This window comes from Herpailurus yagouaroundi, unplaced genomic scaffold (genome assembly GCF_014898765.1).
Source record: "Herpailurus yagouaroundi ecotype Mexico unplaced genomic scaffold, PumYag 166, whole genome shotgun sequence".
Taxonomy (NCBI): Eukaryota; Metazoa; Chordata; class Mammalia; order Carnivora; family Felidae; genus Herpailurus; species Herpailurus yagouaroundi.
In genome coordinates this window covers 12,111,051-12,183,139 of record NW_024412407.1, presented here as the reverse complement: position 1 = coordinate 12,183,139, position 72,089 = coordinate 12,111,051, and the positions used below count along the sequence as shown (strand labels likewise).

Sequence of the window (72,089 nt, the reverse complement as noted above, 5' to 3'; positions counted from 1 at the left end):
AGATGCTCTCAGGGGTTCTAATAACCTCTGTCTTCTGCCCCTGTAGGCTTAGAAGTGATCATGTCTCCCTGCTGTTATGCATCCTGGAGTATTCCACCATCCAGCGGTTGTTTTCCCTAAGTCTCGACTGCACATTTACAGACTGTTTCTTCATTAGACTCTCCTCAGTTACCCAATTTGAATGTGCTTTCATTATGCTCCTGCGATGCTGAGGGACACATTCCCCTTCTTCAAAATGTTCTTATCAAGCAACCTGTCAAAAAGCCAACTTCAGTTATAATTTCTAGACAAATGTGAATTTTAAATATACAAGATGAATAATTTTTCTGCTTCCCTAACTCCTAAATTCCTCTCCTTTCTGCATACAGGTCAATGTCTGTTCTCCAGATGCTGGTATCAATTAATTGCTGCTTCACTCTACTGCTCCTTCTGCAAAGGGGCTGGCTCTGCTACTGGCCAGGGGCTTGGCTTCCATTATTTCTCCTGTCCTCTGTGCGCTGTTGGGCATGCCCTCATACTTCATCTAATGTCTGTGCTACCATACTTTAGTTCAGTATTCTAGACATGAGTAATATAAGGATGACTGAGGCATGGACCATGCTTTCTAAGTGCTCACTATCCACAACAAAAATGTAAATGAATACTGTTAAATAAAATAGACCATGATACCCTTAGTCAACACCTGAATTACTAGAGCATCTTCTCAGACCTTTCTCACCTGGTCTCATACTGTGGAAATTACCACCTCCCTCCAAGTATCCTCTAGCTATATCTAAACAGTCCAGGGCCACCTCATGGGTCATAGGAGCAGGGTCTTGGTCCCTTATGCTTTGACTCCTTAGGTCCATGTGCCACTGTCTCTGACTGACAATGACATTTGTAAGATCACCATGCCACTGAGCCGAGTCACCGTGGCCATTAGTCCTTCCACAGAGGAATGGGCTTCCCTCTTAATTTCATAATAGTACATCAGAGAGGGGCGCCTGGGTGGCGCAGTCGGTTAAGCGTCCGACTTCAGCCAGGTCACGATCTTGCGGTCCGTGAGTTCGAGCCCCGCGTCGGGCTCTGGGCTGATGGCTCAGAGCCTGGAGCCTGTTTCCGATTCTGTGTCTCCCTCTCTCTCTGCCCCTCCCCCGTTCATGCTCTGTCTCTCTCTGTCCCAAAAATAAATAAACGTTGAAAAAAAAAATAGTACATCAGAGAAAATGTAGCTGATTATAATGAGAATTTACCAGAAGTCCTGGAATAATGGAAGATTATAATTTAACAACTACCACTCTGCTCTGCGCTGGTGTCCTTCACCTGACTAACTCACTGCTTCAGTCCATCACCAGAAGCACCCCAAACTTAACCAGTGTTAAGCAATCAGGAAGATTAACAGATACATCAAATAAATCCTCTAAATGATGGGAGATGATGCAGCCATTAAAATTATGCTAAAAATTTATATAAATACTGATAATGTTCATAATTCTTTAAGGAAACAGAAGTGGGGTGCCCGGGTGGCTTGGTCAGTTAGGCACCCAACTTCAGCTCAGGTCATGATTTCACGGTTCGTTGGGTACAAGCCCCACATCAGGCTCTGTCCTGACAGCTCAGAGCTGGAGCCTGCTTTGGATTCTGTGTCTCCCTCTCTCTCTGTCCCTACCCTGTTCACACTGTCTCTCTCTCTCAAAAGTGAATAAACATTAAAAAAATTAAGGAAACAGAGGGAAACATTACAAAATACCTTGTAGAGTATGAATTCGTATGTGTGTGTGTGTGTGTGTGTGTGTGTTGTAAAGTTTTTATAAGATAATAAATATAAAGTAAAACATCATACTCAGTGTTCAATAAGTACAGTTTAGCTCCTTTAATAAACCCAGATGTGTGGGGTAGAGTAAGGAGCTTTTTGGAAGCAGAGAGAGCTTAAAACAGCCAGAGTTTAGCTGAATGAGTCTTCTGCATGTAGATAGGACCACTAAAAATTTACAGAAGAAAGTGAGAAGCATTGATAGAAAAGAGAATTAAAACTCCGATGTTAAAAACCACAAATTGCTGGGGCGCCTGGGTGGCGCAGTCGGTTAAGCGTCCGATTTCAGCCAGGTCACGATCTCGCGGTCCGTGAGTTCGAGCCCCGCGTCGGACTCTGGGCTGATGGCTCAGAGCCTGGAGCCTGTTTCCGATTCTGTGTCTCCCTCTCTCTCTCTGCCCCTCCCCTGTTCATGCTCTGTCTCTCTCTGTCCCAAAAAAAATAAATAAAGGTTGAAAAAAAAAAAAACCACAAATTGCTGAATTAAACATAGTGACTCACATATTTACCTTTGCTTCTTCACTAAACTCCACTAAAATGATAGTTAAACAAGAGAGACATAAACCCACACAACAAAGAAAACAGGAAAGGAGATGGAAAGCAAATGAGCAAGGAGTCATTGACCATGGGGAAAACATAGAAATAAGCAACTCGAATCAAAGAATCCTGGAGAAATACCAGGAACTGGAGTACAAGGTCCAACTGAAAGTAGGGAACTGATTCAACAAAAGAGAATCAGCTGAAGCCCTTAGACCACAACTCGCCACCCCTATCCTGAACCCTGTGCCTCTGCACAATGTCACTCCTCCATGATGGCAGAAGCCTGGAGTTTACCTTGTAGAGAGTTTGTGCAAAAATACTGAATTTGGGTACATCAGCCTCAACTGTCGATAAGGGATACTTTAAAGGGGGGGAGGAGCATGGGGCACCTGGGTGGCTCAGTCAGTTGAGCTTCTGACTCCTGATTTTGGCTCAGATCATGATCTCACAGTTTGTGAGTTCCAGCCCCGTGTAGGGCTGCACACTGATGATGCAGAGCCTGCTTGGGATCTTCTCTCTCTCTGCCCCTTCCACATGCGTGCTCTCTCTCTCTCTCTCTCAAAAATAAATAAGTGAACTTAAAAAATAAATAAACTTAAAAGCAGGGTGCGAATTAAGTGAAAAATAGCTCCCTTCTCGGACTTAGATGCCACAATATTACAGTTAGGCTCTAACCATATAAATGAAGAATCTTTTCACAGGAATCTGACCAGCCTCAGAAAAAAGACCTATAGATACTGAGTTCTCAATAAAACAGCACAGATTACCTATAGTAAAGCCCATCAGGTGATAAATCCCACCCATGCACACAGCTTCCACTGAACTTTTAGGTACCTCAATATCAAATATGTGAAGATGGTCAAAAGTCAGCAGACATTAGATTCGATCTAATGTGAAGGGAAAACCAAAGAATAAAAAGAAACTTTGTGACTTAGATAATGCAAACTCATTAATGTTCTTTGCAACAAGAACAAGGTGTTATTAAAAGGAACATCCAGAAAGCAAAAAACTATTCTTGGAAATTAAAAGTATGAGAAATAAAAGGCACAAGGAAAATATTGAAGACAATTTCCTTCAAGAAATGAAGGACCAAATGTCCAAATCAAAATATTACTAAGTAACCAGCACACTGAAGGGGAAATGTTCACACTAAAGTACATCATCATGAAATTTCAGAACTCGAAAGAAAATTACCTATCAGAGTGAAAGAAAAAAGATCTTCATAAAAGAGGTCCTAACAGTTTCAGGAAAGAAACTCAGCCACATCCAAGAGCTCAAGAATCAGAGTTCCATCACACATCTCAACAATAATGTGATAGGTAAGTTTGTGTGTCAACTTGACTGAGCCAAGGGGTGCCCAGATTACACATTGTTTCTAGGGGTGGCTGTGAGGGACCCTATGGATGAGATTAGCATTTGAATTGGTGGGCTCAGTAAAGCAGTTTGCCCTCCACATTGTCAGTGAATATCACCCAATCCACGGAGGTGAATGGAACAAAAGGTGGAAGAAGAAGGGACTTGCTCGCTTTTTTCCTGCCTTACTACATCTCATCTTATCTTCTGCTCATGGACTGGGATTCTTTTCCCAAGATTTATGGAGGGATAGCTGATAAACACAAATACTCTATTTAGGGTGTACAATAGGATTTTTTGATATATGTTTACATTGTGAAATGATTGCCATAATCAAGCTAATTAATATATTCATCATGTCACATAGTTACCAATTAGTATGTGTATGTGATGAAAGCACTTCAGATTTATTCTCAGCAAATTTAAAGTATACAATACAATATTATTCACTATAGTCGCTATGCTGTACAATAGACCCCAAAACTTATTCATCTTATAACTGAAACTTTGTACTCTCTGATCAACATTCTCCATTTCCTCCACCCTCCAGCCTCTGGTAACCATTCTATTGTTTCTATTATTAGTTCAACTTTCTCAAATTCTACCTATAAGTGAGATCATGCAGTATTTCCCTTTCTGTGTCTGGCTCCTTTCATTTAGCATAAAGTCCTCCAGATTCATCCATATAGTAACAAATGCCAGGATATCCTTCTTTTTATAAGGCTGAATAATAATATGGAATAATATACATTATATATATAATGTAATACACACACACACACACACACACACACACACACACATACATACATACACACAACATAGCACTTTCTTTATTCATCCATCCACGAACATTTATGTTGTTTCCATAGCTTGGCTATTGTGAATAATACTGCAGTGAATATGGGAATGCAAGTATCTCTTTGAGATGCTGATTCCATTTCAAACTAGGATTTACACCATCAGTTCCCATAGTTCTCAGGCCTTTGGACTTGGACTGAATTATACCAGCTTTCCTGGGTTTCAGCTTGCAGGCAGCTGGCAGTTGATTGTGGGGCTTCTCAGCCTCCATATCGTATAAGCCAATTCCTAATTTATATACAGACACAGGCACAGACACACACAGACACACAGACACACACACACAGACACACACACACACACACACACACACATATAATGAAATAATAAGAAATATCTATATGTTCTGTGTCTCTCCAGAGACATTGTCATGCAAACCTGAAAGGTTAATTGTTGTCCAAATTAGAATTCTATTCCAAACCTCTGTGCTGTCAGTTCAGAGCCTGAAGTCTGCTTCAGATTGTGTCTCCATCCCTCTCTGACCCTCACCCACTCTCACTCTGTTTCTCAAAAATAAACATTTAAAAAAATTTTTTAGGGGCGCCTGGGTGGCGCAGTTGGTTAAGCGTCCGACTTCAGCCAGGTCACGATCTCGCGCTCCGTGAGTTCGAGCCCCGCATCGGGCTCTGGGCTGATGGTTCAGAGCCTGGAGCCTGTTTCCAATTCTGTGTCTCCCTCTCTCTCTGCCCCTCCCCCATTCATGCTCTGTCTCTGTCTGTCCCAAAAATAAATAAATGTTGAAAAAAAAAATTAAAAAAAAATTTTTTTTAATAAAAAAAAAGAATTCTATTCCCAGCCAAATTATCCAATGAAGGAAGCATAGAAAAAACACATTTTCAGATGTGTAAGGTGTCTCAGTGATTGTTTTCCCTCAGTATCTACTCTCCCCTTCTCTTCCTCTTCCTTTTTCTTCTTTCCCTTCCCCTCCTCCTTCTTCTTCCTCCTCTTCTTCTTCCTTCTCCCCCTCCCCCTCATCCCCTTCTCCTTTTCCTCCCCATTCCCTTTCCCCCTCTTTACCCTCTCCTCCTCCTCCACATCCTTATTATCCTCCTCCTCCTTCTACAGTAGATATGACAATTTTTATCTGGTCCATGTGAAGAATATGTAAAAATATCCCAACTTCCATTGCATCTAGGTATTTCCATATGACTAGGTTCTGGGCCAAAGGAATGCAAGTTGAAGTAATTTGTGATACTCCCCAAAAATTGTATTAAAAGCTGGGAGAAGGCTCTTTCCCTTCCATTGCTTCCTCCCTGCTAGCTGGAAAGCAGACATGCTAGATGGAATCAGAATGACATTCTTGTACCACTGGTAGAAGCCATTTATAGGGAGGACCAGGCAAGAAGGAAATTGACAGTGAATACCCCAAATCAGCCTTGACAATCCATATTTATGTGAGATAGAAATAAACTTCTATCTTCTTTAAGTCACCACTATTTTGGGTTTCTGTCACTTGTAGCCAAATATCATCTCAGGTAATCTTACCTAATGCACATTATAAAGGTTTTCTTGGCAGGTTATTAAGATCTAACATGGATATTTTGGATATAACATGGATATAGAACATGTTGTTTATTTACTACATTATTAAAATCCTCTGAATACATCTGTTTAATTTTGGTATTCTTGATGTGCAAATTCTGAAAGAAGTCTATTAAAGATCAACCCTATGATAGTGGCTTTATCAATTTTATAGATTTCTGGGAGATTTTGCTCTGTGTAAACATCTTCTATGATGTTTACTACTAATAATTATTATATATTTTGGCATATTACTATACAAAATTATTTTTAAAAATTCCTTTATCCCATTTTAAACTTTCAGTCTTGGGCGCCTGGGTAACTCAGTCAGTTAAGCATCCGACTTTTGATTTCAGCTCAGGTCATGATCTCAGTTTGAGTTCAAGCCCCACATCAGGCTCTGCACTGACAGTGCAGACCCTGCTTGGGATTCTGTCTCCCTCTCTCTCTCTGTGCCCCCCTCACTCTCTCTTTCTCAAAATAAATTAAATAAATAAATAAATTTATAAATTTATAAAAAAATAAATACGTTTTGAGTCTTGATTTTACTATGTCTGATAATATTACATTTGATTTCATTTTTTTCTTCTATGTCTTTCCCCATTCCTTTATTTTCCTTCTTCCTTTGTCACTTTGCTTAGGTGTTGTAGGTTTAAACTCAGAGAGTTCTGAAGGCTATTTTGAGGGATGCTAGGACTGCCTGGGAAATTGCCCTTAGCTTCACCCATTCTCATGATAAGCATTCAGAAGTATGTTGGAATTATTTTGTGGCTCATGAGTGGGCAGGCACATAGTCTGAGCCTATAGAATTGTCAAGATGGGAGGGCATAGAAAGAGGTGAGGAAAAGAAGGAGGTGAAAATCCTGTAAGAATGGCAAGGTAAGGTCTGTAGAATCCTTAGTGCAGCTAGTCATATCCAAACTCTGTGTCCACATTGAAATCACTGGGGACTGAAAAGTCCACACCACCACCAGGCAGCTTACTGTGCTATCCTGTGCTTGGTGCAATCAAGTCCATTAGTCTCCATATCCTTTTCCATAAAGAAACATTATATCCTCTACTGACATGGGCATTTTTTTCTACTGACAACATCATCATTTTGTTGTTAAAGTCACCAGATATGTTTCTTGAAGAGAAGTGGAAGCCAACTAGTTTTTTAAACGAAACGTGAGGATTTTGTTCTGTTTTTTAAATCACTTTGTATGAGAATGATACAAGTATATTTTAAACAATGTCTAGCATGAAAAAGACTAGTAGTAGTAAAACATAGAAGACGAAGTTAACATTTATTGAGATTTCACTATATGTTAAACATTATTTTAAGTATTTTGTGGACATTAACTCACTTCTCACAATGGCTTCATGAAGTAGGGACTACTACTGCACCCATTTTATAGAGGAGGAAAGAATAGTTATTAAGTAACTTGCTCAAAATTAGTTATTATTGAGAGACAGAGTTGCTATTTCAATCCCCCCACTGCTACCTTCTCTTACGCTTCTCAGCAAAAATAAGTTAACAAAGTTATCTTCATCTCAAATCCCACCCCTCAGAAATAACTATGATTGATATCAGGTGAACATCATTGCCCAGATTTTTCTCTACATACATGCAGGTAGAAGGATAGGTCGAAATACTTTTTATAAAATAGGGTTATACTATGCATGTTATGAAAGAATGAAAGACTACAGATAGACAAAAATTTAGAGCACACCTTGCATTAAGGGTTAGAAATAACCTAATTCTGTGACTAAAACTTTAGATAATTTAAAATGAGATTGGGGGGCGCCTGGGTGGCGCAGTCGGTTAAGCGTCCGACTTTAGCCAGGTCACGATCTCACGGTCCGTGAGCTCGAGCCCCGCGTCAGGCTCTGGGCTGATGGCTCAGAGCCTGGAGCCTGTTTCTGATTCTGTGTCTCCCTCTCTCTCTCTGCCCCTCCCCCATTCGTGCTCTGTCTCTCTGTCCCAAAAAAATGAATAAACGTTGAAAAAAAAATTAAAATGAGATTGGTATCATGATACATTTTAAACTGCTTTAATAGTAAAGACTGCTAACATTTCCTACAACCTCCTTGCCTTCCACCTCCCAATTTTTGTGGATTACATTATGATTGTCAAAGTGTATTATATTGGGTTCTGGCATATAATCATAATACCCCCACTATTTCCAATTAGTTTCATATTGAATGGATTCACTGTTCATCATAAATCCTTTTAATCATGGTGTCTCCACTGCTGAGGTCTTTATGTTGATTCATTAGTTAATTGACTGCTTTCATTTATAAGTAGGTTTTTCAAGAACAGCTCAAGGGCTTGTGATTTTTTGAGTTCATGCATGCTTGCCTTTATATTTGAATGAGATTTTGTCTGGTATAAAATGCGTCACTTTTTTTTTTTCATTCAAGACTCTAGACATTTTCTCAGTCTATTGAGTGTTGCTGTACAAAAGTCTAAAAATATAGCCTTTTTCCCCCCTGTGAACGTGATCCACTTCCTAACATCCAATAAAGAAATCTGCCTTTATTTTTAAAATTTAACAATTTAACCAGAATATATCTAGGTGTTAGTATTCAGAAACAAAATTTTCTGGAGTAGATGTGTGCTTTGAATCTGCTAATTATTTTACTATAGTTTTCATTCCAAGGAAATTTTCTTGTATTTTTAAATACTTTCTTTTTTTCTATGTGTTCATGCGCCATTTCTAGTCTGTGGTGCTATCGGCTTTTTTCTAATTGTTATGATTTTTTTCCAGTGACATTTGACTCACTGTGCTAAAACTTTCCCCTATGTCAGCAAATTCATTCTTAACTGTCTTCTGTTCCTTTCTTATTAGATTTTTAATGGCATCCTTTTGATCTTCAACTTGTTTCTAAAGCCTCTTTTTAAATCTCATTAGATTGCTTTATCATTTCATTTTTGAGGTTTGCCTTAATGAACTCATACCCTTAATAAGTTTTTCGATAGTATGAAACACTTGAGTGAAATGTTCCTGAGGATACAGTTTCTTCCAGGCTGAATTTTTTTTGTGTGTGTAGTCTGACCAAACCATTTGTTAAATATCATGCTCATTCTTGGACAGCTCGGTTGAGATCGTTTATATATATATTTTTTATATTTTGTGATAAAGTGTGGATTACTTCTTATTCACTCAACAAGAATTTATTGAGCACTTCTACATTCCAGGTTGATACCAGTGAATAAAACAGAAAAAAAAAAAATCCCCGTTTATATTCTGGTGAATAGGTAGAAGGATTGTTGATTAAAAAATGATAATAAATAATAAACACGGTAAACAAATATATTACATGTTAGGTGATAAGAACTATGGAGAAACAAATAGAGCAAAGTAAAGAGAGTTGAAAGTGTCAAGCCAGAGACAGGTACAAATTGCAACTTTAGATAATAGTGTAGGTGACTTTAAGTGACAACTATTTTGTTGTATCACGTCATTTTGTGGATCAGAAATTTGGGTAGGGCTTCTGTTCTACCAGCTGTCAACTGGAGTCACTCAGTGGTTTTCAACTGTTGGCAGGGTTGGGCTGAAGAATCCAATATGGCTTCGCTGGTCAACGAGGGTTTAAGATATCACTCACAAGTCTGTACTTGGCACGGATGGCTAGAAGCTTGGTCATAGCTGGGACCCTCTCCTTCCCCATGGAGTCTCATGATGTCTCCAGGTGGTTTCTACAGCAGGGTAGTCAAACTTCTTACAAGAGAACTCAGGATTCTAAGAGTTCAAGAAGTTGGTAGTCCCAAAGCTAGGCTTGCCATACTCTCCTGGTTTAAACAGTCATAGACCATCCTTAATTCAAGTGGATGGGAAATAGACGCTCTCCCCAGTAGGAGGAGAGTCAAAAAATTTGCAGCCATCTTACTCATCCAGTAGACTTCATTGGGAATTGGCATTTAGCCAAAGACTTGAAGAAGATGACAGAGTTAGTTGTGCAGGGAGATACTTGGTAGATTTGCACAGAAAGGTAAATACAATGCAAAATCTCCTCCTTGAGAGTGTGTCAGGCATGCCAATGTGGCTGAAGAAGAATGAGCAAGGAAAGAGTATTACATGAAACTAGAGAAATAATGGGACAGAACATACAGGTTGCTGGCAGAACGAGTCAGGTCTGGTAGACGTTTATGGATTTTGGCTTTTCTATGAGTGAATGGTGGGTCACTGAGGTTTAGCAGAGATAGGGCATATGATTTTACCTTTTAAAAGAGCAGTCTAGCTGCTGTGTTGAAAATAAACTGTTGGGATCAGGGTCTCCATTTAAGAGTCTGTTGCAATGATTTAAACAACAGAAAATGATGCCTCACACAAGCAGAGTAGAAAGCAAAGTAGTAAACAGTGGTTGGATTCTGGATTTTATTTGAAGGTTGATGCAATAGATTGATTAATTGATTGATTGATTGATTGATTTAAGGAGGGGAGGAACAGAGGGAGAAGGAAAGAATCTTAAGCAGGCTCCACTCTCAGCATGGATCTCAACATGGGAGTTGATCTCACGGCCATGAGATCATGACCTGAGCAAAATCAAGGGCTGACTGAGCCACCCAGGCACCCCAATAGTTTGATTTTTAATGTCTTGTGTGTGGAATGTGGATGAATAAGAGAGAAGTAAAGAATGGCTTCAAGGATTTTAGCCTGAGCAACTGAAAGGATAGATTTATCATCATCTAAATAAATAAGATTCTAAATAGAACAGATTTAAGAGAAAAAATCAAGGATTCTATTCTGTTTTGGATATGTTAAGTTTGGGATGGATACTAGGTATTTTAGCAGAGAGAACAAGTAGGAATGTGCAGTAGAAAAGAGTCTGGAATTTGACATATCTCTTGATTGATGACAGAAATTGTGGGGTGGGGGGAGAGTCAATGTTTTTAAAGACATCAATTGGATGAGATCACTGAAGGTCTGATATATTCTAGCATTAAGAGAGTGAGAAGGAAATGGAGTGCCAGGAAGGAAACCGCAAAGAAGTGCTGGATGAGGAAAGAGGAACACAGAGTATGATGAACCGGAGGCCAACTGAAGAAAGTGTTTCAATGAAAATCATCCTTGAAAGTCTGTCAAATGCTGCTGATAGGTCAAATAAGATGATAACTAGCAACTGGACATTGGAACTAAGAACACACAAGTCACTGATAACCTTGATGAGAGAGGAATTGGAAACAGAATACGGACAAGTCTTTCAAGGAAGTTTGCTGGAAATGGAAATGATCCAGTAGAGTGAAAAAAAATTGTAAAGACGTAAGAATTGATGCAATAATATTCTTGGGTTTACGCAAGAGGGTATAGGATTTAGTGCAAAATGAAGGATGTGGCTTTAGAAGGAAGCTATAGTAACACGGTGAAGTCCGACTCTACAGTAGCAGACTCAGGTTTAGTACAGATTTGAGATTAATGTTTGCATGTGATCCATCAATTATGCCAAAATGTGAACTAAGAGGGTATGTGAATCTTATGACCTTACACTATCATCTGTAGTTCTGTGTAGTAGATTCTCTATAACCTTGCCAGCATAGTTTCATCTCATTTAAAAACAAAACAAACTACCACAAAAATTTTCATTACATTAAAAAAAATGCACCTCTTTTGGTTTTTCTTTCACTATCAGTGAGGGTGTACTTTTTTTTGTAATACTACCAGAGGGGAGGTGGGTAGGAGGCTGGGGGAAATAGGGGATGGGGACAGAGGGGAAAAAAATAAAAAAATAAAGTAGCTTATTGTTTTTTCAAGACTATTGTCTATAAAATTATATAGAGGTTATACTGGTGATTTCATAATCCAAATAAAATTCAAAGATCCTAATAAAAAAAAAATATGTAACAATCTGACATTTACTTTGATGCCTGAGGTGTACTAGTTTTGTTTGTCCACAATTTAATGCCCCTTAAGTTAAATTACACTTAAGTAGCAAAATGGGCAGAGTGGTTATTTATTATAAAGTTAAAAACTCATTACTTACACATTTATGTTTCAGATGTATGTTAATCTCTACACAAGTACATTTACTATGACATACGCAGCTATAAACAATGAGGTGGATCTAATGTGTTGACAAGGAGGGGTGCCTGGGTGGCTCAGTTGGTTGAGCATCCAACTTCAGCTCAGGTCATGATCTCAAAGTTCATGAGTTCGAGACCTGCATTAGGCTCTGTGCTGACAGCTCAGAGCCTGGAGCCTGTTTCAGATTCTGTGTCTCCCTTTCTCTCTGCCTCACCCCACTCATGCTCTGTCTCTGTCTTAAAAATAAAAACATTTTTAAAAAATTAAATGTGTTGACAAGGAAAAATATTATGCGAAAAAAAGGCAAGTGCTAGAAGTGTGTAACGTAGGAGCCGACCAGACCTGTGTGTGTGCCATATATATATGTGCTTAACAAAAGACTGGAAGAATACACACCAAACGTTTTAGCGCTCCATGGATAGGAGGGCCTTTTATTTTTTACTTCATATACCTTTTTTAAATTGCAGTATAATTAACAGTGTTATATCAGTTTCAGTTATACAATACAGTGATTCAACAATTCAACAATACATTACTCAGTGCTCATCACAGTAATTGTACTTTTAATCCCCTTTATTTTACCCATTTCCCCCACCCACCTCCCCTCTGGCAACCACTAGTTCTCTGTATTTAAGAGTCTGGGTTTTTCTTTTTTGTTCATTATTTCTTCAATTCCACATATGAGTGAAATCATATGCTACTTGCCTTTCTCTGATTTATTTCACTTATACCCTCTGGCTCTATCCATGTCGTTGCAAATGGCAAGTTCTCACCCTTTTTTGTGGCTGGGCAATATTTCATGGTGTGTATGTATGTATATTTTTTCTATGTATTTATAATCTATACATCTCTATACACCACATCTTCTTTACCAATTCATCTACAGATGGATACACTGGGTTGTTTCCATATCTTGGCTATTGTAAATAACGATGCAATAAATATAGGGGTGCATATTTCTTTTCAAATTAGTGTTTTTATTTTCTTTTGGTAAATACCCAAGAATGGGATTACCAAATCATATGGTAATTTTATTTTTAATTTTTTGAGGAACCTCTATAACGTGTTCTACAGTGGCTGTACCAATTTACATTCTCACCAACAGTGCACAGATGCATCCTTTTTCTCCACATCCTCACCAACACTTATTACTTGTGTTTTTGATTTTAGGTGACATCTCATTACGGTTTTAACTTTCATTTCCATGATGACTAGTGATGTTGAGCATCTTTTCATGTGTCTATTGGCCATCTGTATGTCTTCTTTGGTACATCTATTCTGGTGTCTGCCTATTATTCAAATGAATTATTTGGTTCTTTGGTGTTGAGTTATAGAAGTTCTTTATATATTTTGGAATATTAACCCCTTATCACATATATGTCACTTGCAAATACCTTCTCCCAGTCAGGTTGCCTTTTTGTTTTGTGATGGTTTCCCTTGCTGTGCAAAAGCTTTTTAATTTGGTGTAGTCCCAATAGTTTTTTTTTTCCTTGCCTTTTGTTTCCCTTGCCTGAGGAGACCCATCTAGAAAAATGTTTCTGCTGCTGATGTCAAAGACAGTACTGCCTATATTTTCTTCTAGTTTTATGATTTCATGACTCACATTTAGGTCTTTATAATCCATTTTGAGTTTATTTTTGTGTATGGTATAAAAAGTGGTCCAGTTTCATTCTTTTCCATGTAGTTCTCCATTTTTCGCAGCATCATTTGTTTACGAGACCATCTTTTCCCCATTACATATTCTTGACCCCTCTGTCATAAATTAACTGACCATATTAAATGTGGGCTTATTTCTCAGCTCTCTATTCTGTTCCATAGATCTGTGTGCGCATTTCTATGCCAGGACCACAGCTGTTTGATTACTATAGCTTTGTTGTCTATCTTGAAATCTGGGATTGTGGTACCTCCAGCTTTGTTCTTCTTTCTCAAGATTGCTTTAACTATTTGGGGTCTTTTGTGTTTCCATACAAATTTTAGAATTATTTGTTCTAGTTCTGTGAAAAATGCTGTTGGTATTTTGATAGGGGTTGCATTACTTCACATACTTTTAAGTCTTCCATATTATTTGAATTTTTGTTTCACTAGAGACATTCTGTAACTTATAAAAGATTTAATGGAAAACATGATAAAAACTGCTAATAAGTATTAATAAATTTTTCATCATGAATTTAAAATAACTTTTAAAGACTTCTTGGAAGTAGTCATCATCTCAATAACCTTTTAAAACCCTGTATATCATGACTAGAAAACACATTGTATAAATAATAAAATATATAAAACAGAACTGTGAGATCATAACAATACAGACAACTTTTAAAGCAAAATTACCCTTTAGCACAGAAAATGTACTGGTCTCTAATCTGAAAAGTAATCCCCCTGGAAATTATAAGAAATACTTGGGCCAGTAAACCAATGTGTGGTCTGTTGCTGTCTCCCAAGCTCCTAACCCTTCTACCCAACCAACTTTTAACAGAACGCCAACATTGTTCCCTTTCCTCCGAGCAGCCATTTTCAAGGGAAGGCCATTTTGAAGTTTGGGGCAAATCTCCATGGTCTGAGCCAACTGTTAACGAATTGCATTCCCTTTGCAAAGCGGCTGTTTTAGACAGACATTATTATGGCTATTAAGAGCTAGTAGAACCTTCTTCTTGCAAAAAAAGATGTATATTTCTGCCTCTGGTTGTCATGTGCACCTGGATATTAGCTGTCACTCTGTGGCCATGTGGTTGAGACCAAGCTCACATGCTGAAAATGCTGAAAAACAGACAGTACCTAGCTTCTGATGATACTGTTCAGCTGTAGAAATAGCCAATCTTGAAATTGCTTACAGCCTAGGCTCCTAGTTATCAGGGATCTCAACCCTAAATATTCCAAAATTGTTTTTGATTGCTAGAATAATTCAGACACATCATTTGAAGAAATTAAACATTTATCAAGTACATGTTTATTTAGCAACAGCAATACAGTTTCTCAAGAAAAAGAGGAACTGAATTCCCCCACAACAGAACAAAGCAACTTTCCATTATTCTCAGGTTACATCCAAATCTATCATCTTATACCCCTTTAATAAATTTCAAGATACACCAAATACTGGGAGGAAGATAACCAAATTATCCTAAAACCATAATATTTTAAGGTAAAGGGCAGTTTAAGGGTAGTAATTTCTATATATCACAGTACACCAACAGTCCTTCCTGTAGCTTTAGGACCAAACTAACTCAAAATATTAATGTATTTATGCAAAATGCTTATGAAAAATGGAAACACTTGCAAATTTTTCCAGTTTCTGATTTCAAGGACAGGTGCAAACCATCATCCCCTTCATAGATCTTCTATTACAGTATCCATAAAAAACCATTGGTCCAGCTCTCAAACACTGATGACAATGCATATGATGTATGTGGGTTTTGCTAAGTCTTGAATGGATGACCTATTCTACAGGTATACTACAAACCCTGAATTATTTTTGCACAACATTCCAATATTCCCTGAAGAGATTTTATACAAAGTTAAAAACAGCTATTTTCCATCACAAAGTTAACTTACTTTTTAAATGGAATAACACTGTTGCGTTCTCTTCATGTTTTACAAGGAGTTGCATGGTAATACGTGTGTGAATATGCTCACAAATTCAGATTGTATATATAAACTAAACATAAGCAAAGGTTCCGCATCAGTTCTTAAGTTTGATATTAAAATGCCTGACCACAGACCCTTCAAAAAGCATTCACAGTATTGGTAATAAGAGAAATTTTCAAGAGATTTTTTTCCCTGTCTTTTCCAAGGCACTCTTTTGTTTACAAATTGAGTTTATAGAAAATTCTAAACAAACAGTACCATTAGACACTTGGAATTATTGGTAGAGATAAGAGATATGGTGACGACACACTGTTTTCCATTTAAAAGTAAATTTGACATATAATCAATTTTGAACTACCTAGTCCAACAGCTATTCCACATTCTTCTCATGGTTGAGTAATTCCTAGATATCTGAATTAACATTATAGTCATTTTTTGTTTAAAAAAAAAATAACATTCCTGTGCCACCTCTTAGACTTGTCTTAAGTTTATATAACTTTGTTTTAGAAATCTGGTTTCATGTTCAGTTAATTAGGAAACAGCAAATATCAGAACAGCTTAGCCAGACTTTAAGAGGCAAAAAAGGGTTGCTTTGGCAATGTATAAAAGGATAACTGTTACAGTACAAATCACTATTTAATCTACTTTTATTAAATATTAAAATGCATAAGGCAATTGTTGTTTTAAGACACTTGAAAGACATTTAATGAATGGATAACTGGCCCCACACCTGAAATATTGCACCCCTCCTATCCTTCTCTATTTACTCTAAGGAACCAAAAGAGTTATTTAAAAACAAAAAACAGATCCATGATCTTTCTAAAACACTTCAAAGAGGTTCTGATTACCATTAAAGTATTTATTACTTACAATACAAACTTCTGAGAGACACTGAATAGTATCTTTTCAGGCTTTCCCCTTCAGTGTCTTTCTCCTATTCTCTTGAATCCATTCTTAATGGTGTGACTGCAAATATGCCTACTGAGGAATCAATAGATGTGATTTATTGTGTAAACTGCCATTCAAAGCAGGGCAATGATTCCCAAATTTGGCTTCCTATCAGTTTCATGTAAAAAACTGCTGCTAAGATTCCTGGGGCCCTTCGGACCTAACCAAGCCATCCCCTCCACCCCAGCCTCCCCTGTGAATCCATGTGGTTAGTCTTGCATAACCCAACACCTGGGATGACTTTAGAACAATATTATAAAGGAGGGTATCTGTCATCATGTTTCCACAGGTCTTAGCTCACAAACTGGGATCCAGGAAAAAAAAAAATACAATGTTGATCATCACCACTAAATTTAGGTCAGTGAGTAGAGTGACCAGAAAAAGACTCTAGTATTGATAAATCAAACCAAGGTAGCTGTGCTGCCCACCTCTATGAAAGCCAACACCCCTCCTGACCCTGGAGGGTCTCATGAACTGAAACACAAGCCAGGAAGAAGGCTGCATGGGGAGGGGGTGCTACACTAAAAAGTGACTGTTTCCATAGCATTTCTCTCCATCTCCACTTCTCGATTTTCCCACTCTCATTCCATCTTTTCTCTTACTCTGCCGTTTGCCATTCTCACTTTTACTCCCTTCTCTTTCCTCACTTTTCTCACTTTCTCTTTTTTCCTTCTATTTGATTATTCATTTATAATCACCCCTTTCTGCTCTGCTTTCTCTTTCTTAAAAACTCCTCCTTACATAATATAAGCAAATTCATACTGGAGATATAATACATGTCAGAAAACACTCATCCACTCACCCTAAGGAAACAAAATGATATGTATAGGAGGCAACATAACAAAACAGAACCTCAACAGTAATGCTCGTGTGGCATGTACAAACTATAGAGAATGCATTCAAATCTGTCATTTCTGTTGAGTCACATAACTTCCTGACTTATGACTTCTGAGTCTCATGAGGTGGGAAGAGCATATTGATTGTTTACAAACCAAGGCACATGGAAGGTGAAATGAAATGCCTGGGATCCCAGACCAAGAAAATAATCCAGATGTAACACACAGACTAGTTTTCTTTCCACTATACCAGTAACATCTCATGGGAGGCAAGACGAAAGAGCAACAGATAAGCGGTACTATTATTTCAGGTTCTAAAGTGTCCAAAAGATAACTGGGTTACCTTATATATTATGAACTATTCCTCAAAAGGAAAAAAATTTTATGTATTGCTTTAAAGTGTAAATCACAATATATATTTTCTAAAGGTTTCCAAGTTCTTTTAAGATGGCTACTTCATACAAATAAAGTTTGACTACAGTTTGAAGTCATTCCACTTTGGTAATATCGTAGCCCAGAGATCGTTCTGAGGTCAGAATTGTTCTAACACAAAGACTCAAAGAACATTATATAATGTAATTTATATAAACTGCATAGATATACTGTTTTATGAAAAGAAATATAATATGTTCCCTAAGTTGTTCTACAATTTTATTTCATTAATGCTGAGAACTGCCTTTCTTAAGAATTCTCAAAGAAAAAGTTACCCTATCTAAAGATAAATTCAGAAAACTCATTTTACTATTGTTATGAACTTTCTGTAATAACCTAAATTTTAGGTAAATATAGCCCCTAAAGTAGGAAGTTTTCACCATACCCCAATTTATGGTAAAATGCCCAATTAAGTCAGGTCTCAATAAACCAGATGAAGAACCTTCTAACTGATCTACAGTATGGAGCATGTGACAGTGTAAATAAGTCACAACATGAGACCACAGTATACAGTTCAGTTGGATTAAATCATGACCATACTCTACATAGTCCCAACCCACTCTATTAGAGGCTCTCTGTTCACTGAGGAAATTAAAACTAAGAAACTTACTAATAATATAAATTCCTATTTTTTCAATAACCCCAATTACTCTAATATTTCAGAATCACATTTATAATCCAGCTGTGCCAAGAATTATGGTATTCTAACTTCAATCTTCAAGTTGGCAAAATGATTCCTAATTGTTCTAAACTAGCTGACATCAGAATCACCTGAGGTGCTTATTAAAAACAGAATCATATGACTTATTTTTGTACCCTAATTCTAACATCGGAGACAATTAAGGAAATTTGCTTAGGAATGGATAGTAAATGACGTCAAAGGAGGTATGATGTCATCATAGTTACCAAAGTACTTATAGCAATGAAATAATAGGCTCTCTGGGATTTTCTTTAAGAGACTCTTCAGCAAAGAAAAGGGGAATAGATAATGCAAACATCGTTTAGATATTTTAAGGGTTTGATCTGGGCAAGAAGTACCACTGTACTGTTCTACTTTTGCGTAGTTTTTAAATCTCTTCACTAAAAAAAATGTTTGCAGACTCCATCCTAGACACAGTGTACAAGAGTCTCCTAAGTGAAGCCCAGGGATCCACACTCAACAAGCTCCCCACAAGAGTCTAATATAGACAGGCAAAGTTCTCTCTTGGGGGCCACTAGAAATGATCTTATATGTACCCTCCAAACTTCAAAATTCTAGGATTCTCATTTTCTACTCAATAAACTCAATTTCAGCACAGTTCACAAGATCTCATATTCACCATGGCATTCTGCCAAGGACATAGAGGCTGTGTTCTCTAAACCCATCTATTCGAAGAATGCTGGGCTGGTTATTAACTTCCAATTTGCCTTTTTTACACCTTCCTCTCTCAATCTGACCCTGACTAAAGTGAAAAAGACAGGGGACAACCACACTGACCATGTCTATCTGCATATGTCATGTTTCCACAGAGGGCACTCTAGCTTTATAAAGCTAATCACCACTATTTTCACGCAAGTGGTATTCTTCCTTCATGATTTTCCTTTCTCTAAGTATTAAGATATCAAAAGGGAAAAGAATAACCATGTAGTACTTACTAAAGTGAGACATACACTGCAGGACAGTACATGCTAAGTACTCAGAATCTACAGTTACGTTAGAGAATAGTCAAGAACACTAAGAGAAATAATGTTTCAAGATTAAAAGAAAGTCTTAAGTGATGCTCAAAAAAGGAAGACATGTACATTAAACCAATCAAAACTACTTTTTTAATACTCAGAACAATCTTCTTAATCCAAATCATTCGTGAACGTTGTCTGACTGACTTAAAGTAAGGCTCTCTACATTTGCTTCTTCAAAAGTATCTTGCAAAGCCATTCTGAGGTAGAAGAAAAAAAAAAGTTTAAATGGACCACCTTTTTTCCTGCTTCATTGTAACCAATATTACTGTTCACAGGAAGTATACAGCTTATGCATTTTGGTCCATCACATTTTCCACAATCACGGAAGTATACTAGTTAGGTTCTCATTTATGATCAGCAGATCTTTTGCTTCCAGAATGCCCAGTAAAGCTGAAAATTTTCATTCAAAGTGATGAAAATTTCCAAAAATATCTGTTTAACAATCTCAGATCTGAGTTTTGGCAAGACAGGTTAGCATATACAAATGAAAATACTACGTTTCACAAACACACAAAGAGACAAAAACTCCCAACATTTTTACCGTTTTTTTCACTTTCTTATACAGCTCAGTTTTAAACGTGCAGCTTACTTATAATCTAATCTTAAACATGATTGTCACAGAAATAGTTTAAAACAGAGATGAAATGTATAAAGGCACACATCGATTGTCAATAGTTACATCGGTTACATCACATTGCTTTAGAAACAGAACACGTTCTGTTCCTGTAAACTTTGTGTCACACATTTAAAGTGAGATTAGTGCTGACATAAAACTACTGCTATACTCACAGTTGGAGTGTTTTCACTGTGTATGAGGTACATTTTCTCCATCCATACACCCCTACTGTTCTTACTTACTTGAGAAGAGTCAACCAAATTCTGTAGGCTACAACCATTCAATGTTTTCATCAATACTGGAATGACAGCAAATAACATTACAAAACATCAGAGATCAAAAGTGTCTTCTTGTTGGGATCCAATACTTTAACTTATTCTTCATTACATGAATATTTGCTTATTTAACTTCTTCAGGAAAAACAATTATTCTAAAGATGAATAATTCCTTCCTGAACACTTCATTCAAGACTATTCCTTCACACATATCCCCTGATATTTTGTTGTTTTAATTCATTTGATTTGGCAGTCACCAAGAATCACCTTTCCTTTGGTGGTCTATCATAACGATCTTGTATGCTTTTTGTTAGCTGTTTGATAAATATTTTGTAAATTTTTCCACAGTAGGTATGGACTGTCTTTTGTAGTTCCAGTTCTAAAGGTTTTAATAAGGAACGGATGTTGTCATCTTTAAAAGAACACTAGAGAAAGAAAATAAAAAGACAAAGATATATATAAAAATTTAATTAAACTCCAAACAACTTCTTCAATCAATTTAATATTGGTAACTTCCAGTCTCAGAAAAAGTATATATGCTCAACAAATATGTTCAATGAATTAAATGGCTGTATGATCTCACATTAGTGGAGAAAGTCAGAGTAAATCACTGGGGGCATCAGGGAAAGTTTTTCAGAGAAGATGTAATGGAGGCTGGGCATCCCAAGCCAAGGCAAGAAAGAACATGTACAAGGGGCAGAGAAGGCCCAGAGACACGTACTGGTATAAGTTGATGATCAAAAGTTCTGAAGGTGTCTGAGAGACACTAAGGAAGGACAAAAGTCACTCTGGTAACAGTGTTGAGGATGTACTACAAAGGACTGAGAGAAAGCCATGGAGTGGGAGGAATGTAAAACGCCAGCACAGTTCAGGGTTTCCCGAAGAGCCCCTAACTGCACAAAGGGGTCCCATGGGTAAATGCATTTGGGAGCTGCTGCACATTATGCACTCTTCGTGGGAACTCACACTGGCACATGAAAAGCCCAAGGGTGTCTGGGGGGCTCAGTCGGTTAAGCATCTGACTTCAGCTTATGTCATGATCTCATGGCTTGGGAGTTCGAGCCCTGCGTCAGGCTCTGTGCTGACAGCTCAGAGCCTGAAGCCTGCTTCAGATTCTGTCTCCCTCTCTCTGGGTCTCCACCCCCCCTCCCCCACCACTTACACTCTCTCTCTCTCTCTCTCTTTCTCTCTCTCTCTCTCAAATATGAATAAACATTTTTTAAAAAGAAAGAAAAAGCAAAGCAAAGCCGTAAACAGTAAAATGAAAAATACACATGTTGAACATTGTTTGGCCCACTATTTCCAAAATATATTTTTGACCAGTCCTTTTTCCCTGTAAAATACATTAATATCCCAAGGAATATATTTTGAAAAATACTGTAGTAGCAGCTAAGTGGAAATAACTTGTGATTTTAGTGTTTTCAACCAGCTCTGTTTTTTTAAAATAATTTTTTCAAGTTTATTTATTTTGAGAGAGAGCGGGAGAGCACAAGTAGGGGAGGGACAGAGGGAGAAGGGGATAGAAGAATCCCAAGCAGGCTCCATGCTGTCTGCGCAGAGCCCATTGCAGGGCTCGATCCCAAGAACGCGAGATCATGACCTGAGCCGAAACCAAGAACGGGACGCTTAACCTACTGAGCCACCCAGGCATCCCTAACCAGCTATATTGTTTTATTTGGCCTTTGCAACTAGGCATTTTTTCAATTAGAATGATAGATGGGGCTTGAAAATGGAACATTTTATGTGAAAGTTTGGTATCAGTGAAATATGCAAGATCTTGAAGGAAATCCAGAACCTGAAATCACAGAAGGATCAAATGACCTGAGGTCATTCCCAAGGTTCACCACCATGACACTGAGTGGAAGGAAAGGAAAGGAAAGCACCACTTGAATCACAATTAGTGAGTCTGCAGGAAGCCGCAGCCAACCTTTGGAAAGAGGATGAACTTGGATGATAATTTGTAACGTGGCTTTTATCACTGTATAAATGTAAACAGATGCTAAACCTCAGTATCTCTTCAGAAAGAAAACTATGAGCATTAACTGCATGAAACCATCACTCTTGGGGTGATTTTCAAAACCCAATCACATACACTGAAGATAAACATTGTTTTGAAGATCAACAAAAGGGGGGAAGGGGAGCTTCACTAGGAAGAATGTAATGAAAATAATAATTTAAAAAAAGAAAGAAAGAAAACAACTGACACATAGGTATCTGGGAGAAATTAAAAGCTGGACTAGGTGTGGTGTGGTGTGGTGTGGTGTGGTTTGGTGTGGTTTAAAGGACCTCCTACATGCAAAGCACCTAAGAGCTTTAAATGTATTAAGCATTTAAGCCTCACACCAACTTTAGGAACGGTAATATAATTACCCCACTTACAATCAAGCAACTAAGTTACAAACAACTGAGGCAAGGAGAGAGAATTCTCCTAGTTACAAAGGTAGTTAAGTAGCCAAGCCAGAATTCAACCCCAGCTCCAAAACTACAAGCTGCCGACCACCACACAGCACTGCTTATCCAAATAAATATATGAAACTGTGTCAAATCAGTTTCAAAAGTCCTGTTGAAAGGTAAAGCTCAATTAACAGTGGGATACTGGGAAAACAGCTATGCTGTGTAGAGGTGTGCCTAAAATTTGTCTGGGGTTAAAAGCAGCAGCCATGTTGAACGAGGCAACCTTTATCAAGTGACACTGTCAAGTAACATCTCAACGTACACAAAAAACATGCTTGGACAACTGTGTTTGAGAGGCAGATAATACTGCGAAGACCAAACTACGATCTTTTTCTTACTCAGCAATGACAATAAAATAAAAATATTACAAAGCTGCTTAAAAGTTAATTCCCAGAGGGGCACCTGGTGGCTCAAGCAGTTAAGCGTCTGATTCCTGATTTAGACTCAGGTCATGATCCTATGGTTCTGTCAGTGCAGAGCCTACTTGCTATTCTGTCTCCCTCTCTCTCCGCCCCTCCCCCGTTTGCTCTTTATATCTGTCTCAAAATAAAAATAAACTAAAAAAAAAGAGTTAATTCCCACAAATATGAAGTACTTGAGATTCAGTTCATTCATTTTCATGTTATTTAAATCCAAGTGCCTGTGGTTAAAAAATTTTTTCTTCCCTGAGAAACTATTTTGATGAAGATTTTTATGAAATAATAACAGTGCCTCATGAATTAGAGCTCTAATTTTAGTCCCAATAACACAACTAATTTTACCTTTAAGAGAGAAGATGATAAATTACCAAAATTTCCAACTATATAAATACAGCCTGAAGCCCCAGCACCTTCTGCCATTCATATAATCTGTAGCACCAAAAAGTTGTGCAGGACATAATTTGCATCTAGGTGCTCCCCTTCCCAGAGGCCACATGTGGCCTTACCTGACTACAGGCCTCTTTCCACACTGGATGCTGTGCCTGACTCATTCACCTTTCCTTCTCTGCCTAGTACTCATCCTTGTAGCTCAGTTCAAATGTCTGCACTTCTGAGAAGCCTTTCCTCATACAGTTAATCACTCCTTCTTCACTGGCACAGTACCCAGTACACAAACTTTTAAGATCATGCTTTTATACATAAGACTGTCAGTTGAAAGGCAGTGAATAAGTATGGAGGCTAAGATGACCACAATTAGATAATCTGAGGCATTTTCAAAGAATAGAACAGGTTTTTAAAAGATGACAAAATAGCAGTTCAATCCAACAAAATGCTGAGAGCCAAGTACACACAAGAAGGTCCAATAGTAACCCTAAACCACGATTTCACCTTCCATGGTTTCTGTTCCCTGCAGCCAACTGCAGTCTGGAAGCAGATGGTCCTCCTTCTGACACACTGTGAGAAGGTCAACAATAGCCTAACGCTGCTACAATGCCTCACTTCATCCCATCACATAGGCATTTCATCATCCCACATCATCACAGGAAGAAGGGTGAGCACAGGACAATAAGATATTTTGAGAGAGACTACATTCACATGACTTTTATTACAATATATTGTTATAACTGTTCTATTTCATTATTGGTTATCGTTAATCTCTTATATGCCTAATTTATAGAGTAAATTTTATCACAGATATGTATGAATAGGAAAAAACAAGTAGATATAGGGTTCAGTACTATCTACAGTTTCAGACATCCCCTGGGGGTCTTGAAACATGACCCATAGATTAGAGGTGGGGACTACCATTGCATAGGAGGGAAACACTCAGGACTCCCTTGCAGAGATAGTTATGCAAATATAAGCAGGATGTGGAGTAAATCAAAGTTAACACAGAACCACCAAGAAATGTAATTCAGAATGAAATACATGAAGCAGAAAATACCTTATAGAGCAATAAAATGTTTTGTTCCCATTTTGCATTCGCAATTTCTAATCTTAATATTTTTATTCACTCAACAACTAATATTTAACAAATACGTATGGACTGTAAAACCTGATTTGCTGGAAGACACAGCCATGCATTTACATTTTAAAGATGGTTCGTATCCTTTATAATTCAAATTGTTCATCTGCATTCAATGGCTATGACTAAGTTTCTGTCTGAAACTCACATAAATACCCTTGTCTGAATGCAATGCTTTTAAAAATTACACTTCTCGTTGAATTATAGATAAGGGAAGATAAAAACACTCAGCAAGAGCACCATAAAAGACTGATTAACTTCATTAAATTGAAAAATGGAAACATATAGCAATAGTTAATACAGATCCAAAACAAACACAAATAATCATTAATTCAGTATTTAAAAATATTTTAAAAGATTTATTTTTTAAAAATCAAGCATAATTAATCACCTTAAAACCATTACTCATCTTTTTAAAGGTATATATTTACCAAAGATAAAAGAAAAGATCATATAAAACTTGTGAGATTTAATTCCTCAATAACAGATTTTCTTAATGCTCAAAGGAAACAAAGAAATCCTATTTTTCTAGGAATGCATTTCTTTTCAATCGTGCAGTCTCAGAATCCCAAAAGTACTTTTCTTCATTTTTATCACCTTTTGACAACCCACGATAAAGCATTATTAATATACAAAATTGATTTATGAGGGCATACAAGGTCTGCTACATTAAAATGAACATCAACACTAAATTTTATAATTCTTCGGTGAGTGTCACTGTATTATGATAAACTGATTACCCAGAAACTTTATCTGTCAAGTTTACAGAAGAAACTTAGCAAATACACAAAATGGTAGCCTACAATGCTCTCAGCACTGCACCTACCGCCACGTTTGAGAAACACCAATTTCCAGGAAAAAACTTCAGTTCCTTATCACTGCAGATCATCACTTAACCCGGCCCTGCACCAGCACACTGACCCCATCCCAGCCACTGCGAACCCAGCACTCCATCCAACTGAACAGCTCCACACCTGACCTCTCTGTGGACTTTTTGTGAAAAAAGCATTTTTTTGTGTAGAAAACCCTGAACCTTTTTCTCAAGCAGTACTCTGCCCAGAAAGACCATCCTCCTGGAAAACTCTTACTCATTCAAGGCCCAGTTCAAATGGCTCCTTGTGAGGCCTTCCCTGGCCCTTCAAGGCAAAAAGCTCTTAACAGTTTCAGTACCATCTCCGTCACAACGGATTATAGTTAAGTATTTTCATTCTCATTCCTATTAATGAGGATGTACTAGGCCAGTTATTAGCAATAAAAAAAAACAAGTATCTAGAAAATAAGGTCAATCAGCTCTTCTCCTGACCCCCACACTTAAACCAAACTAGCACTATTATCTATTTATGTTCTGTCTTCACATCCACATAAGATTAGGCACAGTCTAGTCGAACAGAGTACATCTGCATGAGGGATAAGTGGTTACATGTATTTCTCCCAAAGTATCAGTGAATTAGCTGCATAGACAGTGAAGACATAGCCCATTAAGCAAAATCATAAATCCATTTGGATTTGCCCCAAGTCTTGGTCCCCAACATATTCACGGAGACCTAGTTCATGCATCCATCTAGGGGTATGTAAAGTATAATCGCTCCCTTGGCACAAAAACAGACACATAGACCAATGGAATAGAATAGAAACCCCAGAACTAGACCCACAAACGTATGGCCAACTCATCTTTGACAAAGCAGCACAGAACATCCAATGGAAAAAAGACAGTCTCTTTAACAAATGGTGCTGGGAGAACTGGACAGCAACATGCAGAAGGTTGAAACTAGACCACTTTCTCACACCATTCACAAAAATAAACTCAAAATGGGTAAAGGACCTGAATGTGAGACAGGAAACCATCAAAACCCTAGAGGAGAAAGCAGGAAAAGACCTCTCTGACCTCAGCCGTAGCAATTTCTTACTTGGCACATGCCCAAAGGTAAGGGAATTAAAAGCAAAACTGAACTACTGGGACCTTATGAAGATAAAAAGCTTCTGCACAGCAAAGGAAACAACCAACAAAACTAAAAGGCAACCAACGGAATGGGAAAAGATATTTGCAAATGACATATCGGATAAAGGGCTAGTATCCAAAATCTATAAAGAGCTCACCAAACTCCACACCCAAAAAACAAATAACCCAGTGAAGAAATGGGCAGAAAACATGAATAGACACTTCTCTAAAGAAGACATCCGGATGGCCAACAGGCACATGAAAAGATGCTCAACATCGCTCCTCATCAGGGAAATACAAATCAAAACCACACTCAGATATCACCTCACGCCAGTCAGAGTGGCCAAAATGAACAAATCAGGAGACTATAGATGCTGGAGAAACGGGAACCCTCTTGCACTGTTGGTGGGAATGCAAATTGGTGCAGCCACTCTGGAAAACAGTGTGGAGGTTCCTCAAAAAATTAAAAATAGACCTACCCTATGACCCAGCAGTAGCACTGCTAGGAATTTACCCAAGGGATACAGGAGTACTGATGCATAGGGGCACTTGTACCCCAATGTTCATAGCAGCACTCTCAACAATAGCCAAATTATGGAAAGAGCCTAAATGTCCATCAACTGATGAGTGGATAAAGAAAGTGTGGTTTATATACACAGTGGAGTACTACGTGGCAATGAGAAAAAATGAAATATGGCCCTTTGTAGCAACGTGGATGGAACTGGAGAGTGTTATGCTAAGTGAAATAAGCCATACAGAGAAAGACAGATACCATATGGTTTCACTCTTATGGGGATCCTGAGAAACTTAACAGAAACCCATGGGGGAGGGGAAGGAAAAAAAAGAGGTTAGAGTAGGAGAGAGCCAAAGCATAAGAGACTCTTAAAAACTGAGAACAAACTGAGGGTTGATGGGGGGTGGGAGGCAGGGGAGGGTGGGTGATGGGTATTGAGGAGGGCACCTTTTGGGATGAGCACTGGGTGTTGTATGGAAACCAATTTGACAATAAACTTCATATATTGAAAAGAAAAATAAAAAAATTAAAAAAAATAAAGTATAATCGCTCCCTGTCAACTCACCTTAATTACATAAAAGAGGATTGTTAAGACGGGGGGAGAAAAGAACAGATATCTAAGGCAAGGGTGGGGGAGGGGCAGTATAATTTTTTTCATTGTCAATATAAAGCAGATGCTTAAAAGAGGAAAATGAGTGATGGGCACTGAGGAGGGCACTTGTTGGGATGAGCACTGGGTGTTTATGTAAGCTAACTTGTCAATAAATTATATTAAAAAAATAATAATAATAATAATAAAAAGGAAACCCCAGACACCAGCATGGGGGGGGGGGGGAGGTTTTAAAAAAAAAAAAAAGAGGAAATCCCGTTTACAAAGGCAACAAAGAAATTAAAATACTGAAGCATAAACTTATGATCTGTTCAAAATATGAACAAATCTATTAAACATTCATGAAAGACACAAATGGAAAGATAGCCCTTGTTCTTGATTAAGATGTCTCAACAACCAAACGTCTCAACACCATCAAAATGTCTGCAGCTCCTAAGAAGCGGACTCACTACCAATAAAAATACAAAATGAGTTAATATTTGTAGAAAAAGATATCTACAATAGCTAGGGAAAAAGTAAGAACAGGCTCTGAAGAAGAAGTAACCCTACCAAATATTAAAACATAACACAACACCTTTATAATTAAAATAGTATTGCATTAGTACAAAAATAGGCCAATGTAACAAAACAGAAAATCCAGATATTACAACAGAACTTCAGTATATAATAAAGTCACTATCTCAAATCTTTGGGTTAAAGACAGACTTAAATAAACGGGTATTGAAACAAGATAGCCATTTGGGAAAAGGTCCATACCTCACCGAATACAAAAGATTAAGTTCCAAATTGAGCAGAAGACTAAATGTAATAAATGATACAGTATGCAGGTGAATTTTTCTACAACCTGAGTGTAAGAATTAAAAGGCTTTCTAATTGTGAATTTTTCTTAAAACTTTTAAAAACTTGATTACATAAAATTAAAAAAAAATTTTTTTGCAAAAAATGCTATAAACAAAGTAGAACTGGCAGAAAATATTTCTAGCAGATATCACAGATAAAGGACTAATGTCCCTAAAATACAAAGAACTTACAACAATTGGCAGGAAAGGAGGGGGAAGCAAACACCAAAATTCCCTCATGGTGATGGTTGCACAACTCTGTAAATATGCTAAAAATTACTGAATTATGCACTTTATTTTTTAATTTTTAATGTTTATTTAATTTTGAGAGAGAGAGAGAAAAAGACAGAGTGCAAGCAGGGAGGTGGGGGGTGGCAGGGCAGAGGGAGAGGAAGACACAGAATCCGAAGCAGGCTCCAGGCTCTGAGCTGTCAGCCCAGAGTCCAAGGTATGTCTTGAACTCATGAACTGCAAGATCATGACCTGAGCCAAAGTCGTAAGCTTAAGGGACTGAGCCACCCAGGAGCCGTGAATTATGCACTTTAAATGAGTGAACTTTGTATATATAAATTATGTGTCTAGAAAATTATTTATTTTTTTAATGTTTATTTATTTTTGAGAGAGAAAGAGAGCACAAGTTAGGGAGGGGCAGAGACAGGGAGACACAGAATCCAAAGCAGCTCTAGACTCTGAGCTGTCAGCACAGGGCCCAACACAGGGTTCAAACCCACGAACCATGAGATCATGACCTGAGAGTCGGACACTTAACCAACAGAGCCATCCAGGTGCCCCTCAATAAAATTATTTTTAAAAACCTATAGAATAGGTAAAAGAGACCTGAAAGAAAATTCACCAAAGAAAAGATATGAAAATGGCCCTTACATATATAAAACGATGCTGACCTCACTCATAAAAGAAATTAAAACTAAACTAAGATTCCATTTCTAACTCATCTAAATGGCAAAATTTTGAAGGCTTGAAAACACACTCTACTGATGAGGCTGTTGGGAAATAGGCCTCCTCATAAAATGTGGGCAGGAATTCAAATAATCCTTCTGTAGGGGAAATAGGCAGTATCTTCAATCCTTAATGCCACTTGCAGGAACTTACCCTGAAGATACATCTCCCATCAATACAAACATATATACAGCAAGGTTATGCACTGCTGCATTATTCAGAATTCAATATGTTGGAAACTATGAAAATGTTCAAATGTAAGAGATTGCTTGAATAAACGCTGGTATATACACAAAACTCTGAAACAGGATACAGTCTTTAAAAAAAAAAAGATAAATGGGTGGGGGGGATGGGTGAAACAGGTGATGGGCATTAAGGAGTGCACTTGTGATGATCACTGAGTGGTGGATATATAGAATTGTCGAGTCACTATATTGTACACCTGAAACTAACATAACAATGCATGTTAACTATACTGGAATTAAGATAAAATTTTTTAAAAAGAGGAAGAGATTTATCAATGCATGAATTTTTAGACTTTTAAGTGAAAAAAACAAAGCAAATAATATAAACAGTATGCTTATATTTTGTGTAAGAAAAGGGGATTACAAAAAAGAAAAAGAAAAGGGGTATTACAAAATATACATGTATCTGCTCATATATACAGGAAGGACAAATCAGAAAACAATGAAACGGGTAATTTATGGGTTTGGGGGCTTGGGATGGAAGGGGAGGGGGAAAAGTGATACTTCTGAGTAAACCTTTATATAGTTTTGACTTTTATTAACATTTAGCATATCAAATTAAAGTTGAATCAGTAGGAGCATCTGGCTGTGTCAGCCAGTAGACATGCAACTCTTGATCTTGGGGTTGTGATTAACTCCCCACACTGGGTGTGGAGATTACTTAAAAATAAAATCTTTAAAAAAAAATAAAAATAAAAAAATAAGTTGAATCAATAAAGGAGTAAAAAAACTTAAAACTGAAAGCATATCGAAGCAAATAAACCCAACTGTATTTCAAATGAATAAAATAACCACACTGAAAGATAGGAAAAAGAACTAATCCAAGTAGCTGCTGAACACAGTATTGAGTACATGCTCTCATGGGGGTATGGGGGGAAAGTGGTAGATAATGGGAACAAATCCTTAACTCTTCTTAGTAGGTTTGTTTTTACCAAAGAATACAGCATTTCTAAAATTATTTTAAATGTATTGTAAGATTAAGCAGATAGGATGTGCTTTATGTCAAAAGGCAGGATTCTAACTGTGGAAGGAGCTAAAACATGAAAACAGAGTAGAAAGCAGGAAGAGCCTTGGGGCAACAGTGGAGGTATCAGTGTGGGAACATGATTGTATATCATATACACTGAATGCATATATGTGTGTATTTAATTTTCCTAGCTCTGTCACTGAAAGAGCTCAGTGGCAAAGACAGTGGCTCAGAAGCAAAGACACCCTTGTGGCAATAAGCATGCCTAGCACCCAGAGCCCTCTAAAAGAAACCAGAGCTCCTTTGACAGATAGCTATTTTCAGGGTTAAGACAGGGAACGTAAAACAAGTTGAGCCTAGCATATTTTGTTGAAAAAATAATAAAGAGGGGTGCCTGGATGCCCAGTCGGTTAAGCATCTGACTTTGGCTCAGGTCATGATCTCATGATTCGTGGGTTTGAGTCCTCCATCGGGCTCTGTGCTGACAGCTCAGAACCTGGAGCCTGCTTCAGATTCTGTGTCTCCCTCTCTCTCTTTCCATCCCCTAGTCATGCTCTCTCTCTCTATCAAAAATAAGCATTAAAAAAAATAATAATGAAGTGGTACTCAAAACAATGATGGGAATATGTCAGATGAGCACCCGAGTTTACCAAAAGGGACTCCCAATGACCAAACTGGAAACAACTTAGGCATCAGCATAATAAAAGGAAATACTGCATTATAAATCATTAAAAAAAAAAACCTATCAATGACTTCTTACTGTTAATGTACAGATCAATAAATTGATAAAAAGGGATGGCTCTACTTTACAGGAGAATGCTAGAGTGCCAAAGTTGTATGCAGAAGGACAGCTAGGGCTGGATAATCATCAATTTGCGACTACCACAGTAAAGACTGGTTTGAACAAGAACCAACAATGGATGCTATATACAGTTTAGAAATTTTGATGAGAAGCAGGGTATTTCCATAAGAGGGAAAAAAACCTACACAATGGAGAAACTGAACGACATTTTGAGTGAGTGATTAAAACCAGCATCACCAATGAAGGGCAGGCACACAAAGGTGACTGTGAATGTGATACCCTGAGAAGGACACATCATTTACATAGTGTTTTGCCCTGGAGGACATACCCTAAACCTCATCATAAGGAAACATTAGACAAGCCAATATAAAGAACAGTCTAATACGGAAGGAGGTAAAGAGGCTCTACTCTCCAAAAATGTCAATGTCATAAAAGACAAAGAAAAACTGAGAAACTGTTCTACATCAAGAAAGTAAAGACACATGAAAATAATATATCAATATTAAATTTCCTGAGTTTGGTACCTACACTGTGGTTAGTAAGAGAATGTCCCTGTTCTTAGTGAAAACACACTCAAGTCTTTAAGGAATAGAAGAGCATTATGTGTGCAACTTATATTCAAATGGTTCAGAAAAAAACATGTCTATATAGAAAGAGAACCAATGATAAAGCAAATGATGTAAAATGTTAGTAATTAATGAACATTAGTAAAGGATATGGACATTTTTTGTATATTCTTGCATATTCTCTAAGTTTGTAAGAATTTCAACATAGAAAGTTCAAAAAATAAAAGAACACATTCTTACATTTCTCAGTGCTTCATAAATAGCTCTAAATGCCGGTTGTTTATCATCATGGTAAACACCTCTGTTCCCATGAAGAATAAAGATTCCTTCTTCTTCTGCTTCCTGGCAATTACTTCCATATATACAATGATCTGGTCGATAATTCCATTGACATGGAAAAACAAAAAGGCTTTCTATGTGAAGAAAAATAAAACAATAAAGCAAATAACTCTAATTCCACGAATGAACATTCTGCAAAAATTTTAGTTTAAAAATACTGCTCTTACAGGAAATTTAAAATAGTGCAAAATACGCTTGGCATTTAGATCCCTTCCTACGAAAACAACATGAAGAAAAGTTTAAAAATAAACGTTTTACTCTGTCTTAAACATAATTAGTGATATTCATTAATATAAGCCAAAGTCAAATAAATGCATTTCTTCATTTTTGACTACATATTACCTGATTTTTTACAAATGCAAAGAATAAAAGAAATTTAAATGATTACCTGGATTATGAAAAAAGATGATATTCAACAGATCTTGATCCCCCCATGTGATATTCAGTTTGTATTTTTTAAGCAGTGGCATAAGTATATCTCCCCATCGCAGCCGTACAGCTGTCATGTCATTCTGTGGGGAAATACATCAAGAAATGCTCAGGCTTCCATGTTCCAAATGGCAGCACAAGGACAGTTCCCCATTCTTCCCTTAGCATTACAGAGCAGCAAGGAGAAATGCAAACTTCTTTTCTTATAAAACCAAGTGACTCAAATGTAAACCTAAATGTGAGTAGGGCTGTCCATTTGGGAGCAGGGAAGATAAAAGAAGACATCTGAAGCTGCATGTAGAAGTGACAAAACTAATAAAAGTCAGGAAAGAATAGGAAAGAGAAAGTAGGTGACAGTGTAAAGTACTATGACTATGACCTTATCTTAAAATGCAGATAGTTTTAGTACTTGTATCATATGTCTAGATATCACCTATGTCTATGTCACAGAGCTTTTTGGGGTTCAACCTGTTAATGTATAAGGTACTTGGAACTTTTTATCTAATGTATAAATAAAAAGTACCTGGCACATAGTACATACTTAATGTTAGCTATTACTGTTACCGTGATCACTATCATTCTTAGACTGATTTGCTAATTTTTTATAATTGACATTTCAAAGAAATCCACTTGAAACTGATAAATCAAAAACAGGTAGTGAATTTTATCATTTGCCTTTTCAGTCTCTGTAAAGTTGCTCATAAGCTCATTATTTTAAAGCAGAAAGTCAAATACCCAAGGAAACAAAAGAGTTCAAAGAGGGCTCTGGATCTTGTGAATGTGGGTGACAAGTGGTGGAGGGGAATACTAAGCCTTTTCAACTCATTTCCTTCTTTTAAACTCTCCAGACTTAAACCAGTATTCCTCAAAGTGCAATTTACAGTGTGCAGAACAGTGAATTTTTGATGTCCTTCACAATATTAAGTACAGAAATTAAGAGTAACATTTAGAAACATTTATAGCAATTCAAGAGAATAATTTTATATTTAATCTGTTTCTAGTCACACACACAAAAATGTAAAAAACATTTTTCTAGTAACTTATATACATCATTTTTACAAACATATTGGCTCATGAAAAACTAAATTTAAAATACAAAATTGATCCTCCATACACAGTTTGAATGGCATTGTTATAAGCTATTCTAGGATATATAATAAACACAATGGGAGTGTAACAATCTATTCCTTAAGAAAGAGAAAGAAAAGCCAGAGTTTCTGGGGGGAAAAGCTACATATTTAAACTAAATATTATCTGCTATAGTCATATTACCCTCGTGCCAAGTCTCTCAACACAGTAAACACAGTAATTATAAAATAATCAGGAATTCCCCAAAACAATGACTGAAAGAAGTTTTATTAAGGAAATAATAAGAAAATACTTTGTTGAAAGGAGGACTCTGAAGTAAGTCATTTAGCATGTTAACTAAATGTTCTTAGGGTAAGAAAAGGGAAATCTGAATTATAAAAGGACAATGACTAGCAACACATTCAACACACAGGGCTGGTGGACCCCTTGTACCATGCCATTTTCAAATCTTCATTGGATTCTGTGCATTCAAATACATAAATATAAATATATAAAGAAATACACCTATTCAGGGGCACCTGGGTGGCTCAGTCAGTTGAGAATCTGACTTCGGCTCAGGTCATGATCTCAGGGTTCATGAGTTTGAGCCCCACATTGGGCTCTGTGCTGACAGCTCAGAGTCTGGAGCCTGCTTTGGATTCTGTCTCTCTCTCTCTGCCCCTCCCCCACTCGCACTGTCTCTCTCTGCCTCTCCCTCTGAAAAATAAATTTTAAAAATATTTTTTAAGAAAAGAAATATGCCTATTCAAAGAAATAAAATCAATGAAAGATAAAATTACAAGGTCTAGTGAAGTCTTCAGAAAAAAAGGAAAATAACTTTAAGGAAAAGTTCCACTATAAAAATATTTGATAAAAATATATAAAAACCATGTTAAAAATAACACTATTATATGCTAATTATATAACCTAGAATATCCAAAACAACTAATGAAAAAATATACAAAATTAGTTTAGAAAAGAGGAATTACATATAAAAGAAGTTCAACTTAATAGAAACTGTTTTAAAAATAGAGAAATGGTCAAGGGGTATGGACAAAGAGCCATTCCCAAAGGAGGAAACAGAAATGGCGAAAAATTAAATGAACACGTAATTTTCCACACTGGTAGTATAGTTGACTAGGAAAGTGTAAGTTAAAATAGGAAGTACTTTTCAGTCATATAACTACATGCTCATACTAGTACACAAAAAAATAAAACCAAATCATCCATTCTCTGCAATCTCAAACACATATGTACTGATATAAAAATCAGTTATATATTTATTGAGTGAAAAAGGCAAACTGAAGATATATAAGAGGAATTTATTTTATTTAGCTTATTTATTTATTTTGAGAGAGAGAGAGTATGAGAGAGCAGGGCAGGGGCAGAGAGAGAGAGAGAAGGAGACAGAATTCCAAGCAAGCTCCAAGTTGTCAGCGCACAGCTTGATGTGGGGCCCTATCCCACGAACCATGAGATCATGACCTGAACCAATATCAAGAGTTGGATGCTTAACAGACTTGAGCCACCTACGTGCCCCTATAAGAGGATTTTATAGGTAAGTGCTCATGTACATGTTTATCTGTTTCAAAACACATTTTTAATGGGTCTGAAAAATACAAAACAAAGTTTATGACGTCATTTGGGCAAAGAAATGAAACCGGGAATAGAGGTATGTAAAGGGTGGGACTTTTCTTTTTATTCTACATACAATTAAATAAAATTAAAAACATAAATTTTTTAGGGGACCTGGGTGGCTCAGTCAGTTGTGTCCAACTTCGGCTCAGGTCATGATCTCACAGTTCATGAGTTCAAGCCTCGTGTCGGGCTCTGTGCTGACAGCTCAGAGCCTGGAGCCTATTTCAGATTCTGTGTCTCCCCCTCTCTCTGTCCCTCCCCTACTTGTGCTTTCTCTCTCTCTCTCTAAAAATAAACATTAAAAAAAAATTTTTTTTAAAGAGGCCTTATTTATTTATATTCTTTGTTTTTTCCCAATAGAAAAAGGTTAAGAAGCATCCTAACAGGGATTCAAGACTGCAAATATAATCATAACAAAATACAAAGCAACAGCTTAACCACGACTGTATCATTGTATACCATGCATAATGAGAAACAACAAAAAAGTAGAAGTTTTATTTGAATTTTTAATACATAACTATAATGCATCAGGTTGGAAATGAACAGTCATGAATTGTAGGAACTGTGTGACAGCAAAGCAAATTAAGAATTTAAAGTATGGTCATTATCTTAAATGGGTAGTCTTACAGCTTTTCATCCAATAAGAACCATAGGGCAACATTCACAGATGTGTACAAAACAGTTTAGAAAGTTACTACAAGTAATCAGTTATATCACTAGAGCCAGAAACTGTAGAATCAGTAGGAAAAAACAAGGCAATGTTTGCTACAGATATAGTCTGGAAAACAATCAGGAAAAACAAAGACAGACATATGAAAAAAGGAATCAAAAATTAATAAATTTTATAGAAACCTCTCACCAATCATAAATATAGTAACATCTGAAAACAAAGCAAATCTCCATTGTTCCCACAGGGCAAGAACAGGTTTGGAAAACAAGGACAGTAGATGTGAAGTAAATTGCACCTGCTGAATTAATGTATAATCATGCCTCTCATAGCCTTCTTTAGTAAGTCTATAATGCACAGATGAAAACACAAGTTTAAAAGTCTTGAAATGATTTCAACTCCCATATCTACATCTCTAGTTGGTTTTAGAACATGCCACGACAAAAAGAAGGAGAGAAACTGCTAAAGTATTTAAGAGTGACATTTAAGTAAGTAAAAGATAATCATAGATTTGAACTAGATAGTTGTAACTTTGAAACGTTTGAGACAATAAATAATGGTGTTATACTAAATTATCTACGGTTCTTTCCAACAGTAAACTTCTCATAATTCTATGAATTTTGAATGAAGAGTTACTGAGAAGTCATATTATTCCTTAGCAGGTAATCTTACAGCACCATCTTCTGGTATAATATTACTGTGCATAGGCTAACAATCCAAAAAGGAAGACCTCATGGTATTATGCCTGTTTTATTTAGTAAAACCTATGGTTCATGAAATTTTAAAACTCAAGCTATATTAACAAATTGGGTAATTGAAGAAATGTTCACTGTTAAGCAAGAGCATAGGTTACACTAGCCTCATTAATGCATTCAATTGTAGGAGACAAAACTGAAAAGAATCAAGATTTCAGAAAGGTTCAGAAAACAGGGAAGCTAAAAACCAAACCAAAACAAAACAAAACAAACAAAACCAGGTTTACTACATCTACAGAAAATAAGGATGATGGGTACAAATGGTCCTAAGACCCAAATGTCAAGGCATGGGCGATGCTGCAAGCAGCAATGTTGCCTGTGTCAAAGATAAATCGAGGAAACAACTCTAAATGGGGCCAAGATTTAAATGAGACACACAAATGCAGTAATAAATAATGGTATTAATTCCAGTTCACCAGGAGGCATAAGAAAAATATCTGACAAATATACACACATATATCCTCATATCATAAAAGACATAATAGACTTTAATGTTTAACATAACCCTAACTAGATATAAAGGGATAAACAGTAAGTCTATATGGGTGTTTCAGAAGTCACTGCTTGTAGGTAACATTTAGGTGCTTACTATGTGCCATGCTCTGCACTAAGCATTTTCTTTTTATTTTTTATTTTAATGTATAATTAACATACAATGTTAGGTTCGTTTCAGGTATATACAACATAGTGACTCAACAATTCTATACATTACTCAGAGCTCATCATAATACGTGTACTCTTTTAATCACCATCACCTATTTCATCCATCGTCCACTTCCTCCCCTTTGGTAACCATCAGTTTGTTCTCTATAGTCAAGAGTCTATTTCTTGGTTTTTCTCTCTCTCTCTTTTTTTGTTCATTTGTTTTGTTTCTTAAATTCCATGAGAGATCATATGGTGTTTGTCTTTCTCTGATTTCATTCAGCACTAAACTCTCTAGATCCACCCATGTTGCTGCAAATGGCAAGCTTCCATTCCTTTTTGTGACTAACATTCCATTGTATGTATATACCACCTCTTCTTTATCCATTTATTGATCGATGGGACACTGGGGTTGCTTGCTTACATAATTTTATGGCTATTCTAAATAATGCTGTATAAACATAGGGATGCGTATATCTTTTTGAATTAGTGTTTTTTTATTCTTCGGGAAAACACCCAGTAGTGGCATTACTGGATCATATGGCATTTTTATTTTAAATTTTTTGAGGAACCTCCATACTGATTTCTGTAGTGGCTGTACCAGTTTGCATTCCTACCAACAGTGGCCAAGGGTTCCTTTTCTCCAGATCCTTGCCAACATCTGCTGTTTCTTGTGTTTTTTATTGTAGCCATTCTGACAGGTTTTGAGGTGGTATTTCATTGTAGTTTTGATATTCATTTCCCTATTAATGAAGGATGTTGAGTATCCATTCATGTCTGTTGGCCATCTGGATGTCTTCTTTGGAGAAATGTCTGTTCTTCTCTTCTGCCCATTTTTTAACTGGATTATTTATTTTTTGGGTGTTGAATTATAGAAGTTCTTTATATATTTTACATACTAACCCTTTATCAGATTGGTCACTTGCAAATATGTTCTCCCATTCAGTAGGTTGTCTTTTGTTTTGTTGATGGTTTCCTTTGCTATGCAGGCTTTTATTCTGATGTAGTACCAATAATTTACTTTTGCTTTTGTCTCCCTTGCCCCAGGAGACATATCTAGAAAAATGTTGCTACAGCTGATGTTAGAGAAATCACTGCCTATGCTCTCTTCTAGGATTTTTATGACTTCAGGTCTCACATTTAGGTCTTTAATCCTTTTTTAGTTTATTTTGTGTATGGTGTGAGAAAGTAGTCCAGTTTCATTCTTTTGCATGTAGTTGTCCAGTCTCCCCAACACCATTTGTTGAAGAGATGCACTAAGCATTTTACATGGATCTCCTTTAAACTGACAACCTACACAAGTCCAATTATTATCTACTTTTCAGTTGAGAGAATTAACATTTGAAAATTAACCAGCTAATGGTTAAACAAGTGCACAGGTGGCAAAGTTAAATATAAAGAGTTTGACTCCAGAGCCCACAAATTACAATGACATAAAACTCATCAACATAAAATTGGTAAATACAACATACTCATGTATTCACAATGCACAGAGAAACTAAATAGCCTGATTCTTCCACTGACCCACAATCTGAGAGGTAACAAACATGCAAGAATTTTTTTTAAAGTTAACTTCCAATAGCTCCCAAATAGCTCACGTTTACTATGTGTTAGCCACCATTCTAACTCAATCCTTACAAAACCCTATGATATAGGTAATGTTATCTGCCATCTTCATTTCACAGACGAGAAAACTAAAGCCCAGAGACATTAAAAATTTACTCAAGGTCCCAGAGGTTTGAACCAAGCAAACAAGCTACAGAGTCTTAAGCTCTTAACCACATCTCTGTGTTCCCCCAATATGTTCTACAGCTGCGCAATTATGAAATGACAACTACTACCTGGAATAACAATCCAGGAAGATGAAATTCACTACTTAGTGTAATGTTATTTTACTGCATCGTAATGACATCTGGCTTGATCTACCACAATCCTCCAACAGACAGAATAGTATGAACTCTCTTCTTCGATTATTCTAAATAAATGGAAAATTTCTGAAGTTTAATCTACTTTTTAATAAAACAAAATTAAATTGGAAACCAAAAAATGTGTGGGGGGAAAACAAAGAAATTTCAACCAAGCACCTGTATCAGTGACTTACCTTGAAATACTTCCTTCTCATTCTAGTCATATTCATCAACATAACTCCAGAGTTTACTCCAGTTTTTCCATAGTATGGGTGTCTGGCAAAGCGATTATACCATCCTATTCGAGGCTCTTCATGTTCTGGTGCCATTGCAGCAATTTGTGTGGAATTAAATTTCTTTAGTAAAGACCAAATATCATCAACTGGCCGTAAAAAAAGGATATCCGTGTCCACGTACAAGAGTGAATCAACTTCTTTCAGGATTAACTATAAGAAGAGAATATGAAACAATAATTATATTTCTATTTATTTAATATAAAATAAGAGAAGCTTTAACAGTAAAAAAAATACCTATGAGATAAACTAATTTACATTAATTTTTAAGACATTTTTCCTGTGTCATTTTTACAATAGCATATATATATATATATATGCACTGTGCTAATCTTTATATTAACTTTTAGAGAAAAAAAGCTACAAAAACAAATCAGAACAAAAAAATAAATACTGTACTAACAATTGGAAAAATAAAGATTTGGGAGGAAATTCTTTTCATGATGGAAAATAACATTAACTCAGCTGACTTACACCTTGAATCTTAATTTCCTGAGATAAATACAGAAATAAATCAATACAAACAAAGATCTTCTCAACATGTTCTCTGGGTCTATAACACTAATGGCTGGTATGTATATATCATTTTGGTCTCAACTAGAAAATGATGGACCCAAACCACCTAGTTCTGGAGTCCACACTGTTTTGTTTTTGTGCGTAACTTGTGGTAGGGTCCCCTACCTACCTAAGGAAAGAAAGAAAAACAAAAAAAACAAAAAAACTCAAGGTAACCTGACTATACGTGTACATGACAACATCCTTCATGACCTTGTAACATGAGATCACTTAATCGGACTGCATGGTTGTGTGTGTTACCATATATGGGAGACAAAGAAGTAGAAAATACATTTAAAAACTACCCCACGTGGCATTCAGGCTCAGTTCTTTGGGCACGAACCCAACTAAGCAGTGCCGGCATGAATAAAGATGCTTCCTGGAAAGAAAAGCCTCTGTGCAGGACTCTCTGTGCGAGAATCCTGCTACAAACTATCTCCAACAAATCAAAGTAAATGTGCATGTACTTAGCAAGGGTGAAGACAAAACTTGTCCTGAAAGAAAGACTAGCTACGTTGTTACTTTCTGAGAGATGTTAAATATGTTTTCTACAGGGATTTTTCAAGGAAAATACTTTATTGCTGCCTTACCCAAGAAGTTTAGAATCCAACTCTCACAAATTTAAATTTATTGCATACATCAGCATATTAGTACAACTCAATTATTACATTTACCTAAATCTTTTGGTGGCTCAGTTGGTTAAGCCATTATCTGATTCTGGATTTCAGCTCAGGTCAGGATTTTGCAGTTTGTGGGTTTGAGTCTCTTATCAGGCTGTATGCTGACACCATGGAGCCTGCTTGGTATTCTCTCTCTCTCTCTCTCTCTCTCTCTCTCTCTCTCTCTGCCCCTCCCCCACTTGCACTCTCTCTCTTCTCTCTCAAAATAAATAAACTTTAAAAATTAAAAAAAAAGAAAAGAATATAAAGAGAGTAAGAGTTTGATCCTCATTCTGCTCCTTTTCAAAGTTGTTAACTCCTCCTGCTGCTAAGGTTGAGTCATCACCTTAATGAGCAGCTTACCAGGCTGCAATCAGCCCATTCTCTCCTTGATTTAATATCAAGGTGGTAAAAAATCTGATGGTTTGACTACAGAGCCTGAGTAGGGAAGATTCACTTGTTCACAGATCCCAATTACAGGGTATGTATGTATATGTCTGTATGTCTGTCTCTCTTTGGGATGCAGAAAAGTGAAGGAAATTGTTTTTATATCAACATGTTGCTTCTGTACCATGAAACAAAGTGTGTTTACAAATTATTATATTGTTAGCAGACTTGGAAGACACTGATCACTGTTGAGAGCCAATGTTAACTGGAGATCAGACGTAAGGTTAAATAATAACCATGTCAGCATTTTTTCTATAGTTCCTTTTGGAGGAGGCAGGAGTTGGAAGAGCTTACATCAGTTGTTTTCATCAATCTATATCAAACGAAGAGAAGCTCCATGAAAAAAATTATAACTTAGAAAAATAAAGCATCAATTTACTTAAATCTAGTTAAAAAGATGCAGAAGTAACAGTGAAATATGAGGACAATTTGACAGGTTTCAAATATATTTACTGTTTCAAATTCCATTTAGGAATTTAACCAGATTACAACACTAAATGATCTGGCAAATTTCATATCACAACATTAACAATTTAACTTGTTAATAATGCAGAACAAAATGGAAGAGAAATGGTTATAATATTAGGCTTCTATCATCACATACTATTTTTTCAGTAACACATTTATTTAATGCCATATTGTATTTGTTTAACCCCTGCCTCCCACATTGGACAATAAGCTCTAGGAAAACAAGTCTGTTCCATTCATTCCTATATACCCAACACTTCTGTACAGACTCTTGGCAGAAAACAAGCACTCAATTTATTAACTAAATGAATGGGATACTACAATGATTCCACATTAAAATTCTGTCTTAAACTTTTTTATTTTTATACTTTACTTATTTGGGGGGGGGGGGGGAGGACAGAGAGAGAACAGAGAGAGAATCCTAGGCAGGCTCCACACTGTCAGCACAGAGCCGGATGTGGGGCTCGAACTCACTAACTATGAGATCACAACCTGAACCAAAGCCAAGAGTCGGACATTTAATTGACTATATCACCCAGGTACCCCATAAACTTCTAAAGTCTACAAGAAATATCTAAAACTTCTCACGCTTTTTCCCTATCTAATCCCTATTTGTGTGCTTCTTATAATGGAAGCAGAGACTGAGGAAGATCCTAGGATCTGAATTTTTTATGCATGGCAACAAAGTTACTGGTTAGGCAGACTCTGCTAAAAATTATAACTTTAAATCTTACTGATGACTTGGATTTGATAAATTATATTCCTAGTATACTAAGAACTGCCTTACTCCACTTAAGAATAACAAATAACTAAAGTTTCCTCCCCCATAATTCAATCACTTTCCAGGATCTTGTCAGCTTCTTAAGTTCAATATTCTACTACCATAACTATTTTACACATTATAATGGTCCTAACAACTACTGTGAATTTTAAAACTGTGGATAAAATCAACTCAAAAGAAAGAGGTAATCTTGCTTCTGAATATTTTTACGATTAAAAAAATGATCAGGGTTTATCACCAGAGAATAACACCAAAGAATCGCTCCACTGAATAAATGGTTCCCATTTCCCTTGAGTTCACATGCCTTAAATTTGTGTCTGTGTCGGGGTGCCTGGGTAGCTCAGCTGGTTAAGCATCTGACTCTTGGTATCGGCTCAGGTCATTACCTCATGGTTGATGGGTTCCACCCACACTGTCAATGCAGCCTGCTTGGGATCCTCTCTCTGCCCCTTCCCCACTCTCCCTCGTGCACACTTGCTCTCTCTCAAAATAAATAAACTGTAAATAATTAAAAAAAAAAACACACACCTTGCCAACTGCATTAAAATATAATCAGGAAAGAGTAATGTGGCTTGGTATAAGAAAGAAATGGCTACTTAATGATGCAATCTACTTCACTTCCCAAATTATAAATGCAGTGGGCAACTAGAAGGGGAGACTGTCCGTGCATGTCTGCAACAGGCCTGGCTCCATTAAGATCTGATGACCTCCCTTCCTTCTTAAAGAAAAAAACAGTCTACAGCCCCTGAATAAATTAAAATGTAAGAAACAGTATTTCAACAGAAATTACTTACATTTTTCATTTTTAACAGATGTGTTTTTTTGTAGCTTTTATTTGTTCTACAGGAAGTTTTTTTCCTAATGTAAAAAGAGAAAACCTACATGTGTTTGTGTTTTTTTAACTGACTTCTATGTAACTCTTCATTAACTCATGTTTGTAAAGGCAAAATTAGAAGGAAAAACAAAACACCGGAGAAAAAACTTACTGGCAAGAACAATCTCTGGGAAGCACACGGTTTAAACAGCTTTTTCCATTCCGCTGCATTCTCACTTGGAAAAGTTATTGGGTATAATGAATAATTAAATGTCTGCAGAAATGACCAGCTCTCAAGCTAAAAAATATATAAAAAAATAAGAACTCAGGTTAGATTGTTTCACTTTCAATTTTCTCTGCAAAATCATAAACCAACAGATTATTTTGAAAAGCTAAAAATTAAGATATTATATGTTAATCCTGTACACAGTTCAGAGAATGTCAGATTCTTCTTTTCCACCATTTGTTTTATTCACAGTATTAAAATCCTAGTAACATTCTAGATCAGAGGGACAATGAAAGTTACAACAACCACAAAATCAGAAAGCTGAAAGCCTTGCAAGTTGTTCATCTACCTCATCTGACATATAAATCCCATCAATCACAGGGCGCCTGGGTGGCGCAGTCGGTTAAGCGTCCGACTTCAGCCAGGTCACGATCTCGCGGTCCATGAGTTTGAGCCCCGCGTCAGGCTCTGGGCTGATGGCTCAGAGCCTGGAGCCTGTTTCCGATTCTGTGTCTCCCTCTCTCTCTGCCCCTCCCCCGTTCATGCTCTGTCTCTCTCTGTCCCAAAAATAAATAAACGTTGAAAAAATAAATAAATAAATAAATCCCATCAATCACTAAACAAATTAAACTCAAAAAAATTAAGCCCTAATTTTATACCCAAGTATGTATAATAGGAAATATTTACACTCAAAGTCAGACCAATATGAACTGGTTAGAAAATATCTGTCCGAGGTGCCTTGGTGGTTCAGATGATTATCATCATCTTTACCACTGTCTAAGAACACAAGGTGGTGACATTTCAGGTGACTTTTCTTTCTCTTATATGTTCTTTACCCATATCTATCTGTTCTACTCTTCTTGTACAGTTATAATTTTTTTGTTGTTAAGGTTATATGGTTGCCCTGACTAAAGAGTATACTTTTAACCCTCACAAACAACTGTAACAATATAGTTACATGACTAAGTTCAGACCAATGAGACACTGGCAAGAATGTCATATGCAACTTCTGAAAAGTATTTTAAGAGGGTACGAAGGGATTGGCCTTCTTCACTCCTTTCTCCCTTGTGTTGGTTAAAATGAGTGTGAGGGCCAAAGCTGGAGTAGCCATCTGGGACCATAAGGTAGAAGCCTTAAGTCAAAATGGCTCAGCCACAAGACAGAAGAGAGTCCCGGAAGACATGGAGTTACCATATACCACAGACTGTCGACTTATATGTGAGAAAGAAAAAAACTTCTGTCTTGTTTAAGCCACTGTTAGTTTAAGTTTTCTGCCAATATAGCCACTGATTGTAACTAATATAAAACCAAAATAAAGAACTTTCTTATCAGAATAAAAAGCCGCTTCCCTCTATATTGTCAATCAAGAGCTCCTTCCCTTCAAAACAGAAATAAAATCCTTGTATACACTGTTTGAGATACTCCCAAGCCAAACATGGGAATACAATTAAATCACAGAACTTTTCAGTCAAATCACCTTGGAGCTAAAGCCGGTGAAATAAAACCTCCATGCTTTGCAAAGGACTTGAAGTAACCTCCTTTTCAAAAACAAACGTTCCTCTTACACCTACATCTGGATTCTTAGATGGAGTGGCCGCCCCACTCTAGGAGGGCAGTTAGTTATTGAATAAATATTTTTGTTCAATGAAGGAATACAACAACATTCTATTATAATGTGACATTGAATATTCACCTCTACAGTCTTGACAAAGTCTCAAATACTTACTATGCCTTTAAAACTATCATGTAGTTGATCTTCAGCAAAAATATGGAACTGCAGCGGTCTGATGCTGAAAATGATAGCTGACTTCAACATGGTTATAGTTTCTTCCAGTCTTTCACCACAGGCAACCACAGCGAGGTGCATTCTTTGAGCAGGCTGCACTTTTAGACTATACCTAATAGAAAAGAAAACCACATTTTCCAACTGTTTTAGTACTGGGTAACATGGTAACAACATGGTATTCTGACCATATTCAAAAACTGAAGTTTAAAATTTCTATTTAAAAAGCAAGGAGGGGCGCCTGGGTGGTGCAGTCGGTTAAGCGTCCGACTTCAGCCAGGTCATGATCTTACGGTCCATGAGTTCGAGCCCCGCGTCAGGCTCGGGGCTGATGGCTCAGAGCCTGGAGCCTGTTTCCAATTCTGTGTCTCCCTCTCTCTCTGCCCCTCCCCCGTTCATGCTCTGTCTCTCTCTGTCCCAAAAATAAATAAACGTTGAAAAAAATAAAAAAATAAAATAAATAAATAAAAAGCAAAGAAATGGGGTGCTTGGCTGGCTCAGTCGGAAGAGCATGTGACTCTTGATCTCAAGGTTGTGAGTTCAGGCCCCACGTTGGGTGTAGATATTACTTAAAAATAAAATCTTTAAAAACAAACACAAACAAAAATAACTGAATAGCAAAGAAATGTCAAATTACAAAACAGTACAATGTTGAATCAATTATGTATTTCTATATCCTCAACCAGGCTTTCTCAGCAAATATTCCTCACACGGAACCACAAAACACAAAAAAATTACCACTCTTTTCAATTCTCCCAAGATTGGTACATAACTAGCACCATTCTAAATACACAGGAGAGAAGTTAATTCATTACTGAGACTGGCTGCATTAAGGGCTTAATTCTCTCAAGGAACCTGCCAATTGACAAAAGGAGCATCATTGATTGAAGGTCTTCCATTCAATTATTTTTTAGCTTTTTAATTAAAAAAAAATCTCAGGACACCTGGCTGGCTCAGTCAATTAAAGCATCAGACTGTTAATTTCAGCTCAGGTCATGATCTCAGGGTTGTGGGATCAAGCCCAACGTTCCACACTGTGCTGAGTGTGGAGCCTGCTTGGGATTCTCTCCCTCCCCACCTTTACCCCTCTCCCCAACTTGCATTCTCTCTCTAAAATTAAAAAAAAACAAAAAACAAAAAAAAAACACTTAAAAAAATCTCAAAAACATATTGCAATAGAGAGAATAAATCCTCATGCAACCATCTCCTAACTCCAACAATTACCCATTCAAATGTTATTATGTCATCTAAAGTACCCCCCACATCCCCTTCCACTAACCAACAGATCATTTTGAAGCAAACCCAAACATAAATTCATCCATCTATATTTATATTCAATCTTCAACCATGCTAATTACATTTCCTTCATATAACTTTTTTCACTGATAGGCATTCAGTCCCATTCTCCAAATACTCAGTACCAGGTAAAAATTTCTGAGATGGCCTAAAACATACTAGCTAAACATCAGTATGTGATTTTGAAAGGAAAGATTCCCTAAACCTAAGTTATTGGCCTAGGCTATGTCAGACCCTACTTCAAATACAGAGCAGCACTGAACCACACTGGGCCCAAGGAAACTTTCAAAACTCTTGCACCTAAACAATGAACTAATATTAATCCACGAGTATATAACGGACAGAATTAGTTATGTGTGGCTGCACTGTCATTAAATAAATAACCTATTTATAATATTAAATACAGATCTCATCTGTAATAATGGCATGAAATAATAATTTTGGAACTGATAGTTAAAGGAAGAATGAAAGACAGCATAAAACAAAACTAATAACACATTAAGGAATATAAAGTGCAAACATTTAGAACTAAAAACATAAAACTGGCTTTAATTCAGTTCTTGCTGAGATCCTTTCTGTAAAAGGTATAAGGATTAGCAATTATATTGTTTAATGTTAATAGTTGTATGTATACATTACTGAGATCTGCAGTATCAAGAATGAGTGACTAATCACTTTTCTTAAATTTGCAAGCAAAATTAATTGTAGTGATATTCCTTAACATAGGACTTTGGAATCTTGAGTGTTCACATGTCCATGTGCTAAAAGTGAAACAGAAGTGTTTTCTGAGGAAAATCTTGTTCTTGCTCATGGTAATCTTTCAACTGAGCAGGATATCAGAAATCAGAAAATCATACTAAGGAATAACATGAAATGCAAACAACTGACTATGTAAATAAAACATATCTGAGTGTCAAATTCATACATCTTTTTAAAAAAATTTTTTTTAACATTTACTTATTTTTGAGAGACAGAGCATGAGCAGAAAGAGAGGGAGACATAGAATCTGAAGCAGGCTCCAGGCTCTGAGCTGTCAGCACAGAGTCTGATGTGTGGCTCGAAATGACAAACGGCAAGATCAAATTCATACATCTTAATGTTTTAACATTAAACATTTGGAATTATTTTATATTAATAGGATAAAAAATTAAGTCTGAGTATATATAATGTACTCCTGCTTTTATTGTGGATCTACCCCTTCTTATTAACAAGGCTGTTTGCTAAGAGCCTGGAAATAATTAAGATAGCAGTTGAAAATGATGTTTTTCTGGACTGACCAGATTCCCAAGGCCTGAAAATGGATTCATTTCTCTTATATGGGACATTTCTCACATATGTCAGAACTGGCAACTTGCAGCCTTCAGCAGAGGAGCTGAAAAGCTTTTGAGCCCAAATATCTTCTAGAAAACACAGGGATCATTTCCTTCCCTGATCCCTTTACTGGAAGGTTCAAACATAAACTCCTCAATACCTTAGTAATTCACCCTTTGTTCCAGCTAATGGGCCAATGATTCTATAAATGAGATTCTTTAAAACAAACTGTTGGGCCACCAGGCTGGTTTAGTAGGTAGAGCATACAACTCTTGATCTCAAGGGTTGTGAGTTCAAGCCCCACACTGGGTGTAGAGATTATTTAAAAATAAAATCTTTAATAAAAACAATAATAAATTAAAATAAATATAACTGTGTTTTGGTGGTTTTCTTTTTTGAGAGAGAGAGCATGTAGGTATGTGCACACGTGAGCAGGGAAGGGCAGAAAGAAAGGGAGAGAGACAATCCCAAGGAGGCCCTGCGCAGTTAGTGTGGAGGTGCACAGCTTGAACCCACAAACCACGAGAACACGTGAGCCAAAATCAAGAGTTGGATACTCGACTGACTGAGCCACCTGTACCCCTAAAAAAACTGTTTTTAAGAAAAAGAAACCTCCCCCAGAAAACTCATAAAGTTAAATATTTTTACACCACTTTGTTAATGGTATTAAATGAAGAAGTCACATAAGAAGCATTATTTACTATACCAGAAACAATGGTGATATTTCATTCTTCATCAAGGTTAACATTATCATTAAATTAAGATATCATATTAGGTATATACTTTGTCTTTAAAATTTGTATTAATCTACCAGGAATTAAGTTTTATGAACAGCTTAAAGTAGGGAACAATTGCATAATTTTGCACATGGCTCTCCAACTGTGCAAACATCATTTGTTGCAGAGTTTCCACAATTTATCCTTTCCCCACCCACGTGCTATGCCACTTCCTTCACATATATGGTGTTAGCAATAGCTTGAGTCTTTTTAAAGCTCTGTTCTTTTCCGCTGACAGCAATTGGAAAGAAGTAGTACCTCCTCCCTTGGCAGCAGCCTGTGTCTGTTTCCCTCTTCTCTGTTGAGCCCCTCAGTTTATAACCCTGAAACGCTATGCCTTGTCTATCTATAGCAAAGGTGATGTGCACCCCATTCATCTCAAAGCAGTCGAAGCCACAAGGACAAAAGTAAATGACAAGGCAATCAAGACAGACACAAAACAATTTCACAGAGCTCTAAATTATCTCATCTTCCAGATAAATGCCTCCACACAAAGATTTTAGAATTGCCAACAGGCTTGGATTGCTTAACTGGTCATAACCAGATCCCGCCTCAAAGCTAAACGGCAAGAGATTTTTAAAAGTAAGCCATAATATTCATGTGTTGCTTTGTAGAGAATTCTCTACACACAAAGACAAGTATAATAAAACCTTTTTATTTTTATTTTTTTTTAACTTTATTTATTTATTTTGAGAGAGAGACAGTGAGCAGAGTAGGGGCAGATAGAGAGGGGAGACAGAGAATCCTAAGCAGGCTTCCCACTGTCAGCGCAGAGCCCGATGCAGGGCTCGAACTCCTGTATTGTGAAATCATGACCTGAGCTGAAATCAAGTCAGACACTCAACCGACTGAGCCACCCAGGCGCCCCTATAATAAAACCTTCTTAAGAAAAATAAGTCAATTGGGGCGCCTGGGTGGCGCAGTCGGTTAAGCGTCCGACTTCAGCCAGGTCACGATCTCGCGGTCCGTGAGTTCGAGCCCCACATCAGGCTCTGGGCTGATGGCTCAGAGCCTGGAGCCTGTTTCACATTCTGTGTCTCCCTCTCTCTCTGCCCCTCCCCCGTTCATGCTCTGTCTCTCTCTGTCCCAAAAATAAATAAACGTTGAAAAAAAAAAAAAAAAAGAAAAGAAAAATAAGTCAAATGTTCTTCAAGATAAAAAAAAAACATCTCTAAAATCAGTACCAGGGATGACTCCTCCCAGGCATTTTAGCAAAGCTTATTTCAGACATACTGCCAGCACTTCTTCCATCAATTTCTATGGAAGGAGTATTGTCCATTACATTGCATTTGCTTTTTCTTACGTGTCCCTTTTTAGCAAAAGCATTATATATAGTACAGACTCTAACACCTAAAATAACAAAACAGAGCATACTTTAAAGATGTCATTGTCTACCGCCCTGTCCCTAGACCCCAAGAACAGGAAATAATTGCAACTCAAAAAAATCTAAAGTAAGCTTCCACACTAGAGGAAGGGATAACTAAAACTAAAACCTTCTAATAGGTTATAAGGAAACTGCCATTCAAATAATTTGGGTCCCAAAATGACTTGTTTCTTGAGTTGATATAATCCTGTCTGTAAAAATATGCTACATTTTAATCACACTGTGAATAAAAGAAAAGTCCCTGTGAATTTAAAGAAGTATTATCCAAAAGGTCATTTTTAAGTCCAACCTATTTTTCTACAGATATATAATTAGAAGAAATTCTACAGACAATTCAAAGATAGTATCTGAGTGCTCTCAAGGCCAACTCTGGCATAACCTGAGCATCAAGAGGAATTATAACAATAATGAATAATAACACATTAAAAAATAAATCTGAGTCTAAAAAGATACTAAATAAAAGGGTCAGGGGGGAGGGGGAAACCTTTCTTTAAAAACAAATACTAGCCAAAATAAACATAAAAAAATTATTTTTAAGGGGTGCGTGGGTGGCTCATTCAGTTAAGGGTCCAACTTTGGCTCAGGTCATGATCTTGTAGTAGGTGAGTTCGAGCCTCATGTCAGGCTCTGTGCTGACAGCTCAGACCCTGGAGCCTGCTTTGGATTCTGTGTTTACCTCTCTCTCTGCCCCTTCCAGTACCCCCCCCCAATAAACATTTAAAAAATTATTAAAAAATACTAGCCAATAAATGTAGAAGGAAAAACAGAATTACATAAATCACTATTTTACAATCACCACTGTAAGAGATGATTTGAACAAGAATTAATGAATGCTACAACCACAAAGTATCAAGGTATTATCCCCAAACATTATAAAGGGGATAAAGATACATGTAGAAGTCTGACACCACCACCTTAACCAATTAATCAAACTGAACCAATATTAAACTTACTACAGATGCTTTCTGAGAGCATGCCCAAAGAAAAACACAGTATCTCCTATGCAGCATTCCTGACCCAAATCCTGAATCTAATAATGGGAAGACAAATAAAGGAAATCCAAATAAAGGAACATTTTACAAAACCAAAGAATATTATGTCATCAAAGATACCACGACCATCCCCCCTACTGGTCCCTAAAAAAAGCTTGGGGAACTTTTCTACAGGGAAGGAGACTAAACAGATCTCACAGCTGAATGTAGTGTATGATCCTTGACTAGGTCCTGAGTTAGGAGTGGGGGAGATATAAAGTTCACTGATAGAAAAATAAGGCAATATGAATATGAATGAATATATATTCTGCCAGAGTTAAATAACTGGTAGTGATAGTTTTATTATGGTTATATTGGAGAATGTCTCTATCATGAGGTGATACATGCTGAATATTCAGGTGTATACCCTAATGACTATACCTATCTTTCAGATGATTCAGCCAAAAAAAGAAAGTGGCAAAATGTCACTAATAGATAAATACCTAGTGAATAGTATATGTGTGCTCACTATAATATTCTTATAACCTCTGTAGATTTGAAACTAATCAAAGTACGGGGCACCTGGGTGGCTCAGTGGCTCAGTGGGTTGGGCATCTGACTTTAGCTCAGGTCATGATCTCAGGGTCCTATCACTCTGTCTCTATCTCACTCATGATCTCACTCTGTCTCTATCAAAAAATGAATAAATATTAAAAAAAATTGAAACTAAATGAAGTAAAAAGTTCAGAGGGGAAATCAGAAAAAAAAAAGTTAATACTTAAAGAACATGTGGGGCATCTGGGTGGCTCAGTAGGTTGAGCATCAGACCTCAGCAGAGGTCATGATCTCATGGTTTGTGAGTTCGAATTCTGCATTAGGCTGTCAGCATACAGCCCACTTAGGATCCTCTATCCCCTTCTCTCTCTCTGCCCCTCCCCAACTCGTTCTCTCAAAAATAAATAAACATTTTAAGAAAACCACTATCTTAGATGATAAATTCTAATACAAACACTGTTAACAGATTTCTAAACCGTGGGAGTAGACTTATTTTAAGTAACATTTCTGCTATGAAAAGAACCATAATAATTTTTTTTTCTTTTTTTAAATTTGGACAACACAAAAAGCTTTCAAGGTTGTTCTTCCAACCTATAAAGGGAACAATGTATAATAATATTTATACCAAGAATTAACATTACAATGAAGTATGTAAAGTCAAATAAATTAAATTTCTGATAACTATTTCCTCAAAGTAAAAAGTAACTGCTATGAAGCATCTTTAAAAACTTGCTCTTGAGGGGTGCCTGGGTGGCTCACTCAGTTAAGCGTCCAACTCGATTTCAGTTCAGGACATGATCTCTCGGTTCGTTGAGATCAAGCCCCGAATCAGGCTCCACACTGACAGCATGGAGCCTGCATGGGATTCTCTCTCTCCCCCTCCTCTGCTCTCTCTCTCTCTCTCTCTCTCTCAAAATAATATTAAAAACAAAAACAAAAACTTGCAGTTGAACAAAATGGAAAACTGTTTAGAAACACTAATGTCAATTTCCTTAATGTATAGCTTAAAAGTTTCTCTTCTATTAAAAAAAAAGTGAATTATCATACTAGTAGTAACTTTTTTTTTTTAATGTTTAATTTTGAGAGACAGAGAGAGACAGAGTATGAGCAGGGGAGGGGCAGAGAGAGGGAGACACACAATCTGAAGCAGGCTCCAGGTTCTGAGCTGTCAGCACAGAGCCCGATGCAGGCCTGAACCATGAGATCATGAACCATGGCTCATGAACCATGAGATCATGACCTAGGCCGAAGTCCGATGCTTAACCAACTGAGCCACCCAGGTGCCCCAATAAATAACTACTTTAAAGAATTATATATAATCACTTTTGAAACAAAACATAATGCTTCAAAAAATCCTCAGGGTTTTACACATAGCATAAAAAAGAAAATCTAAAAATTTAACATGAAATTTAAGTATTAATTGCTAAAATATAATTTTAAATAATCTGTACAAATATGGCTCCTAAAACTAGCATGGCCCACTCAAAGTAATACAAATAACAAAATTCATTTGTAACCATGGATTCCATAAGTTGAAAATCAATTTCCACCATAAAAATTAAGTATTTTAAAAGCTCAAGACACAAAAAAATTAGTACGATAAAACAGATTCTTTAATAATACTAAAATTAAGAGATTGCTTAGGGATGTCTGGCTGGCTCAGTAGGTAGAACATGCAACTCTTGATCTTGGGGTTGTGAGTTCAAGACCCACGTTCGGCCTAGAGGTTATTTTAAAAAAAGGGGGGAGGGGAGATCACTTAAGGAAATAACTAAAATAAAAAATGAAACTAGGAAGATATTTGTAATCAGTGGCAAAAGCAGCCTAAGAGATCATAAAATAAGCATTAAAAATGTAAGAGGTAAATATCAATACAGGAAGTATATACAACAAAAGATTAGAAAGCTAAACAAATATGGAAATATGTTCAACAAATAACAAAACATAAATCAGTAACAATCTATCATTTTACTCTAATAAATGGTAAAATTATGGGGCGCCTGGGTGGCTCAGTTGGTTAAGCTTCCATCTTGAGCTCAGGTCATGATCTCATGGTTTGGGAGTTCGAGCCCTGCATCAGGATCTCTGCTGTCAGCACAGAACCCGCTTTGGATCCTCTGTTCTCCCCTCTCCTTCTGCCCCTCCTGTGCATGCACCCTCTCTCCCTCAAAAATAAATAAACATTTTTTAAAAATAGTAAAATTATAACTCCCAATGGTGTCATGGTGACACCAGTATATTCACAAAATGCTGGTGCAGGCTTAAATCCATAATTTCTAGAACACAATTAAGTAATATAATTCATTCTCTTTAATGAATATTTGAACTTCTTTCATGTGCTAGATACTGGGGATAAGCAAGAAAGCCACAGTCCTGCCCTCACACAATTTATAGCCTATTGCAAAATGAGAACTTTAAAAGAGTTAATCAGAAAGCATGGTAACTGTTTAAATAGAAAAAAAAAAAATCAAGATTGCTAAGGAAGCTCACTATACCAACATCAAAGTTAGGGTGGAAGTGCTAGGGAAAATCACCAGTTATTTACTGGTTGCCAAGCACCTTGCTCAGTTGGGGCTTAAATGATGAACACCACGTGGTATCTATCTGCAGAGTCAACAGTCTGGAAGTGAAGATTCACAACCACAACAGATGCGAAAGTACAGTAACAAAGAGGATACCGAGAAGGGAGAAGCAGTAGGTGGGAAGGGAAACTGTTGTATAAGAAGTGATGAACACAATAATTAAGGGAATAGGAAGCAAGAGGCTGTCAGGAGCAACAGGGTGAAAAGGACCTGTAGAAGAGTCTGTGGACTGTGTGGACTGACATGAAGAAAGTCAGTCATAAACCAGGATACAAGACACAGATGAGGGAAGGTGTGAGAAGCCAGATCATGAACTCAGGTTTGAACAAGAGAGTCTGAGGCATCCAAATCAGCAAGGCAAAAATGACCAAACTGCAGCTGGAAACAATTCTGGTGCTCAGAAAAAATTATCCTGTGACTATCCACGGAGTGAGGAAGGAAAAGAGCAGAATCTTAAGGAACATCAATGTGGAGGAGTCAGGACAGGGAGAGGAGTCCAGAAGCCGAGACCCTGGTCTTGACAGAGACTGAGAGTTGAAAGCAACAGGAAGTGGTAACCAGTATCCAAGGGACAAAAAAATGTAAGACTGGGCCCCAGAGTAACAATTCAGATGTCAGGGAGACTTCATGGTCAGTGTTGGGGGGATCATCAGGTAGCCAGTGCTGCTGAGGCAGATTGAGGGGTGAAGTTTTTATGTTGTTGTTTAAGGACATAAAGTCACTACATACTCTTCAAAGAAGTCTTGCTGGTGAAGAGAAACAGAGTAAACAAAGAATGCTTTAAGGAAAAAAAGGACTGAGCACAAGCTGTTGCAGAAATGTTGTGTTTGGTTTTGTTTCAAGAACAGAAGAGACAGGAGAGGCATGAGCATGCTGACGAGCTGCTGTGTCACATTCAGTTGGTCAGGAAATAACTTAGTAGATATGAATTACTAAAAGCCAGTGCACATCAAAAGCAATTTTTCTTTTTTACGTTATTTTATGTTCACTGTGTAAATGAATTGGGAGGAAATAATCCCCCAGATAAGCTTTGACCAAAATAAAAATATAAAGAATTCCAAAGGGGAAAGTTGGGACAGGCCTGTAAAGAAAACAGTGTCAGCTAAGGGCCCACTGGTGCCTGGTAAATTTACATGTGGACCTAAGGTTGGTAGTAATGGGGAATTTCAAAGAAGTTTTACCAAATGGGCAGACAAGCTCTGAGAGTCAGGCAAAAACAAAGTGTTACTTAGAGTAAATACTGAAATGTACAGTGAGAACAATATGGAAATTATATGGCAGCTTGGCTTGTCCTGCATGTTCAAATAGAGTAAATGTGAGGGATCCTAAGTTCTAAGTAAGAAACTAAATTTCAGGGGTGCCTGGGTGGCTCAGTCGGCTGAGTGTCAGACTCTTGATTAAAGCTCAGGTCATGGGGCACCTGCGTGGCTCAGTCAGTTGAGCGTCCGACTTGGGCTCAGGTCATGATCTCACAGTTCGTGAGTTCAAGCCCCACGTCGGGCTCTGTGCTGATAGCTAAGAGCCTGGAGCCTGCTTCGGATTCTGTGTCCCCCTTTCTCTGCCCCTAACCGCTCCTGCTGTGTCTCTCAAAGATGAAAAACATTAAAAAAAAAAAAAAAAAAGTAAAGCTCAGGTCATAATCCCAGGGTCCTGGGATTGAGCCCTGCATCAGGCTCTACGCAGAGCATGAAGCCTGCTTGCGATTCTCCGTCTCTGTCTGCCCCTTCCCACCCCATGCACTCTCTTTCTCTCTCAAATAAAATTTTTTTTTAATTTTTTTTTCAACGTTTATTTATTTTTTGGGGGACAGAGAGAGACAGAGCATGAACGGGGGAGGGGCAGAGAGAGAGGGAGACACAGAATCGGAAACAGGCTCCAGGCTCTGAGCCATCAGCCCAGAGCCCGACGCGGGGCTCGAACTCACGGACCGTGAGATCGTGACCTGGTTGAAGTCGGACGCTTAACCGACTGCGCCACCCAGGCGCCCCTCAAATAAAAATTTTTTAAAAAGAAACTAAGTTTGAGAAATTTTACCCAATGATTTGATATATAAAATAAAATGGGTAAAGATATAGGAGCATTAGGAAAATGAGTTGAAGAAGCCAAAAGAGGAGTAATAAGGCTCCAGGATTCAGACTAGATCAACTTCCCTGGTGTACTCTTGCTGTCAGTGGAGGAGGAGGGAAGATTATTACTCATGTTGTAACTTACAAAAGGACCTGGGTTGTGTAAATCAGGGTATACAGAAGTTTTCTAGCTCACCCAGCTTCCAGAGTGAGCAGATTTATGTCATAAGTCAAGATAGCAAAGTTGTGGGGGTCAGTACTCCATTCATTAGCAAATTTTTATAAGATTGAAAAATATGGAGCTCCAATTCTCCAAAATTATGAACAAGGTGAAGGGTGATATTATCTTTAGTTTTTAATGTTTATTTATTTATTTTTGAGAGAGAGAGGCAGAGAGAGAGGGAGACAGAAAATCCGAAGCAGGCACAGAGCCTGATGCAGGGCTTGAACTCACGATGGTGAGGTCATGACCTGAGCCAAAAGCAAGAGTCAGATGCTTAACCAACTGAGCCACCCAGGCACTCCAATATCATCTTTCAAAAGTTAGTTTTTAAAAGTTTTAATAATCTGATTTGACTGACTCATATTAGAATTTCAATCACCCACTCTTTTCCATAGCAAGGAGATGTAATTAAAATAATGGATTTCAGTGATTCCTTCCTGGTTGTTCATGGAATGTATAATGTATTAGGAATACAAGAATATAAAAATATATATTACTAATATATACTAAGAATGCAGTTCTTCCCACCTAGAATACTTTACCTCCTGTCCTGAGCCTGGCTAACTTCCATGTTCCTCATGCAATCGCTCCCAACAGGAAGCTTTCCCTGATGCATTAAGATGATCCCACCTGATGAGTCACCCATTTCTCCCATTATCACAGCTATAACATGTCAACCCTTTACCTTAATCTCAGGTTTACTAGCGTGAAGCTCCTGTCAGAATGCAAGCTCCAGGAGGATGGAGCCACATTAATTAAATTCAGAGTCTGGTTCTTACTACCTGGCACCATGCCTAGCAAATAGTATGAGTAGAATTAAAATTTAAATGAATCATAAAGACAATAAAAACAGGTGGATCACAAAGAAATTTTACTGTTAGTAAGGGCATCTCAGGCTCCTGCCTCAGTGTCTCCTGGGGAGAAAGCCCATTCCTATCAACACTTCTTTCACTAACAGAGCAGAATCTAAGGCCTTCATCATCCAGAGACATGCACAAAGCCAAACTACTCTGACAAACTACATTGACAAACATGCAAGGTCAATAAACAATGTCATATCAAAACTTACTCCTTCATTAAACATTTATTTTTATCCTCTCATTCGTCAATATTCAATCTCTTTGCTAATAACCAATGTAATCCTTCCCTAGTTGTCCCCATCCACCTACAAAAGGTTTTTTCAGCATACCATCTTTAAAGTAGAAAAATGTCATATATATGGCTGTAAATGTCAATGGAAGTCTATCTTTATCACCTGTTTAATACTTTTGTCACCCAGTTACCTAAAATTAGATCACAAGTGCTCCTAAGAACACCTAAAAAAAAGTTAGAGCATTTTATACACAGTATGTACTAAAAATGAGTGACAACAACCACAAAGTAGGGAAAATAGAAAACCCAAACAGAATATGAATTATTTGCTTATATGACAATATTAGATTACAGGAAAAGAAACATTTTTATGTCCTATTACAGTAAAAAATTTACTATGTACTATCTAATGTTACCTACACTGATCTACCAATTAAATATTAGATGCCTACCTAAAAGCCGCTTCCCAAAAGCAGTTCATTCCACAAACATCAGAGGGCAGCATCCAATAGGGATTCCAGTAACACAGAGAGAAATCTTTACACCTAACAGAGTAAGACAGAAATAAAGTCCTATGTGAGTATTTCGATTTAAAACTAACAAGGAATTTACTTAAAAACACAATAACTTACTGTTCTATTTTCAGCAACAAAACTGCAAATCCAATTTTGCAAATTCATTATGGCTAAAGTAACTTGAGGAGTTTGGAAATTTCTCCCTTACTCAGGTACCATTATTTTAAAAAGGACTTTAAAACTTTTAGGTAGAATAAATTGCAGACTGAAAAACCATTCCTTATCAGGAACACTCCTAACATATTAAAATCCCCTCCTCAGATAACAGAAAATATGGGAATACTCCTAAAATTTTCATTTGTGTACTACACAAGATCCCCCCAGAATAAAATCCTTTTCAGCTAAACAAAATAATTTGCTTATTCTGAAGCCAAATTAAAATGCCACAGAGACAGAAAGGGAAGAGAGGATCTTTGAAGGCTTTTAAATTAATCTTCAATTCAAGTTAGTTATATGGTGTTTTAAACTGAAAAAATAAGAAATCACGCTGGAAGTGGCACCTGGGTGGCTCAGTCAGTTAATCGTCCGACTCTTGATTTCAGTTCAGGTCATGATGTCATGATTCATGGAATCAAGCCCTGCATCAGGCTCTGCACTGACAGCACGGAGCCTGCTAGGGATTCTGTTTCTCCTTCTCTCTCTGCCCCTCCCCCTCTCTCCCTCTCAAAATAAATAAATAAACATTAAAAAAAAAATCAAGCTGACATCCATGGCTCAGTTTCATTATCTATATCATCTTCGTTCTGCTATATTACACAAGCTAAACTGAAGTTATAAGTACGGTCTTTCTGCTTAGACTGCAGGTCAGAGCTAAACAACAACAGCTACGACACCACACGTTACAAAAAGTATGTTTTTTTTTATTGTTACTCTTTTCCAAAACAATAGTTTCATTTGAAATTCACTGCAATGTGAGGCCTGCGTACTAAAGCAAGTATGAAATCAGGGTGAGTCTCTAAACCAGGTCATTTCATGCCGCCTCACCATGTAACTTTGTTTTCTATGGCTATAAATTCAATTATAGGTTACTGTCTTTACAGCAAAAGATGAAATTTCAGTTTGCAAAGATCTCTGATCACACCTCTCACAAATGCCAACAGTCTAGGGCAGGGGATCTCAAACCCAGGCTGCACAGGGAAACCACCCAGAGAGCCCCATACCAGACCCATTAAATCAGAATATCTGAGAACAGGGTGGGGCACAGATAGTTTTTAAAATGCCACCTCAATAATTCTGTATACTCCTGCATAAAAACCTCCAGTTGGAATTTTAAAATCAATGGAAAAAAATTACATTGTAATTTGGTTTACCTTTACAGAGACACCATTTTCAAGCCCAACATATCTTAATTTAAAAGGCTGCAAAAGCAGGAAATAAAAGAAAAAAGAAAATATATGCAGACCAATAAAACCCACGAACGTCTGTACCCTCCCAGGAACAGTTATGTATTTTTTAAGTCTTGCCTTTCCATATGAGACACAGGCTCAGTGGTGGTGTTAACAACAGAGTTCTTTTCAGAGTCAAGTGCTTTCACATCCACTTAAGCCTCACAACAAACTTGTTCAAACAGATATCTCCATCTTTCAGAAACAGGCATTATCACTGCTTTCTTTAAACAAATCCACAATTTACTTAGACTCAACACCTACAGTGCACCTTTGTTTCAGGAAGGACATAACTAATCTGGCTATTCCATGTCCTCCTGTTAAACCTTACAAGAGTAGAAAATGGAAATGAAAAATGGAAATGGAAAATTAAGTCTCAAGAAAAATAACTCCCCAATTAAATTCTTCCATAAAAATGATCCACTGAAATTATGTAATAATACCATTTTCTGCCTCCAGTTGCACTCTTCAACCTCTGAGACCTAGGCAACCACAATATCTATCTTTGGTCTCTATAGATTTGCCTGTTATGAATATTTCATGTACATGAAATCATACAATATGTGGTCTCTCAAGTTTGACTTCTTTCAGTCTGACTCGAATATTTTCAAGGCTCATCTACTATAGCATTTATCAGTACACTTCAATACTTTTTATGCCCTAATAATGGATGGATATGCCACATTTTGTTTAGTCATTCATCAGTTTATAAACATTTGGGTTGTTTTCAATCTTTTGGCCATTACAAATAATGATGCTATAAACATTCATTTACAATTTTTCTCTGAACATATGTTTTCAATTCTCTTGCATATATACCTACAAGGGGAATTGCTAGATCATGTAATCACTCTAAAGTAATTAATGCAGATGAAACTGCAGGGAAAATTATCAAGTTTTAGGTAAGTTTCTTGACCATAACTCAATGTCTGAAAACACAGTTTAGGGATATCTTCCTGTCTGTCTTTAATGGAAATATAAAAATATGCACTAGGGAGTATACATGCCTCTTACTATTTAAAAAAAAATCATAAAACACTAATGTGCTACTGGCAAGAGGTAGCATAATTTAATGTTTCTTATTTCTCAAACTTACATTCTCTCACTTATGAAAAAATAGTCAAAGATTAAAATAGAGAGTAGAAACTCATTACGTACCAGCAACTGTTATTACAAGCAAAAATTAGAAAAAAACAACTAATATGGAGACAGATAGCAACTGTACTTTAGGCCACAAAAAAATAATATTAAAAAATACTGGGAAAGAAAAGGTAGTTATCCATGTTCTAATTATTAGCTGCTTTTGCTTTTATTCCTTAAAATTATTGAAAATGAAATATCAGAAATACAGTTCAATTTTCAAAGAAGTAATTCAACTGAATAATTTTAATGGGGCAAAACTGTTAAGTTGAATTAAGTGGGTATGTCTTCAGTAAACAGTGACATCCAAAATCAATGAAGTCCATAAAAGCAAATCTCCTTCATTGTAGTACAAGTTGAAATAAATTTTACTATGACTCCTCCTCAAATTTCATACAGTGTAATGTTTCTAGTTCCAGGTGGCTTGTCTCCAAAGTGATGAAAGGGTAGCACAAGGGAAATTTGTGGTAATAACACAGTCCAGTATCCTGACTGTGTGGGTGGTTACACGAATTTACATATGTGATAAAACTGCACATACATACACGAACACCTGTAAAACTGGTGATATCTGAATATAGTCTATGGGCTGTACAATGTCAATTTCTGGGGTTATAATATTGTACTATATTGAAACACATATATTCCAGTTGTATTAGTATTGTACTATGCTCATAGAGATTAAGATCCCACTATTAGGGGAAATGGAGTGACTGATACAAGGGTATCTCTGCAATTTCCTGTGAAATAATATTTATTTTAAAAGTTAAAAAATAGAGGCGCCTGGGTGGGTCAGTCGGTTGAGTGTCTGGCTTCAGCTCAGGTCATGATCTCACAATTTGTGGGTTCAAGCCCCGCATCGGGCTCTGTGCTGACAGCTTAGAGCCTGAAGCCTGCTTCAAATTCTGTGTCTCTCTCTCTGCTCCTCCCCTGCTCATGCTCTGTCTCTCTCTCTCCTTCAAAAATAAATAAAAACATTAAAAAATTTTTGTTTTAAATAAAAAAGATCAAAAACAAAATTCCCCAAAATTTCAGTACTTGAAGAGCTGAGACATTTCATGCTTGGGATTAAGCAGAGCATTTAATTAATTATATAATACTCTCCACAGTAACAGTTCTCAAACTTGAAGTTTCCTTAAATCTAGTAAGAGAAGGTCTTCTATAATTTTAAACTGGAAAAGGTATTTTTCATTTCAAAATGTCCATGATAGTCTTGAGGCTTTAGTGAAAACCATGTACACCTTACAGTCAGGGATAAGTTTGGGCATATCCAGCAAAAGAATGTGGAAGTCTGAACGAAATACTGTGAGCCACCCATGAAATTTCAAGGCACAGATACCTGCTCTAGGACTGTGGCAAGAGAAACAGAGATGCTCGTGACCACATTAGAGGAGACCATTCCCATGATACTGACAAATCAGCATTACTTGAAGATCAGTGCCTGGGTCACTCATTTTCAACTAAAAATTGCCTCCAGACAACAATGTCTAGCTACGTCAGGTCTTTATCTCAAATCTCTAATTTCATGAATACTCAATGTGAAAAGGACTGCTTATATACAAATGGCAATGAACAATTACTTATCCATTTCAAAAGTAGGTTAGCTTCCCATTGTACCCAATCCCCTCCTGGGGGGGTGGGGGGGACTGGGTTAAGGATTTAAATTTTTTTTTAATTTATTTGAGAGAGAGAGAGAGAGAGAGTGCGCGCGAGCACATGAGCTCTCAGAGGGGTGGGGTGGGGGGAAGAGAGAGAGAGAGAGAGAGAGAGAGGGAGAGGGAAAGAGAATTTTAAACAGGCTCCATGCTGTGTGGAGCCCCACGCAGGGCTCAGTCCCACAGTGCTGGGATCATGATCTAAACTGAAATCAAGAGTTAGACGATCAACTGAGCGTTTTAATCCACCCCTGGATTAAAAGATTTAATTGTTATAGGGCACTGGGTGGCTTAGTCAGTTGAGCATCAGACTTCAGCTGAGGTCATGATCTCACAGTTCATGGGTTCGAGACCCATGTCTGGCTTTGCACTGACAGCACAGAGCCTGCTTCGGATTCTCCCTCTCCTTCTCTCTCTGCCCCTCCCCTGCTCATGCTCGCTCCCTCTCTCTCAAAAATAAACATTTTAACAAATTTAAATGTTAAAAAAAGGGGGGGAAACTCCCCAGTAGAAAGTTTTTCTATGCATGACAAAAATGAAAATGATAAAGAACTGCCAATTTGAATACACAGAAATGCCAATACACTGAAAAACAGGTTAAGTCAATATGTGGGGGGAAGTATTTCCAACAGGAACAACACAGATAATAACCTTAATGTGTTAAAACAGGATTCCTATATCAAAAAGTACACATTTTTTGTTGTTAGACTAATCAGTTTCCCCTCCAAAAGCACAGACCATTATTTTAATTAATTACTAGTCAGGTTTGTGCTAAGCACTTCACAGCCATGTGAAGTACGATCGCCAATGAACTAAAACACAAGTACTGCTTTTATAGAAGATGAAGGTGGCTTTAGTAAGTAATTTGTTTCACTATTCACTGTCTGAACTCCTCTCTTCAAAAATGACTGCAGAGAAGAAGGAAAAAAAATTCTGTACTAAAAATAGAGGGTCAAACCATTCTCAGCTAAATTAGTGGTTCTTAATATTTGGTTTTGTAACAATAACCTGGGGCACATATATAAAATACAGATTCCCAGACCCCACTAATGGGTATTCTGGTTTAAACAGGTCTGGACTGGGGCCTGAGGACAGGATTTTTCCCAGAAGTCAGAAAAAAAATTTTTTTAATGATTAAAATTTAAATGATTGAGGGGCACCTAGGTGGCTCAGTCAGTTAAGCATCTGACTTGGTTTTGGCTCAGGTCGTGATCTTGCTGCAATCGAGCCCTGTGTCAGGCTCTGAGCTGAGCATGGAGCTTGCCTGGATTCTCTCTCTTCCTCTCTCTCCCCCTCCCCTGCTCTCACACTCTCATTCTCTCTCAAAATAAATTAATAAACATTAAAAAGGAAAATGGATTCTATTCTTAAAAAAAATTTTAAATGACTGAAACCATCAGCATATTAGGTACGGTTTTACTGTGCCAGGTACCATACTCAGTAACCTATTCCAACTACTTCATTTCAATTCTCACAAACAATCCAGTATCACAGATTCTCTTATCTCTAATCTAACTGATGAGGAAATGTATTCAAGGTTCATACAGCTAAGCATGTGGCAACGCTGGAGTCTGGCTCCAAAGCCCTAAAGATGCTTAGTATATCCTACTAGTATTCACAAGACCCAGCAAAAATGAGAACTCGATGGCCTAACCAGATCTGAAAGAGTGAGGGGACTATATACCAACAGAATGACGGGTCCAGAAATGGTTCTCACTCAAATGTTTACTAGTTTTTTGATCCCCCCCCCCCGGCCCCTTCACACCACCACACAGCCACAATAAGATGAGATCTTGATGATCACCCTCAAGACTTATCAGTGAAATGTGAGAATTTAATCACTCTGAGTAAAGTCACAAAATAGACTAATCCCCTCTACGGAAGTCCTGATGTCTGATAATAATAACGGCTTTACATTGAATACCTTAGCAAGAGTCCGTCAGTATCAAACAGCTTGACAGAGTTTCCCTATGTGGCAGAGCCTCTGCCTAGCCAGCATTCCCCTCTTGTAAGACACCACTCATCTCCAACACCACTCACATTATCCTGTCCACCACAAGGATGTGCAAATGACACAGACCCTGAGAATCAGAGATCCCCATCCTAGACAACACTGACTTGTCCCTGGATGGACATGTGATACAAACAAATCCAGAGCCTTTTCCTAGAAATCGCCAGAAAATCTAAAGCCTCTTCCTGGAAATTTTTGAAATTCCTAGAATTTTGAAATTTCCTAGAAAATCCGGAGCCTTTTCCTAGAAATTTTTGAGATTTGAGAAGAAACACCCCAAAGAAAGAGCTCATGAATAAAGCCTTTCTACAGTGAAGAAAATAAGAGTCCTAGTCCTTAAGGTCCCTGGAGCTGCCCGGGCATTTCCTTTCATTTTGCCTCCTGCCAGCAACCCACGTAAGCCAATAAATAACTGTTTTTGCTTAAGTTGGTTGTACTGGATTTTAATCACTGACAACTAAGGATTCTATTACAAATTAAGGTAAGTTATTACCTACATTTTACAGGTGAGAAAACTGAAATAGAGAGGTGGTCAAGGTTTCACAGCACAGTATGAACACAGGTTTGTCTGACTCTAAGGCCTGCACATTTTCTAAATACCAAAATAATGGATTCAAACCAGATACATTAATTAATAGATTTCACTGAAAACCTGTTCTTATCATTTCAGAAATTTTACTTGGAGAACTTGGAAGGACCCTTCCAAGTACTTTATTGTCATGGAATTTGTGCAATGAATACTCTCCATAAGATCTGAGCAGTAAAACCTACTGGATATAACCTAGACCCCATGTTTGTTGTTTTAATGTTTGTTTATTTTTGAAAGAGAACGCAAGCAGTGGAGGGGCAGAGAGACAGGGGGACAGAGGATCCAAGGCAGGCTCTGTACTGACAGCAGAGAGCACGATTCAGGGCTGGAACTCACGAACCATGAGATCAGGACCTGAGCCTAAGTCAGACGCTCAACCTACTAAGCCATCCAAGCGCCCCTAAATCCCGTATTTTAAATGAATGAGGGAAATTAATAGTTTCAGTCTTGCAGGTAAGACTGCTTCAAAACAGTAAGACTGCAATGACAATCGAGTCCTACCAAATAAAAATGCTGCTTGCCTCACACCCCATTTTCCACTGATGAAAGACTATTCAGACTAGATTCTTATCACAGACAGAAACTTTACAGAAAGAGCACTGAAGGATCAAAGAATACAATTCTGGTCCAATTACTGATGCCTTCTGGACCTTGGTCAAATGATTCATACACAAGAAGAGAGGTTAAAGATGGACACTTACTCTTTATCCTGTGGTAGTCAAAAAGTTGGCCAAACTCTATGAGAAATCTTTAAAAATGTAGGAGGGCCTGGGTGGCTCAGGTCCTGATCTCGTGGTTCATGGGTTCAAGCCCCGCATCCGGCTCTGTGCCGACAGCTCAGAACCTGGAGCCTGCTTCCGATTCTGTGTCTCCCTCTCTCTCTCTCTCTCTCTCTCTCTCTCTGCCCCTCCCCCACTTGTGCTCTGTGCAGTGTCTCTCTCAAAAATAAATAAACATTAAAAAAAATTTTTTTTAGATAAGTAATATCTAAAATGAAGAACCCGGATCTAAGAATTCTCCAGCCTCACGTTGGGTGTAGAGACTGTCCAATTTCATACAGTGTTTTGATTAAAATGTTGCTTCCTTACAATTCTACCCAATACAGAAATAATTTTAAGTGCTTCGCAATCACATAATAGACCACGAACAGCTTTTCATGAGCCTCATTTTTCATGAGCTCACTCAGGTCGTCACTCACTGCCTCTCCCACACCTGACTGGAAGCAGTTCTGCTTTTATGAATAGTCAGGAATTAGCCAGACTGTAATCAAATCATTGGGTACAAAACATGACAATCCTGCTTTCCCATGCTGCTCCTCTGCCCAAACGTCCTTTCATTTTGAAAGGGGCCATCAACTCTCAGAAGAATGTTAAACAGCCTGCAGCAGACCTGCACTCCTTCGTCTCACCAACCCTGTGCTTTCCCGTATCAAAGCAGCCTTTGCCTCTTATTAAGGGAGCACTGAGTCCTTCCCAGATTCCCAGAGAGGTGCTCACAAATAAAGAAGCCTATTTTTCAAGGAAGTGCAAACGCTCAGATTTTGTTAAGCATTCATAGTGCGTCGCATTCTTTCTTCCTTTAAATCTCACGGTGATTCCAACTCTGGCAGTGATTTGTGCAAATCCACGTAAGTCACTATGCTTCTTTTTAAACACCGATTTTTAGAGAAAGATATCCCATCCCACAAAACACGTGAGCATGTTAAGCATCGCTGATTTTTCTTAACTGGCTGTAAGTTTCAGAACAGACCGATTGCTTCCTAAAGAAAAATTCAAACTACGCATAAAAGCTCTGTCCAGATTTCACTAACTGACTAATAATGAAAATGTAGGCGTTAACACACAAAAATTGGACGCCCCATTCAAGAGAAGGGGAAAAAATTGAACTAGGGCGCCAGCCTGATGTTTAAATATCTCAACTTGAACTCCATGGAAACAAGAGGGAATTCCCACTAGCCAAACAGCAAGAAGACTTTTGTGGGGCACCTTTTACTTTCAAAGGATTCTTTAAGGAAAAAAAAAAAAGCAACTGTCAATTAAAAGTTGAAAATTAATTTCTATCTGCTTTAAAGGCGCATAAGGAATGGGTCAGAGGGCAAACACAAAGAGCATGGGGTGCTCTCCGGCGGAGCTACCCCCGGATGGAGGGGAAGGAGGGAAATGAGAGACGGGGTCACGGACGGCGGCAAAGCGGGAGGCGCGGGCCCGGGGACGGGTGGCGCGGGACTGACCGGGAAGCTGTCCGGACCAGGCCAAGCCCCGCGTCCCCGCGCCCGCCGCTCCTCCCTTCCCGGCCTCGGCCCCCAGACCGGGAACAGCCCGTACCTGTCTGACCGGCCGGGATGCGCTGCGGGGCCCGCGCTGCCCACCCCTCTCGCGCCGCCGCGTCCGCCGCCCGCGAGCCAGGAAGCCGCTGCGGCCTGCGGCTTCCCGCCACCGCCGCCCGCTCCTTCCTCCAGGGACACGGCGAGCTGGCTGAAGGCGTAGAGGAGCGAGCAGAAGCCGCAGGCCAGGCACAGCACCACGATGCGCAGGTAGCGCCGCATCGCCCCGGACCCGCGCCTCAGCCACCTCAGCCACCTCAGCCGCCGCAGTCGCCGCGCCGCACCGCGCCCGCCCGGCGAACTGGAGCGAAGGGAACAGCACGGCGCAGCCGCGGCCACAAGTTCCTCCTCCGCCGCGGCCTCGTGCCCGCCCCTCCTTCCTTCTTTTCCCCCCTCTCGCCCCGCCCAACCACCTTCGTCGGCGGGCTGACAACCCGCCGCTAGCCTGACCCCGCCTCCGCCGCCGTGGGCCCCTCCCAGGGGGTGGTGGGGAGCTGGTAGCTGCGGGACGCGCAGGCGCAATGAGTGGGCGAGACCTTGGCGCTCTGGAGTCCGAGGGGAACACAGAAGAAATGCAGAGCAGGTAAATCCTGCCCCTGGTGGCTCCAAACCGAAGAGGAGAGGTGTGGCAAAATAAACGAGGCGCTGGAGACAGCTGACCCGAATTCAGATTATGGTTCTAACACATAGTAGTTTGTGACATTGAGCAACTTAAAGTCTCTTGAGCATGTTTCTTCATCTCTAAAACGGAGATCATATCCTCATGATAGGGTGGTGGCAAAGATTAAACTGCTTAACGCACGAAAAACGCCTTGCACCTGGAAGGCATTTATTTAAGCCATTTTTCAGTTCCATCTTCCTCAGCAGGGACTTCCCCAGCCTCTAAGTTTCTTTAATACTGTATGAGCCATTTTCATCCAGATATTTAATTACGTCGTAATGCTGTTGAGTATGCATATCCTGCCTCCCAGTGAACTTGTTATGGGCATGTACGGCTGAGGTGCTCTCTATTGCATCTTTTTTTCACCTTCTTTACAACTCATCATTTGCATGTCCGTAGCAATTACTATTCTCCCTAAAGGGCTTTCTCTTTAGGTTTCCATTTCTTCTCCCTCTTCTTCAGCCATATAAACACTCCATTCATTTGTTGAACATATATAAAGCATCACTATGTGCCAAGCGCTATGCCTTGGGGTATAAAGGTATAAAGACACCTAGCTGGGCATAGGGTGGGAGAGTAAATAAGTTCGTAAGTAAGTGGGACTTAAGTGTCAATAAGGGACAATGAGTAAATATGTGGGACTTATAAATATGTGTACTACTAGAATACAGACATTAGGATATAAGCCTGTAAAGGTGTGGGTAAACACAGAAAGAAGCCATCAGTTCTACTGAGGGCATGCTCAAAAGACACTTCATAGTAAAAATGGACCCAGAGTCTTGGGTGGGGTAAGGGAAGGAATTGCAGGCTGAGGTATCAATGAAACAGGTTCTTGTGTCTGGGAAGCTGAGAAGTTCGATACCACCAGCTAAGTGAATGCAAGGGAGGGTATGATGAGTGATAAGACTGTTGAAGGGGCCGGATATTTAAGTGCCTTGTTTCGTATGCCAAGAAGTTTGAACTTAATCTAGCAGAGTGGGTGAACCACTGAAGGGTTTTTAAATTAGGAAGTAACATGATCACATTTGCCTTTTAGAGAGCAGGTTCTGGCCTCAGTGTGGAGGCTGGGACAGAAATTGAGATTGGAGCCAGAAAGCAGTGCCAAAAAGTGAGGGAAAGGAAGCTGGCTTTAAACACACACACACACACACACACACACACACACACACACACACACACACTTACACACCTCGTGGAGAAAAATCATGCTGTTAAACTGTTCAAATTGCATTTGGAGCTTTGAAGAGTTTGGCCATGAGAATCAAAGTGGGGAAATGCTGTGTAATTTAACACTAGTTCTCCATTTGGAATCCCTACACAAAACACTGCTGGCTCTGTGACCATGGAAAGGCACTAAAGAAATTTAAGCCTCAGTTTCCTCTATAAAGATGAAATTTCTTGCCTTACCTGACAAAAAAATGAAAACTAGCATGCTATCAAGATGTGTAAGTAGAATTAAAACATACACTTATTCATTCAGTAAACATTTATTGAATATATTCTACATGCCAGACAAGGGGCTAAAATGTACTGCCCTCGAAGGGATGACAGGCAAGTAAAAATGATGACAATAATAAATTAATCCTTCTACTACACCTTACAATTCTTAGAGAAATAAAGATAAACTCAACGAAGTACAAAGATGGATCGCAAAAGCATTTGTAAGAATGGAAAATAGATTTTGAGAGAGAAAACTAAAGGTTATATTACCAAGAAACTAGAGTAAGAGCTAGTACTCAAATAGATCAAGGATGTTTAAAGAGATGCCTACCACAATTGTTCTCTATTTCAACAAAGAAACTAAATGTAGTAAAAATAAAGAATAATTTAATGACCCACAGATTGTTAAAATACTGAAATGGCAATTTTCATTCTTCAACAATTTATGGGAAGAGCATATCTGGAAGAATAATCATCCGTTTACTTGACATCAGGGTTCTGGACCATATCACACCCCTTAGATTCCTTTTAATTCTGTAACTAAAAAGGAAATTCTGTTGAAAAAATATATAAGGCATTCCAAAATTAGTAAATATTTTTGTATTACCCACAGTCTTAACTGGCTGTCTTGGAGTATGAGGAGCTGTGTGCATGCCCTTCTGATCATTTCCAGGATTCACACATTTTTGTATATATTTTTAAATGTCTGTTTATTTTTGAGAAAGAGAGACAGACAGAATGTAAGCAGGGGAGGGGCAGAGACAGAGAGGGAGACAAAGAATCTGAAGCAGGCTCCAGGCTCTGAGCTGTCAGCACAGATGCGGGGCTCGAACTCAACAAACCAAGAGATCATGACTTGAGCCAAAGGAAGGCAGACACTTAACCGACTGAGCCACCCAGGCACACCTGCATATTTTTATATTCTTAAATTAATTTTAAATATTGAAAATGACTTAAATATTTTTGAGGTCATAACAGTTATGTATTTCTTTCATTTACTGTATGTATGTACTCCCGAGTCTACTTTTTCATCTCTAGACCACACTCTTAATTCTCTAGTGAAAGGCTGACTATATACAAATTTTTAATCGATATTCATCTTCCCTTCATCCTGTCAAAAAGTTAATTGAGGTGGGCAAAAAGAAATTTAAAAGTAGCAATATTTGTTGTTTAAATTATGGAGATAGAGACCTCTTCCATGATCTAGAAAACTCTCAGATACAGGATAATACAAATTTCAAGAATTTTATATTCAAAAGATCAATCTTGATTATTCCTACAGCTCCTAGTATATTTTGAATATATAACTGATATTTAATGTTTTTATTTTTTTCATAAATATTCTCAAAGTCACTCTATAGCAAATGTAGGGTTCTGTTCAGCATTCCCGTCCAATTTCTGTCTACCTTTTAGTATTTTTTTTTAAATCATTTTCCTGGGGAAAAGGTAAACTCCATATCCTTTCAGAGTAAACTTCAAAAACTTTTCTATATAACTTTACTTTATAATGATCTATGCAAAATCTGATTTAATCCTTATAACACTTATATGAATTAGATGTTATTTTCTTTTAAGAAACAAGGAACCTGAAACTTAGAGAAGTTTGTTGACCCCATCACTAATAATGAAGATCCATAATTCAAATGGAAATCTTTAAGAATCCAACACCCGTTTGTTTTTTCCATTATACCATGCTGTCTCACTATGAACAAATAAATGCTAATCTGAGTGATGCAAATTAGAAGTAAAAGGAAAAAGAAGAAAAAATCCATGTTATATGAAAACCCTTTAGACTGGTCTTCATTGAGATTAAAACAAAATTTACAATCTGTGAAACTCAAGTCAGATTAGGTGCAGGGCACAAAGAATCAGAAACTCAGACTAAAAGTGAAAACTACTCTCTCTTCCGGTAGGCCCCTAGTGAAATCTCATTTTCCACAGTCCATTTCCTAGAAACCTTGTTGGACTGGAGGAAGAAGTTGGAAAACAGTACTGTCAGTTTGAACAGAAAGTATTTCAGTTTAGGTATCCATTCAGACCAGTAAATGTAAGGAAAAGGTAGAACTGAGTAGGATGCAAGTGTCAAGCATTTCTCTTCATTCTCAAAAAACTCACAGGCCACATGATTCAAAAACATGGCAGTGGAAGACCAATAAATGGGGACACCTTAGCTCCTATATGATCCCTGAATTGGCTGGCATTTCCATCCACAAGGAAGGGAGAGTATGGAGGGGCTAGAGTAGGGAGGGGAGTAAGGAATATCCTATGG

At 37.7% G+C, this 72,089-nt stretch overlaps 1 protein-coding gene across 3 annotated transcripts; it reads right to left on the bottom strand.

Moving 5' to 3' along the window:
• Nucleotides 1-14,983: 14,983 nt before the first annotated feature.
• On the bottom strand, nucleotides 14,984-67,992 carry GXYLT1 (glucoside xylosyltransferase 1). Of its 3 annotated transcripts, none has more exons than XM_040488422.1 (8): nucleotides 67,721-67,992; nucleotides 58,494-58,586; nucleotides 45,729-45,900; nucleotides 43,949-44,074; nucleotides 39,954-40,205; nucleotides 33,042-33,165; nucleotides 32,555-32,727; nucleotides 14,984-20,500 (listed from the first exon to the last, which is right to left on the bottom strand). In XM_040488422.1, the coding sequence occupies exons 1-8, from the start codon at nucleotides 67,939-67,941 to the stop codon at nucleotides 20,495-20,497; spliced, it is 1,167 nt and encodes a 388-aa protein (XP_040344356.1). In that variant the 5' UTR covers nucleotides 67,942-67,992; the 3' UTR covers nucleotides 14,984-20,494. The 3 variants fall into 3 exon arrangements, with proteins under 3 accessions (XP_040344356.1, XP_040344354.1, XP_040344355.1); XM_040488420.1 differs by having other exon boundaries at nucleotides 14,984-20,902; nucleotides 67,721-67,989; XM_040488421.1 differs by lacking the exon at nucleotides 58,494-58,586 and having other exon boundaries at nucleotides 14,984-20,902; nucleotides 67,721-67,987.
• Nucleotides 67,993-72,089: the final 4,097 nt, after the last annotated feature.

Bases quoted from the DNA above. Each gene is read 5' to 3' on its own strand.
- GXYLT1 (XM_040488420.1), bottom strand. From the start codon at position 67,941: ATGCGGCGCTACCTGCGCATCGTGGTGCTGTGCCTGGCCTGCGGCTTC. The intron at 45,901-58,493 runs GTAGGCATCTAA...CTTTTCTATTAG, and splicing joins TTTTGGGAAGCGGCTTTTAG to GTATAGTCTAAAAGTGCAGC. The intron at 33,166-39,953 runs GTAAGTCACTGA...ATTTCCCCACAG, and splicing joins TGAGAAGGAAGTATTTCAAG to AATGACATGACAGCTGTACG.